Raw genomic sequence first — 72,089 nt, 5'->3', positions numbered from 1 at the left:
GAACTATGACGATTTGTCTTTCTGATTTTTCCGACTCGACCGTTGCACCGTTCACTCGACCATCGACCATAAATTGTTTCGAATTTTCTAGAGAACGGACACTTGAAACTACGTGCTTGCGGTACATTCGATAGCCAGAACAGAGGGATCCTTCGTGAGCCTGTTTTCGTCCTGCGAGACGAGCAAATTATTAGAAATTTCCTGATGCAATTGTACGCGGTTTTATGCAACTTTGATTATACACGTGAACGATATTTGGCACAGAGGAGTAACATTTTCGGGGTAACATTTGCGCACTAATAGGTTCCCACGTAGCTAAAATAAAGCAAAAGTTGCGCGAAATTAACGGATGACAATTGAGAAATTTCTTGGGTGATCTACGTTTATTACGAAATGGTTGGATGCGAGAATCGATATCTGGTAGCATCTAAGTTGTCCGAGAGAGTTTCACGATAAAGGAACAGATCTCTGCCGATACTCTCTATCCGACTATCGTAGCAGATTTGCGTACTTTTGCAAGGTTCTCCAAATTAATACAAATTTCTAACTACCGTAACATCGAGATATTATACATCGTAAGGCAAAGTTAAGGAGAGTGGCGATGACCTCGGAAACGCGAAAAATATCTCAGAAGATAGAATTTTGGTGGCGCGAAGGACAAATGTTCGTGATGGTTTTTGCCAATAGCGATTCTGATTCTCCCTTGACGTGTCTGCTCGGCGCCACTTCCGGCATCGTGACAACCACCGTAAGCCCTAGGACACCCTTACAGCCTCCTTTACATCGCATATGCCCTTCTCGCTGTTGATGAAAATCCAATTTGTGAAATTAGACGTTTGCTCGCTTTGAGACAAAGTAAACCGCGTTTCTCACAGGTGTTCGGCAGATGGCGATGATGAGATATATAGTGCAACAAAGTGAAATTTTACGCGCGTAAATCTAACAGGATTATAATGTAACAGAAGCACAACAAAGAGGAAACTTGTGATGAAAAAGGAAGAATATATTACCAAGGAAACTCTTTTGCTCCATTTTCTTTCGTAGAATTATATTTCACTTGCGAGTATTATAGCAGGTCTGCCTTTGATACAAAAATCATAAAAGGTTTACGTATCTGCACGTATATTTACGCTGTATGAACGACACTCGAGTATTACACGCATGCATTATCGACAAATAGATCCACGTTCGAGATAAGAGTTCCTCTTTGATACTTTCTTATGGTATAAATAACGAGAAATTATCAGGAAGTATGTTACAGTGAAACTGCTCGTACTTCGTTACTTTTACTCGCATGTATGACACCTACAACGATATTCTTTGTTGAATCAATAAATAAAAGCGCTCCCCAGCGTACATACAAGACTAGATCTTGAAATATAAGAATCGACGTAACAATAAGACTAAAAAAGTTCGAAATGAAAGTAATTATGTATATTCGATATATCTTTGGTAATCATTTCTTTAATCTCCTTCTTTGATCCAGTATCCATATTTAAAATCTACGAATAAATGATATATATTTAATATATACATTAAACTGTACTTTTTAATAATACATACCATAATTTAATATTATGGTTGAAATTATGACGTATATAGCAATTAATACATACACATGTGTTTAGTTCTATTAACTTAGAAGCACATGTAAATTAAAAAAAATATATATATATATGAAACAATAATAAAATAATGAAGTAACATTGAGAATAGAATCTAGTTTAATTACACATATATAATAATAATTCCGTTTTAATAATTCCGTTCTTATAAATTTTATTAAATTTACAGTGAAGCTTACAATTACACTAATGCCAATGAATATTAACGTATGCGTTTATTATTACACTAAATAAAAATGAAAGTAATGCAATGAAAAATACAATATACCTTAATGGAAATAAAATAAGTAAATAGCGAAGTATTTATTAATATTATTATATAGCATTATATTATATTATTATAATATTTATTAATATTTACTTACCTTTTACGTTTGCACAAAAACTATAAAATTTTAAATATAAAGAGAGATTTATAACAGAGATAAAGCAAGTCACAGAAATTAGTGTCTTTCAATGGCAAAAATGCGTTAAAGGAAGTGAAACGATAATCTCCGTCTCGCGTCACAAGCGGAACTGTGTCAGTTTTGCTCCTTGAAAGTACACGTAGCGGTACATGAGCTAGAGAACATTTCAAATCATGTTGTTGTTTTTTTGCTTCGGAGTATCAAGATCGTGAGGACATACATAATATATTAATAAATAAACTCCGGGCAAAACAATGTCGCCGTTACGTTACCGTCGAACCGTCGAACAAAGACGAATTTGAATTCTCCGACTCTCCCCCGATCTGTTCATACTATACCAGTTTAAACGGACGCAATCGTAAGGAGTTCACGAGAGTTATGGATCAGTATCTACGAGTATCTACCGTCTTTGCGAACATTATCTATAATTATTTATTTAATCATTTGAAAATATACTTGAAGGTTTCAACAACGAGCAATCTTGTCTAATAAATCTCACGATCAACCATCCTCTACACACAAGTCCTCTGAAAACATAACGACTTTTCAGTTCAATTTGAATCGTTGCGTTCAACGCCATCAGGGTGTCCTGCATAACGCGGGCATCCGACTAGGTGCTGATACCACATACAAGAACAAATCGAATATGTGAAATAAAGCTTTTTAGCTTAAGGTCCCGTTTTGAAAAAAATACAGTTTGAACGTGTTCGGTTGGCAATTGGCTTAATACACGCGTATGATAAATAATAAGATTTATTACATGATTTTACAAAATTTGTTAAAATTGATTAAGAAGTTACTTTCAAGAAGTAATATTTACATAATTGTAAATTGAACCCTATGTTTAACAAAATTAGGCATTCTTAAGTATTTGTTATTGTAAATTACTATTATGCTTCGCCAAGTGTGATTGGCTATTTCTGGAACACAGCGTCCATCGATGTCTTCAATGAAAGAACATAAGTTTAATAACCTAACTTATCGACGAAATAAATCCCTGGCCCCCGGGTACCGTGTTAGGAAGCTTCCGTGGTAATTCTTTTAAAAGCAATTAACGAGTGATCTGTTCGCGAATTATTGTATTGTATTATATATTATGTGGCATCATGATATCATAAGAAATACAAGTCACTATGATTTCTTCGTACTATTTCACAGATGGAGTGTGCAAATTTGACTTTACAATGAACAAAGTCAAACGTGACAATGACAAAATTGTATGTGGCAAAACTGGATACCTCAATGTTATACAGTGTGTCAAGAAAGTGTTTGTTGTCATCTTATGTCTTTGGGAGGTAATTCTACACCTTCGGATTTGCGAAGATCTGTTGAAAAAGAGGATCACAAAATTGACCTCGAGCATTCTATTGCACGTATTGCGTGTTTGTGCGCGTATTTATCCATCGATGTATTGCAAAGAACAGTTTGTCCAATAGGGGTTTCACACGCAGCAGTGGGAAAAATAATACTCTCACCCTGAGAGAATTGACCGGCGAGGGCGCGGCAGAGGCCATGGAAGCGCTTCGGTGAGGTGCGCTAGGTCCGTCGCAAATCTGCCCGGCAGGGGAACCGGATTGTCTGGCACGGCGGCTCCGGCGACGAGGCGCGGTGTAACGTGGCCGCATATCGCTCCATTAGGGGGTGTATTGAGCGCGGAGGGGGTGTATCCCTCACACCAGTTCCCGGGCTCCTCTAGATCGCTGCCGGGACGGTCATCGTGGAGGTTTTAGTCCGTTGGCGTCTGCCACTACCACGCCGCTTTTTCCCAGAAGCGACCTGGTGTCCGTGCGGATTTCCTCCACGTTAATAAAAAAAAAAAAAAAAAAAAAGTGGGAAAAATAATACGCCAAAAAGGTGTACGTTATAAGGTTCGCCGTGTGCGAAATTATGTCGTTTGACGAATATTCGATGGTTAGCCGCTAAGAAAATTATAACGCAATCCTTGGAAATATCTTGTTTACGGATGAGAGCGATTCTTCCGATAGCAATATTCTCGATCGTCAGACTGCCAGGATTTAGGCTTGTGAAAGTTCTCACATTATGATACAATGATACAGAGATTCAAGCAGGCTCGAGCAAGTTTGATTTATTATTATATTATTTATATATATATATATATATAATAATATAATATATATTATATATATATATATATATATATATATATATATATATGTCGGGTTAACATTAGAATTTAAGGCGTGTAACGATTCTTCGTTTGAATTAGCTATCGTTTTATGAAACAGAGATTATATTTACGCGAATATACAAGATTTTACAAAATATTATGAGTATTGAGTTTAATGAATGATAAGATTAACAAATGATAAGATTAACAAATGATAAGTTTAACTAATGATTCCAAACGAATCCACGGTCAACGGGATAACTCTTTATTATGCGTAGAATAATTTTAAACACAAAATACAATTGCTGAGACACTCGGTAAATTGCTCGATGTATCACTTTCCAAGGCGATCACACGAATGAATATCTGATGAAAATCTTTTTCGCTATACGACTGCATTTGTTTGTTATATGCTCGCTGGAGACATCGAGAAGGTTCCAATCGTTGTTGCTAGGCAATTTCTGTCAAAAGTTTGTTGTATACTCTTTGGAAACATCGAGAAAGATCCAAACGCCGATACTAGGCAGTTTCTGTCTGGAGATTGATTCCTAATACAACGTGTGTCCCATTATATCAGCATCTCCAAAGTACAATTCTATGTGATTTCTAGGGAGAACAATACAACCGATCCACACCTTCGTCAGGCAAAACGTTTATCCCGTGACCGTGGCTACGTTCGGCGACCAGCTGTCACCTCGAACCCACTTTCGCTTTCACAAATGTCAAACAATTACAAATGACAATTGCTTAATTACAGTTATGATAAAATCTAGGCTAAAGCATTAGAAGGCTTCCTCAAAATTGCAAAGGGAAGGCTCCGGTTTTCCTTTCATCTCCGACATATATAATAATCTGTTAATAGCAGCGTTCTCTTCATGTTAACTACCCTCATTATCCCAAAAGAAATAAGGGATTGAACGATTCGTGGCGTCGATTAGTCAATCGTAACGGGAATTTACGATTCCCGTTGGCGCACTTCCTCGAGATCGCGTCTCCCCACGAACGTGCGAATTTACATATTTAACAATATATATATGGCGGGTTAATGTTGAAATTTTGGGTGTTTGGGCGTTAATTTTAGTTTCTTTACATTTTTTTCCTTTAGGAATACCTGCACTTTATCATTTATGGAAGTTTTGTTAACAGAAACGAAAAATTTAGAAAAGATATGTATAATCAAGGAACCTCAGGATAGCACACTTAGACTGCAGATTTTTCTGTATGCAAAAGTAAGTCAAAGGAAGAGGATGAAGTTTTCTTGTATAAGGCTTTGTTTCTGCTTGAGCTAGCTTACAATCAAATACATTCAGTGTGACAGAGTATCGACAACTATTTCAAACTTTAGCTTTAAATACAAAAAGTTTACGCGCAAAAATAAGCTGAAGAAAAGAAAAATGTTTTTTTTCTTGTTTGACGTCTTATCCTGTCTGGCGGTATGGAATTATTCTGGAAAAGCCTGTATATGTACAGAGTATATAAAAAATACACTTATTTGACCGGACCATCCTAATTCTACAACTCTGGATGATACAGTTTTACAAACGTCTACTCATCGCGAGGACCAACTTGCCAACTTTTCAAAATAAGCTATGAGTCGCAATTGAACCGTTTTCTGGAGAAATGACGTTGAAATTTCATTGGGTCTTATATCGAGATTATTCGCAACAAGTTTATATTTCGCAGTCAGGTAGAAAGTAAGCAATGTGACATCAACGAGAAAACAACAAGTTTTCGTTAGCAGGTGGGATAGCCCGTGATAAACAGAATGGAGCAATCAGCGTGATTTCACATTATTACAGAATTATCTACTGCGTGAAAAAAGACTTTCAAACAAAGATTCTGATTTTATTAGCTTCCTTTTAGAATAAATAGAAACTAAAATTTGTAAATAACAATTAATCTCATTATTTTAAATAATATATCTAAACTTGTTGAAATTGCAAATAATTTATTTCTGTCTTTTAACATTTAAACAATTATTTAAATGAAAATTTATTTAATAGTGCCCAGTATTGCGCGCAACACATTTTTGGAACAACGAACAATTCGATAGTCGGTAATAGAGATAGATGGCAAAATAATTGGATTTATTGATAAAATGAGGATTAAATTGATTAAAAAAAGTAAATTGATTAAAATGTATAGAAATCCTACATATACAAGAATAATATCTTGCACGTCATGGTATCCAAATATACTTTCCCAGTAAAGTTCCATTTGATCCTCGTGCTAAGTAGCATACGGTGCCAGCAAACGTCAATTTTTACAAAATTTTGCATGAATCAATCGATCCAGAGGCTCCGATCCTCCGAAATCACGCTAGTGGACACTTATACGCCCTGACACTTTTTATACATGCTGTACATAAAAATATATGTATCGAAACTGTTGTTATTTCTATACTCAGAGGTAAGATCAGAGTAGTTATTATTTTATTGAATGGATAAATCTATTACACCGTTCTGAGCCAAAAAAAGCCTTTATTGCACACGCTTACAAAAACTAGGGATAAAAACAAAAAAGCATCTTAAGCCTATCGATTAAATCTATCGATTGTAACTAGCATCATCCTCTAGTTACTATTTCTTATCACTAACGCATCTGCATATGGATGGCGAGCACGAACTCACGTTGTCATTTTCAACAGAAACTTTGATACAAAGTACGCAGATTTGTGTATAAATACATTACGGTTGAAAAATTGTTGAATATTTACTACTGTATCTGTTATACTTGATCGTTAACACCTATTTTTTTCGCCTGCCTAACTTACTATCCTCAAAACGTTATCAGATTATACATTTTGTTCGGCTGATAAAATGGAATTTCTTGGAATTTAGAGCTCCCTTTACATTCACTTGTTATTGTACGAGTATTTTGCTCGTTCACCAGCCGTTCACTCATTTTATTTCGCAATCGTGACAATTTGATGCTGCTTCTCCACTCTGTATAACGTGTTACCTACAAACACCGATATGTATATAATCTGATGCATTAATTACTATACGATACACCATGAGAACGTTAATACACGCAAAACGAAATAGATAAACAGTATCTGCTAAAATTATAGCTATAATATATAATATAATATATAATATAATATAATATAATATATTTTTGTTACAGTCGACTTCTCCAAAAGTCAAAAGCTTGTCTTGTTATTGGCACGTACCGTAAACACTCGACTAATTGCGTATTTCTTAAAGCTATATTTCTCCTCTTTACAACTTTTTTACGAGATTAGTTTGAAATCAGCCCAATTGATAAACCATTTCAATTTTCAATCTCCTATATTCAAAATTTATTACAATCAATTCTATTTTAGTTTTTGCTATCAAAGGAACATAAATTGGAAGTTGAAACAAAAAACATGGGTTCTAATTAAATATTACTATCTGCTTCTATTCTTAATCGTTACGAATTATTTATACATTATTACCAATTATCAGTTGTTTATTATACATTGCTCGTTGCATTCACCCTATTACCCCTACACTTCCGTATCATCAACCATATTGCTATCTTCGAATAATTTTCCTCAAACGCAAAATCTCCCACGTACCTAACCTTTTAATTTCAAAGCTAATTAATTCACGGACATCTTCGATCTTTAACAAGCGTGTATCCTACCAATGATTAGCAGTTACTCTTCATTAATTCATTAATTCATTGATTCAATCTGTAACGTTTCGAGTATGTACATCGCATGTCGTATCATTGTATCGGTATTGTATCTGTTGATTCGAAAGATAGCTGGTTACTCAGGTGGCTAAATTGATCTCGCCATAGACGAAACTTATTTGTGTATCCATCTATGTATATATAAAAGATATACACAAGCAAACAGATAAGGCAATCGAGAATCAATGGATTCAATAGCCGGTAAATATTTACAAAAAAAGGAGATACCGCCGATTTTGACATTTTTTAAATATTTTGTTAATGTTATCAGTTTGAGTAAGATTTTATTCGAGGATTGCCGTTCATTAAAAAGTTAATATCAAAAAAGTTCAATGAGTCATTTGCATTTAAGAGAGTGTACTTAGTCAGATTCTTAGTAAACACTTATCCAACAGCCGATCGTTTAGTAATTTTCGATTCGATTATTCGTGTTCGTTTTTTCGTGTTCGATAACGTTTTGCAGAAGAAGATTCGATTCAATGTTTGTAATATGTCGTGTATACAATTTTAATAATTACATTCGATAATTGCACAAAAATCGGGACTGAAACGTTACAATTATGGAGACGTAGGAACGACTCTATTCCTCAAAATTGACAACGCGAATGAAAGAGAAAGAGAGCCTCGTTAAAGACTGGCGATAAGTTGAAAGATTCTTATTTGCGATTTTTGATCAATGAAATTTTTGCTAATATGTTTCTCGCGTTTTACTGGTTAAAATGACACCAAACACGATAAAATTTGGAACATATTTGCTTACTTGATAATTGATAATTAAATATTATTCATATTATATCATGTTTGATCTTATTTTAGTCGGGGAAATCCTACAAATGCGTTAGTGGAAATTTAATTTTAAAAAGCCTAAAATAAGGCAATTTTCAGTTTTGAATGATTACTCGGATACATTGTCTCAACGATAACTGATAATATTGGATCATGTTACACTGCTCGATCGCAATGGACCGCCAAATTTCCGCGATACCTCAGGGAAATCTGTCCTTCTCAAAGTGGACACGACGGCTGTGTAACTACGTAGAGGACTTTTTCGTGCAATTATCGAATGTTTGTACTAACCGTTTAATTTTTTGTTCCAAAATTCTTATTCTTTATATTAGATGAATAATTCAAATATCTCACTGTGAAGTACCTGTGTTATTATTGATTGGTGTATATTATAATTATATTAAACAACGAATACTGAATAACGAAGTATTTTTCGGTTAAGGATTTCTTTCGTTATTCATAATTAATAATTATTATACATAGCAATTTCGACAAAGTAACGAAGATGTAGAGTCGAATTCGAGTACGATAAGTAGTCACAGAAAATTTATCTTTTCTCCAATTGATTGCGTCTCCTAGTTTAATGGTGTTTTATAAACGGGCCGCTTATCTTGAAAATGGTAAATCCATTTTCCTTTGTTTCGGAATATTGAAACATTACGTTCGATTGGACTATTTTACTACGTTTTATGACCTTGAGTGACCTTAAATGACCGCGATATTTAAATCCGTCTTCAAAAGAGCAACAATGGGACAAATAGGTATTCAAAACTACACGGCTACACTTAAAAGAAAAAACGAAGCCTATTAAAGTGTTCTTTAAAACTCGTAAACGCGTCCATCTGAGAAAAACTTTTTCCATCGCGTAATAGCCTCCTCGAAACCAAACAACTTTTGTTTCAAACATTTCCCTGCGTCTCAAAAAATTGAAAGAATTATTCAGGTGGTTTGCTGTTGAAGACTCAGCCTGTATATCCCCAAAATTCCATGTAGTTCTGATTGTTAGGCAAACTGATATTGTAATCTAACACGAGTCAACCTCATCAAGGGGCGAGAGGGAGGGGGTGTCAATAGACTAAACACAGAAGTATTCGCCTCTATATGTACCTCTATTCGCTATTTTGAACATGAACAGAAAGATAACAGTACGGAGTGGGTGAGAAAAGCATTAAGAATTTTGATCCAGCATTTTTTAATCTCTTTATTGTGACATGAAAACTACGGAAAAAGTAATTTAAAAAAGCGACCAGATATCAATGACCTACGAAAAAGATAAAATTCATCCGGACAGAAAGAAGGAAGAAAACTATTTAACGTTTCATCAGAGAAAAAGAATCGAGGAAAAGGCTTGGTTATTGATCTTGTGAGACAGGAACGTCATAAATGCTAGTATAGGTAATCTTGCAGAAGTTGTTAAGAATCTTTATCGTAGTTTGGTATGAAAAATATCGAATAATTTGGATTTCGAATCACATACAAATTAAGATGCAGGGGAGAGTCGCACGGTACCTTGTGCTAGAGTTGATAAAAGTGAGAATTTACAAAGTGACTTTATAGCACAAATGGAACTTGATAAAAGTAGGAAAATTAATTTTATGAAATTCAATAATACGAATTGACGAATTAACAATGTGCAAGAATAGTAATGTCGGAATTTGTAGGAAACGAAAAATTGTCGTCCAGTACCGATCAATTATTTAATTATTTGATCTTTTGCTCTAAATGGTTAATAATGTTTTAAAAAGTCCTCTAGATGTCAGTATACATATTCTTATTCAAATTTGATTATTATGTATATCGTATGGAAAATACTTAATATTTTCTTGATCTGCGCATTCGACGTGTGCCCAGACTTCACATTCGTCGTTTTTGAAACATTGAAAGCTTCAGTGACCTGTCTTTGGGCCATTTTATTTTTGAAGAGTAGCTTCGAAGCCCCATTCATGTTCTCCTCTGACCATTTCTCTCTTTTCTGTTTTGGACTTTCAAACATTTTTCTATGGGAAAAGGTAGAAGAAAAATTAAACGGACACCTTCTAATTTAGTCTCAGTTGCCAAAATATTGAACTTACAGGTAAAAGAAATTCGGTCTATGACTAAATCATCGGTATTGGACGACAAATACGTTGAACAAATACGTTTTAGATTATAATGTATATAATATACAAAGGAAATTATAAAAGTGGGGCAAATAACTAGTAATTACACTTAATAAATTAGATATAGTATACATTAAAAAACATTTTACTTACCTGAAAAACAACATGTCAACTCTAGAAAATAATTTTTAATTTTCGAAATATCAATGTATATGTTTGACATATCAGATCAATATGGCTCCGAAATATGTTACACGGAATTGTTCATTTTCATTTGTTTGTTCCAATAAAAGCGCTAATATCTGGTGAAAAATCCTATGTATTTAGAAATTAACAGAAGTGTTAAGTGAGCTGTTATTTTGCCCGCATTGTATTTCTTACATGTAATGCCTGTTACACGTTTTATCTTTAAAATAGCAAACTCATTATTTACTCGAGATTTATTCCTAGCGCACGAATATTTTTCAATAGAGCGATGCAAAGTTTTACTGTATCTCGGATCATCACAAGTTAATCAAAATCTTGAGGATTCGATTTCACCTGCTCAAAGTGACTTTTGCAGGCAAAAGAAATTGTTCCTCGGATACTTTAATATTTTTTACTAAATTTCATCAAAAATAGAATTTTATTTGCTAATAGAAGATAACTATGTTTTGGTACTCCTACAGAACAATATCACGACATTCGCTAAAATTACAAATATTGTACAGTATATTCACTACAAGGCTAATTGAAATAGCTTGTAATCCAACATATAAGAATGCTACTTGCAAAGTATTTTTGCTAGTAACAGTTTAAAGTAGAGAGATATTCCTAAAAAATCATATATTTTATACATATATGTACGTAGTATATACAGTGGATATAACTATGTTTCTGAATTTATAAAATAACAATTGTCTTGTAATACGTAAAAATCTCGAGAAGATTTAAATAAAAATTTTGATTATTTGTTTGAAAATAATTTATTATTTGCACTGAAATGTTACATCTCGAATGCACTGTACTTTGTTACGCGATTCGTTCCTGCACAATTTTTTCAGCAAGCTATCTACATAAACAATACATGATAAAAACAAAATTAGGTATATTAGTTCCACCAGTATTTTAATTCAAATTAATAATTTACTGAAGAACATTTATTAACACGTTGACTACCACGACACCCGCATTCGGGTGTCAGCAAAGTTTCTGGTCAGGCCGCGTAACCCATATTCGGGTGTCGCTTATTTGACTACTTGCTAAGGATCGTCGTAGGTATTTGAAAAGATATTTCATAATAATAAAACTGTTGAATTGTTATAAAATAAAAATACGTTGTAATACGTTGTAAATAAAAATTGTTATAAAATAAAAAATATAAAATAAAAATAAAATAAAGAAAAACATTCTATACATAGCTGAGGTTGGTCGGGACAATTTGGACAAGAAGTTGTTGTTTTCTTCAAATTCTTTTGTGCCTTTGTTCGGTCCATTCGACGTCTTTTACTTGCATAACATAGTTTGCACGCGCGTCTAATGCTTCTTCCGGAATCATTTTTCCGAACGGCGATATTGTGCTGACTCTGTCGAAGACAAGGATTCTTCGTATTTTTAGACAACCCTAATAATTTTGCAACTAGTAATTGTCTAAATATTCCAATATTTATATTTTTCCTTGTTGCAATTTTGTGAACCGTCAAAGCGTTTACAACAGAAATTCCCAGAAGGAATTGAATGCCACGTTTTCTGTACCATTTGATTCCTTTTCTAATTGTGGTGGCATAAGAAACCATTTGATCGGAATAATCTATACCACACTTTCCTTCGTTATATTCGACAACAGCTAGCGGTTTTAATGTAGCGAACAAGCGAAACGAAAGATCATTCTTGAGACCACCACTTGAGCGATTCGCATTACTAAAATATCGATAGGAGCACCTAGCAGAGAACGCTTGGTACTGCTGTACGCGTGGCCTGACGCAGATTTTTTTGAAAACACGCGTGGCAGTCAATGTGTTAATAAACTATTAAACTACATGTCGTGAAGAAGTATCCCCTTTATGAACATTTATTAATAGCTCTAGAGTTGATAATATTAGCTTGAGGAAGTTCTGTATGTACGTGTAATTGATAGTACTCGCGTACACCTGTGCGTGTAAAACGTTTCAAGTTAATAAAGAGAACATGATACACGTGGAATAGGTATGAATAAAAATTACAAGAAGCCGGAGAATATTCTAAAACATATGCCATGATAAAATATAAATTGTAAAGAGTTATAGATCATGTTATTATATATTAAAATTATGCTTAACAAGCAGATATTAGCGTAAATATGACGCTGCGTTAATTAAATCCAACAATATTGAGAAAAGAACAAATTGAACAATACCTAGAAATAATTTAGAAAAACACTGTTAGATCAATTTCAAATTGGGTTTTCTTTACTCGATGTCAAACTTAACTCTTATTCGTCCTTTGCATAAACTCTTTTCGTGATATGAAACTTTAGAGTTGACATGCTGCTGGTATTAATTGCACACGCAGAATAAGATTTTCCAAATTGAACCGAAACGATTTAGACAGAAAAATGTAATACTTTCAATACTCATAACAATTATTTATGCATTCCGCATATAAACCTACCGAATATTTATTACTTACTTTTAGCTGAAAAATATTTGATATACTACTACCAAGCAAATATTAGATTGAAGAGGAAATCATACATGAAAGATGTCACTTTTTTTAATAAAAAGTTCGTTCTCATCAAAGTTTCTGGCAATTTATTACATACCTGTATACAAAGTGGATTACTTTGTAACACAACTGGAAAGTAACTTTCTTTAGTAATGATTTGCGTAATAAATTACGCAAAAAGTAAAAAGAAGATTATATTTTAAATCATATTCTAAGAATAACTGTATTTTAAACGTGATTTCAAAAGAATTTTGAATTTAAAAATTCGTCAAAAGTACATACGTACTTACTACTTCGACACGATCTAGGCTAATTATGTGTTCTAATGTTTATACATCTTGATAGTAGCTGTATTCAAAGAGCGCGTCGAATCTTTTTATAGTATTTGCCTTTTGATGTATTAAAAGTATCATTAGAGATACTTTATCTTCTTATTATCGCAAATATGTATAGTTCTGCTCATTGCATCGACAAGTGAACGGATTTTAAGCTTCCTATTCTTTTACATTTTCAATATTTCCAGAGTTATTTGTTTTCAGAATAAAAAAATATTAATTCCTGCCACTTTTGAGAGAAATTGTTTAGAAGTGTATCCTGTTTATCTCGAATCGCTCAAATATATCGGGGAAAAAATGAATGATACAAAAATCGAATGACATCGAAAGGGATATACTATTATATTCGTGTGTATTTACTTTGCGTGTATTGTCTTAACATGAAATCTCTTGCGTGTTAAAATATTTCAGTGGATATCTCCATTTTTTGTTACATAATCACGCAGCTGACGTTCAGACATCTCTAAAATACTAGAAACTTGCGTCTTTCGCACCATCCGCTATCGTAATAGAAACTTTCAAATTCGACAGAGCAATACAAAGCACGCGAAAAGTGACTGACCAAAAAAGAACTGAATGTTTTGACGACATTACGAAACTGCAGCCTTGTATTTCAGCAATATCATACCAGCAATAACAAATTTTGAGAAATATCTTTATGTTCTATTCCTGTGGCGTACTTTGGATAACGCTAATCCCGGCGACACACTAAATTTTCAAATCCATACGACTGATTCTACAGAAGCGGGGATTCTACAGCAGCGATTTCGCTTGCACAGTTGTTCATTTAATTTATGAATTGTAAGAAACCTCAAGTATGTCAGAGGACATAGTGATATTGCTACAAAAGCGACTAGACAAATAGAGAGCTACATGTGATTTTATCGTATTTTTTTAACCCTTTCGCTTCGGCAATCCAGTCCGCCGAAGTACTGTCACTGAACGGAAACGCGCGCCAGAAATACGCACAGTGTGCGTGGCTACTGTATATACGTTTTCCTAAGTCTTAAATAATAATAATTCTTGTAAGAACCGTATACGAAATATCGTTTCACTGTCAATGGATTTAGTAGATTTTTTAGCACGAAACAATATACGATTTTGATGTTGTTTCAAGAACGAGTAACTTAAAGAAGTGATTAATCCAGTATGTCAATAAAATCAAGGGAAAATGTTCTGTCGATAACGAAAAAATATATTAATGACCACAGATAGCATTTGTATATGCATCATTTTTGTCAAATTTTGTCTTCCAAACACAACTTTTTAATATTCCTATTTTATCTACTTTTGCTAAAATACATTAAACACATTTCAATACTAAACTAAAGATCTTTAAACTTAAAAATGACTTTTGCTTATTCCCATGTCACAAACAATTGGCTTTAATAATTATCGATCAATACTCTCTTATTCGTAAGCACATCAGCATATTCGATCCATGCAAATTCACGTAAAATGTTACTACTTCCTGCCTTTCGTTACATGTATCTTAATAAATTGTATCTTATTAAATCTTAATAAATATGAGTCTTAATAAAAAGAAGTTACTTTTTACGTAGACCAAACCTAGTTCTATTATTAAGCGCGTAAGCAGATAAGATGAAGATCAAATAGAGGCAAAGCTAAAAAATAACGACTATATATTTTCATGTTTCAGCGTTGAAAACTTATGTGGGTGAAACGCTAGAATTGACTGGAGTTCTTCGACAAGAAATGGGCACTTGTCTTTGCATAGACAGCAACAATGTGCCTCCGACAGTCAGCAAACGTTACTCTCTACAAGTTCACTGTATGTATTATTAAGCGCTTATCATAGAGTTATTATACAAATATATTTGCAATTATCATTCTTATATATTATACAAGGTGAATCAGAACACGTGGAAAATATGGCAGAGGTTGATTCTGAATACTGAAATAAGAAGAAAATTTTATATAACATAATATGCCTAATATGACCATACGTTCCGCTTATAGCTTATTTTGCGATGCTAAACATTACACAGATGAACGATTTCTTGGAAAATAGATAAATCGTGCTGGCCTTATTTCCGGACCAATACGCTCTTCGGATCCGAATCCGTTCGATTATTAAATACGGGGGCGTTTAAAATCTCTTACTTATAAAACGTTAGTTGACGTGACGATCAAAATTTTCGACAAATTCGTGTAAGCTGTTCGAACAAGATGGACGATCTATGACGCGACGCATTCGCGTTTCCGTAGAAACTGGAACTGATCGATTCGAGTAATTTCTCTAAAGATAGGTAAGAAAGTACTGTGACACAAAGCAAGCGTCTACTCGAAAACGTTTATACGAAATTTTCTTCTTATTTTAATGCGCTGAATCAGCCCCTGCTTGCCTGGAAGCCGTACTTTCCACATGTCTCGAACTCTATCATACCGATCCACTAGGTAAACAAAATAAAAGCCTGCCAAGCACTGTGGCGGCACGGGCCACGGAACTTTTCAACGGCTCCGGATGCAAAGCGCGACGCCGCCAAAGCGCAACACCGACGTGCCCAATGTACCATCGATATCTTCACACTCTTTCCGCCGAATTCTCGGAAGAGCATACAGCTCGGAAGAGCTACGATATCGATGGGCTACGAAGGGAAGAATCTGCGCGATCCGAAACAAAAGCACAGGCAGTCTGTCTTACGCCATTAAATGCGTAACTCCTCGGTATTATTTGCATAGCAACGCGTCGAATGATCTCTCGGTGTCTATCGTTATTTGTTAGTTGTTACCAATTGTCTGTTAAGTGTAATTGTTAATTGTTAATTGTTAACTCTGATTGTTGATTAGTTCTAAATAAACTATTGTTCGTTAAAAACACCAAGAGTAGTTCCTTACGCACCTATCACCATACCACCTCAGCACGAACGCCGTATAGATTGTTTTCACCTGTTCGATTCGTGCTAGATTTGACTAAAATACTCATGCGAAGTTATTGAAAATATAAAATCCGAATTAACATCCAGTTTTCAACAACCTGTCTAAAGATACCGCTCACAAACAAGCTATCATTTCTTGAAACAAATATATAAGATTTATTTACGTTATCAATTTTGTCGTGTGTCGAAATACAGCCCACTCAAAACATTCTATGGACCAAACGAAAAAATTGTTGACATTGATTGTCAACAAGTCCTACAAACTAGGATCTTTCATATTTCTTTCGCTTTTGATAATTAGACACAACCTCCCGCTAGCCGATGAGTCATTCTGCTATATTTGGCTTATCCTTTGTTATTATACAAATTACTGCCATTGTTCACGGCTGATCTACTAATTCGTTTGGTGACTAGACACTACGTTAGATATTTTAATCAAATAAACTCATAATTGTATCGATAAAATACTTCCTATCAGTACAATATATGATCCAAAATTTAAACATCCTGCTTCAGGGCGACATATCCAGTGAATTAACGGCGCCTGAACAATCCCTTAAAACGGGTAAATCTATAACTTTATTATCTAATTTCAACCTAATATCCACAAACTGATCAACATAATTTCACTATGCCCAAAAAGAATCGCCTTGCAAATGATATCGATATTTACGACATTTCTTTGCTATATTAATATAGTATTATTTGTTATAGATCCAGACCACCGACCTCGACCAGGGCTATCAAAATTCGCCTTCGTCATGGCCAATAACCAATATAATATTAACTACGATGGAAACTGTCATTGTTAATTTAACACTAGCTATCGCTGCTATAATACGAATAGCCTGTATACATATTAAATAAACTGTAATAAATAACTTATTATTTTTAAATACACCCTGTCTTATTTATCTACACCTTCCTTTGTCTTACGTCCACCCTGACCTACGCATTGTCACGTAAAATTCGTGATAAAAAAGGATTTTTGCAATCCACTAGCGATAAAAAGTTCGCGTACAAGGTAAATAGCGGGCAAAAGAACGGTATAAAGCATAGAGTGTAGAGTATAGTAGCATTGCAGAAAAAGAAAAATCAACAGCTTGCTCGGTCATTGCGCAGCAACAGATCGAGCAACGATACAAATGATCATGGAAGTGCGTTTCTGCTTCCCGGTCTGTTCGAACTATGACGATTTGTCTTTCTGATTTTTCCGACTCGACCGTTGCACCGTTCACTCGACCATCGACCATAAATTGTTTCGAATTTTCTAGAGAACGGACACTTGAAACTACGTGCTTGCGGTACATTCGATAGCCAGAACAGAGGGATCCTTCGTGAGCCTGTTTTCGTCCTGCGAGACGAGCAAATTATTAGAAATTTCCTGATGCAATTGTACGCGGTTTTATGCAACTTTGATTATACACGTGAACGATATTTGGCACAGAGGAGTAACATTTTCGGGGTAACATTTGCGCACTAATAGGTTCCCACGTAGCTAAAATAAAGCAAAAGTTGCGCGAAATTAACGGATGACAATTGAGAAATTTCTTGGGTGATCTACGTTTATTACGAAATGGTTGGATGCGAGAATCGATATCTGGTAGCATCTAAGTTGTCCGAGAGAGTTTCACGATAAAGGAACAGATCTCTGCCGATACTCTCTATCCGACTATCGTAGCAGATTTGCGTACTTTTGCAAGGTTCTCCAAATTAATACAAATTTCTAACTACCGTAACATCGAGATATTATACATCGTAAGGCAAAGTTAAGGAGAGTGGCGATGACCTCGGAAACGCGAAAAATATCTCAGAAGATAGAATTTTGGTGGCGCGAAGGACAAATGTTCGTGATGGTTTTTGCCAATAGCGATTCTGATTCTCCCTTGACGTGTCTGCTCGGCGCCACTTCCGGCATCGTGACAACCACCGTAAGCCCTAGGACACCCTTACAGCCTCCTTTACATCGCATATGCCCTTCTCGCTGTTGATGAAAATCCAATTTGTGAAATTAGACGTTTGCTCGCTTTGAGACAAAGTAAACCGCGTTTCTCACAGGTGTTCGGCAGATGGCGATGATGAGATATATAGTGCAACAAAGTGAAATTTTACGCGCGTAAATCTAACAGGATTATAATGTAACAGAAGCACAACAAAGAGGAAACTTGTGATGAAAAAGGAAGAATATATTACCAAGGAAACTCTTTTGCTCCATTTTCTTTCGTAGAATTATATTTCACTTGCGAGTATTATAGCAGGTCTGCCTTTGATACAAAAATCATAAAAGGTTTACGTATCTGCACGTATATTTACGCTGTATGAACGACACTCGAGTATTACACGCATGCATTATCGACAAATAGATCCACGTTCGAGATAAGAGTTCCTCTTTGATACTTTCTTATGGTATAAATAACGAGAAATTATCAGGAAGTATGTTACAGTGAAACTGCTCGTACTTCGTTACTTTTACTCGCATGTATGACACCTACAACGATATTCTTTGTTGAATCAATAAATAAAAGCGCTCCCCAGCGTACATACAAGACTAGATCTTGAAATATAAGAATCGACGTAACAATAAGACTAAAAAAGTTCGAAATGAAAGTAATTATGTATATTCGATATATCTTTGGTAATCATTTCTTTAATCTCCTTCTTTGATCCAGTATCCATATTTAAAATCTACGAATAAATGATATATATTTAATATATACATTAAACTATACTTTTTAATAATACATACCATAATTTAATATTATGGTTGAAATTATGACGTATATAGCAATTAATACATACACATGTGTTTAGTTCTATTAACTTAGAAGCACATGTAAATTAAAAAAAATATATATATATATGAAACAATAATAAAATAATGAAGTAACATTGAGAATAGAATCTAGTTTAATTACACATATATAATAATAATTCCGTTTTAATAATTCCGTTCTTATAAATTTTATTAAATTTACAGTGAAGCTGAAGCTTACAATTACACTAATGCCAATGAATATTAACGTATGCGTTTATTATTACACTAAATAAAAATGAAAGTAATGCAATGAAAAATACAATATACCTTAATGGAAATAAAATAAGTAAATAGCGAAGTATTTATTAATATTATTATATAGCATTATATTATATTATTATAATATTTATTAATATTTACTTACCTTTTACGTTTGCACAAAAACTATAAAATTTTAAATATAAAGAGAGATTTATAACAGAGATAAAGCAAGTCACAGAAATTAGTGTCTTTCAATGGCAAAAATGCGTTAAAGGAAGTGAAACGATAATCTCCGTCTCGCGTCACAAGCGGAACTGTGTCAGTTTTGCTCCTTGAAAGTACACGTAGCGGTACATGAGCTAGAGAACATTTCAAATCATGTTGTTGTTTTTTTGCTTCGGAGTATCAAGATCGTGAGGACATACATAATATATTAATAAATAAACTCCGGGCAAAACAATGTCGCCGTTACGTTACCGTCGAACCGTCGAACAAAGACGAATTTGAATTCTCCGACTCTCCCCCGATCTGTTCATACTATACCAGTTTAAACGGACGCAATCGTAAGGAGTTCACGAGAGTTATGGATCAGTATCTACGAGTATCTACCGTCTTTGCGAACATTATCTATAATTATTTATTTAATCATTTGAAAATATACTTGAAGGTTTCAACAACGAGCAATCTTGTCTAATAAATCTCACGATCAACCATCCTCTACACACAAGTCCTCTGAAAACATAACGACTTTTCAGTTCAATTTGAATCGTTGCGTTCAACGCCATCAGGGTGTCCTACATAACGCGGGCATCCGACTAGGTGCTGATACCACATACAAGAACAAATCGAATATGTGAAATAAAGCTTTTTAGCTTAAGGTCCCGTTTTGAAAAAAATACAGTTTGAACGTGTTCGGTTGGCAATTGGCTTAATACACGCGTATGATAAATAATAAGATTTATTACATGATTTTACAAAATTTGTTAAAATTGATTAAGAAGTTACTTTCAAGAAGTAATATTTACATAATTGTAAATTGAACCCTATGTTTAACAAAATTAGGCATTCTTAAGTATTTGTTATTGTAAATTACTATTATGCTTCGCCAAGTGTGATTGGCTATTTCTGGAACACAGCGTCCATCGATGTCTTCAATGAAAGAACATAAGTTTAATAACCTAACTTATCGACGAAATAAATCCCTGGCCCCCGGGTACCGTGTTAGGAAGCTTCCGTGGTAATTCTTTTAAAAGCAATTAACGAGTGATCTGTTCGCGAATTATTGTATTGTATTATATATTATGTGGCATCATGATATCATAAGAAATACAAGTCACTATGATTTCTTCGTACTATTTCACAGATGGAGTGTGCAAATTTGACTTTACAATGAACAAAGTCAAACGTGACAATGACAAAATTGTATGTGGCAAAACTGGATACCTCAATGTTATACAGTGTGTCAAGAAAGTGTTTGTTGTCATCTTATGTCTTTGGGAGGTAATTCTACACCTTCGGATTTGCGAAGATCTGTTGAAAAAGAGGATCACAAAATTGACCTCGAGCATTCTATTGCACGTATTGCGTGTTTGTGCGCGTATTTATCCATCGATGTATTGCAAAGAACAGTTTGTCCAATAGGGGTTTCACACGCAGCAGTGGGAAAAATAATACTCTCACCCTGAGAGAATTGACCGGCGAGGGCGCGGCAGAGGCCATGGAAGCGCTTCGGTGAGGTGCGCTAGGTCCGTCGCAAATCTGCCCGGCAGGGGAACCGGATTGTCTGGCACGGCGGCTCCGGCGACGAGGCGCGGTGTAACGTGGCCGCATATCGCTCCATTAGGGGGTGTATTGAGCGCGGAGGGGGTGTATCCCTCACACCAGTTCCCGGGCTCCTCTAGATCGCTGCCGGGACGGTCATCGTGGAGGTTTTAGTCCGTTGGCGTCTGCCACTACCACGCCGCTTTTTCCCAGAAGCGACCTGGTGTCCGTGCGGATTTCCTCCACGTTAATAAAAAAAAAAAAAAAAAAAAAGTGGGAAAAATAATACGCCAAAAAGGTGTACGTTATAAGGTTCGCCGTGTGCGAAATTATGTCGTTTGACGAATATTCGATGGTTAGCCGCTAAGAAAATTATAACGCAATCCTTGGAAATATCTTGTTTACGGATGAGAGCGATTCTTCCGATAGCAATATTCTCGATCGTCAGACTGCCAGGATTTAGGCTTGTGAAAGTTCTCACATTATGATACAATGATACAGAGATTCAAGCAGGCTCGAGCAAGTTTGATTTATTATTATATTATTTATATATATATATATATATATAAATAATATAATATATATATATATATATATATATATATATATATATATATGTCGGGTTAACATTAGAATTTAAGGCGTGTAACGATTCTTCGTTTGAATTAGCTATCGTTTTATGAAACAGAGATTATATTTACGCGAATATACAAGATTTTACAAAATATTATGAGTATTGAGTTTAATGAATGATAAGATTAACAAATGATAAGTTTAACTAATGATTCCAAACGAATCCACGGTCAAAGGGATAACTCTTTATTATGCGTAGAATAATTTTAAACACAAAATACAATTGCTGAGACACTCGGTAAATTGCTCGATGTATCACTTTCCAAGGCGATCACACGAATGAATATCTGATGAAAATCTTTTTCGCTATACGACTGCATTTGTTTGTTATATGCTCGCTGGAGACATCGAGAAGGTTCCAATCGTTGTTGCTAGGCAATTTCTGTCAAAAGTTTGTTGTATACTCTTTGGAAACATCGAGAAAGATCCAAACGCCGATACTAGGCAGTTTCTGTCTGGAGATTGATTCCTAATACAACGTGTGTCCCATTATATCAGCATCTCCAAAGTACAATTCTATGTGATTTCTAGGGAGAACAATACAACCGATCCACACCTTCGTCAGGCAAAACGTTTATCCCGTGACCGTGGCTACGTTCGGCGACCAGCTGTCACCTCGAACCCACTTTCGCTTTCACAAATGTCAAACAATTACAAATGACAATTGCTTAATTACAGTTATGATAAAATCTAGGCTAAAGCATTAGAAGGCTTCCTCAAAATTGCAAAGGGAAGGCTCCGGTTTTCCTTTCATCTCCGACATATATAATAATCTGTTAATAGCAGCGTTCTCTTCATGTTAACTACCCTCATTATCCCAAAAGAAATAAGGGATTGAACGATTCGTGGCGTCGATTAGTCAATCGTAACGGGAATTTACGATTCCCGTTGGCGCACTTCCTCGAGATCGCGTCTCCCCACGAACGTGCGAATTTACATATTTAACAATATATATATGGCGGGTTAATGTTGAAATTTTGGGTGTTTGGGCGTTAATTTTAGTTTCTTTACATTTTTTTCCTTTAGGAATACCTGCACTTTATCATTTATGGAAGTTTTGTTAACAGAAACGAAAAATTTAGAAAAGATATGTATAATCAAGGAACCTCAGGATAGCACACTTAGACTGCAGATTTTTCTGTATGCAAAAGTAAGTCAAAGGAAGAGGATGAAGTTTTCTTGTATAAGGCTTTGTTTCTGCTTGAGCTAGCTTACAATCAAATACATTCAGTGTGACAGAGTATCGACAACTATTTCAAACTTTAGCTTTAAATACAAAAAGTTTACGCGCAAAAATAAGCTGAAGAAAAGAAAAATGTTTTTTTTCTTGTTTGACGTCTTATCCTGTCTGGCGGTATGGAATTATTCTGGAAAAGCCTGTATATGTACAGAGTATATAAAAAATACACTTATTTGACCGGACCATCCTAATTCTACAACTCTGGATGATACAGTTTTACAAACGTCTACTCATCGCGAGGACCAACTTGCCAACTTTTCAAAATAAGCTATGAGTCGCAATTGAACCGTTTTCTGGAGAAATGACGTTGAAATTTCATTGGGTCTTATATCGAGATTATTCGCAACAAGTTTATATTTCGCAGTCAGGTAGAAAGTAAGCAATGTGACATCAACGAGAAAACAACAAGTTTTCGTTAGCAGGTGGGATAGCCCGTGATAAACAGAATGGAGCAATCAGCGTGATTTCACATTATTACAGAATTATCTACTGCGTGAAAAAAGACTTTCAAACAAAGATTCTGATTTTATTAGCTTTCTTTTAGAATAAATAGAAACTAAAATTTGTAAATAACAATTAATCTCATTATTTTAAATAATATATCTAAACTTGTTGAAATTGCAAATAATTTATTTCTGTCTTTTAACATTTAAACAATTATTTAAATGAAAATTTATTTAATAGTGCCCAGTATTGCGCGCAACACATTTTTGGAACAACGAACAATTCGATAGTCGGTAATAGAGATAGATGGCAAAATAATTGGATTTATTGATAAAATGAGGATTAAATTGATTAAAAAAAGTAAATTGATTAAAATGTATAGAAATCCTACATATACAAGAATAATATCTTGCACGTCATGGTATCCAAATATACTTTCCCAGTAAAGTTCCATTTGATCCTCGTGCTAAGTAGCATACGGTGCCAGCAAACGTCAATTTTTACAAAATTTTGCATGAATCAATCGATCCAGAGGCTCCGATCCTCCGAAATCACGCTAGTGGACACTTATACGCCCTGACACTTTTTATACATGCTGTACATAAAAATATATGTATCGAAACTGTTGTTATTTCTATACTCAGAGGTAAGATCAGAGTAGTTATTATTTTATTGAATGGATAAATCTATTACACCGTTCTGAGCCAAAAAAAGCCTTTATTGCACACGCTTACAAAAACTAGGGATAAAAACAAAAAAGCATCTTAAGCCTATCGATTAAATCTATCGATTGTAACTAGCATCATCCTCTAGTTACTATTTCTTATCACTAACGCATCTGCATATGGATGGCGAGCACGAACTCACGTTGTCATTTTCAACAGAAACTTTGATACAAAGTACGCAGATTTGTGTATAAATACATTACGGTTGAAAAATTGTTGAATATTTACTACTGTATCTGTTATACTTGATCGTTAACACCTATTTTTTTCGCCTGCCTAACTTACTATCCTCAAAACGTTATCAGATTATACATTTTGTTCGGCTGATAAAATGGAATTTCTTGGAATTTAGAGCTCCCTTTACATTCACTTGTTATTGTACGAGTATTTTGCTCGTTCACCAGCCGTTCACTCATTTTATTTCGCAATCGTGACAATTTGATGCTGCTTCTCCACTCTGTATAACGTGTTACCTACAAACACCGATATGTATATAATCTGATGCATTAATTACTATACGATACACCATGAGAACGTTAATACACGCAAAACGAAATAGATAAACAGTATCTGCTAAAATTATAGCTATAATATATAATATAATATATAATATAATATAATATAATATATTTTTGTTACAGTCGACTTCTCCAAAAGTCAAAAGCTTGTCTTGTTATTGGCACGTACCGTAAACACTCGACTAATTGCGTATTTCTTAAAGCTATATTTCTCCTCTTTACAACTTTTTTACGAGATTAGTTTGAAATCAGCCCAATTGATAAACCATTTCAATTTTCAATCTCCTATATTCAAAATTTATTACAATCAATTCTATTTTAGTTTTTGCTATCAAAGGAACATAAATTGGAAGTTGAAACAAAAAACATGGGTTCTAATTAAATATTACTATCTGCTTCTATTCTTAATCGTTACGAATTATTTATACATTATTACCAATTATCAGTTGTTTATTATACATTGCTCGTTGCATTCACCCTATTACCCCTACACTTCCGTATCATCAACCATATTGCTATCTTCGAATAATTTTCCTCAAACGCAAAATCTCCCACGTACCTAACCTTTTAATTTCAAAGCTAATTAATTCACGGACATCTTCGATCTTTAACAAGCGTGTATCCTACCAATGATTAGCAGTTACTCTTCATTAATTCATTAATTCATTGATTCAATCTGTAACGTTTCGAGTATGTACATCGCATGTCGTATCATTGTATCGGTATTGTATCTGTTGATTCGAAAGATAGCTGGTTACTCAGGTGGCTAAATTGATCTCGCCATAGACGAAACTTATTTGTGTATCCATCTATGTATATATAAAAGATATACACAAGCAAACAGATAAGGCAATCGAGAATCAATGGATTCAATAGCCGGTAAATATTTACAAAAAAAGGAGATACCGCCGATTTTGACATTTTTTAAATATTTTGTTAATGTTATCAGTTTGAGTAAGATTTTATTCGAGGATTGCCGTTCATTAAAAAGTTAATATCAAAAAAGTTCAATGAGTCATTTGCATTTAAGAGAGTGTACTTAGTCAGATTCTTAGTAAACACTTATCCAACAGCCGATCGTTTAGTAATTTTCGATTCGATTATTCGTGTTCGTTTTTTCGTGTTCGATAACGTTTTGCAGAAGAAGATTCGATTCAATGTTTGTAATATGTCGTGTATACAATTTTAATAATTACATTCGATAATTGCACAAAAATCGGGACTGAAACGTTACAATTATGGAGACGTAGGAACGACTCTATTCCTCAAAATTGACAACGCGAATGAAAGAGAAAGAGAGCCTCGTTAAAGACTGGCGATAAGTTGAAAGATTCTTATTTGCGATTTTTGATCAATGAAATTTTTGCTAATATGTTTCTCGCGTTTTACTGGTTAAAATGACACCAAACACGATAAAATTTGGAACATATTTGCTTACTTGATAATTGATAATTAAATATTATTCATATTATATCATGTTTGATCTTATTTTAGTCGGGGAAATCCTACAAATGCGTTAGTGGAAATTTAATTTTAAAAAGCCTAAAATAAGGCAATTTTCAGTTTTGAATGATTACTCGGATACATTGTCTCAACGATAACTGATAATATTGGATCATGTTACACTGCTCGATCGCAATGGACCGCCAAATTTCCGCGATACCTCAGGGAAATCTGTCCTTCTCAAAGTGGACACGACGGCTGTGTAACTACGTAGAGGACTTTTTCGTGCAATTATCGAATGTTTGTACTAACCGTTTAATTTTTTGTTCCAAAATTCTTATTCTTTATATTAGATGAATAATTCAAATATCTCACTGTGAAGTACCTGTGTTATTATTGATTGGTGTTTTATAATTATATTAAACAACGAATACTGAATAACGAAGTATTTTTCGGTTAAGGATTTCTTTCGTTATTCATAATTAATAATTATTATACATAGCAATTTCGACAAAGTAACGAAGATGTAGAGTCGAATTCGAGTACGATAAGTAGTCACAGAAAATTTATCTTTTCTCCAATTGATTGCGTCTCCTAGTTTAATGGTGTTTTATAAACGGGCCGCTTATCTTGAAAATGGTAAATCCATTTTCCTTTGTTTCGGAATATTGAAACATTACGTTCGATTGGACTATTTTACTACGTTTTATGACCTTGAGTGACCTTAAATGACCGCGATATTTAAATCCGTCTTCAAAAGAGCAACAATGGGACAAATAGGTATTCAAAACTACACGGCTACACTTAAAAGAAAAAACGAAGCCTATTAAAGTGTTCTTTAAAACTCGTAAACGCGTCCATCTGAGAAAAACTTTTTCCATCGCGTAATAGCCTCCTCGAAACCAAACAACTTTTGTTTCAAACATTTCCCTGCGTCTCAAAAAATTGAAAGAATTATTCAGGTGGTTTGCTGTTGAAGACTCAGCCTGTATATCCCCAAAATTCCATGTAGTTCTGATTGTTAGGCAAACTGATATTGTAATCTAACACGAGTCAACCTCATCAAGGGGCGAGAGGGAGGGGGTGTCAATAGACTAAACACAGAAGTATTCGCCTCTATATGTACCTCTATTCGCTATTTTGAACATGAACAGAAAGATAACAGTACGGAGTGGGTGAGAAAAGCATTAAGAATTTTGATCCAGCATTTTTTAATCTCTTTATTGTGACATGAAAACTACGGAAAAAGTAATTTAAAAAAGCGACCAGATATCAATGACCTACGAAAAAGATAAAATTCATCCGGACAGAAAGAAGGAAGAAAACTATTTAACGTTTCATCAGAGAAAAAGAATCGAGGAAAAGGCTTGGTTATTGATCTTGTGAGACAGGAACGTCATAAATGCTAGTATAGGTAATCTTGCAGAAGTTGTTAAGAATCTTTATCGTAGTTTGGTATGAAAAATATCGAATAATTTGGATTTCGAATCACATACAAATTAAGATGCAGGGGAGAGTCGCACGGTACCTTGTGCTAGAGTTGATAAAAGTGAGAATTTACAAAGTGACTTTATAGCACAAATGGAACTTGATAAAAGTAGGAAAATTAATTTTATGAAATTCAATAATACGAATTGACGAATTAACAATGTGCAAGAATAGTAATGTCGGAATTTGTAGGAAACGAAAAATTGTCGTCCAGTACCGATCAATTATTTAATTATTTGATCTTTTGCTCTAAATGGTTAATAATGTTTTAAAAAGTCCTCTAGATGTCAGTATACATATTCTTATTCAAATTTGATTATTATGTATATCGTATGGAAAATACTTAATATTTTCTTGATCTGCGCATTCGACGTGTGCCCAGACTTCACATTCGTCGTTTTTGAAACATTGAAAGCTTCAGTGACCTGTCTTTGGGCCATTTTATTTTTGAAGAGTAGCTTCGAAGCCCCATTCATGTTCTCCTCTGACCATTTCTCTCTTTTCTGTTTTGGACTTTCAAACATTTTTCTATGGGAAAAGGTAGAAGAAAAATTAAACGGACACCTTCTAATTTAGTCTCAGTTGCCAAAATATTGAACTTACAGGTAAAAGAAATTCGGTCTATGACTAAATCATCGGTATTGGACGACAAATACGTTGAACAAATACGTTTTAGATTATAATGTATATAATATACAAAGGAAATTATAAAAGTGGGGCAAATAACTAGTAATTACACTTAATAAATTAGATATAGTATACATTAAAAAACATTTTACTTACCTGAAAAACAACATGTCAACTCTAGAAAATAATTTTTAATTTTCGAAATATCAATGTATATGTTTGACATATCAGATCAATATGGCTCCGAAATATGTTACACGGAATTGTTCATTTTCATTTGTTTGTTCCAATAAAAGCGCTAATATCTGGTGAAAAATCCTATGTATTTAGAAATTAACAGAAGTGTTAAGTGAGCTGTTATTTTGCCCGCATTGTATTTCTTACATGTAATGCCTGTTACACGTTTTATCTTTAAAATAGCAAACTCATTATTTACTCGAGATTTATTCCTAGCGCACGAATATTTTTCAATAGAGCGATGCAAAGTTTTACTGTATCTCGGATCATCACAAGTTAATCAAAATCTTGAGGATTCGATTTCACCTGCTCAAAGTGACTTTTGCAGGCAAAAGAAATTGTTCCTCGGATACTTTAATATTTTTTACTAAATTTCATCAAAAATAGAATTTTATTTGCTAATAGAAGATAACTATGTTTTGGTACTCCTACAGAACAATATCACGACATTCGCTAAAATTACAAATATTGTACAGTATATTCACTACAAGGCTAATTGAAATAGCTTGTAATCCAACATATAAGAATGCTACTTGCAAAGTATTTTTGCTAGTAACAGTTTAAAGTAGAGAGATATTCCTAAAAAATCATATATTTTATACATATATGTACGTAGTATATACAGTGGATATAACTATGTTTCTGAATTTATAAAATAACAATTGTCTTGTAATACGTAAAAATCTCGAGAAGATTTAAATAAAAATTTTGATTATTTGTTTGAAAATAATTTATTATTTGCGCTGAAATGTTACATCTCGAATGCACTGTACTTTGTTACGCGATTCGTTCCTGCACAATTTTTTCAGCAAGCTATCTACATAAACAATACATGATAAAAACAAAATTAGGTATATTAGTTCCACCAGTATTTTAATTCAAATTAATAATTTACTGAAGAACATTTATTAACACGTTGACTACCACGACACCCGCATTCGGGTGTCAGCAAAGTTTCTGGTCAGGCCGCGTAACCCATATTCGGGTGTCGCTTATTTGACTACTTGCTAAGGATCGTCGTAGGTATTTGAAAAGATATTTCATAATAATAAAACTGTTGAATTGTTATAAAATAAAAATACGTTGTAATACGTTGTAAATAAAAATTGTTATAAAATAAAAAATATAAAATAAAAATAAAATAAAGAAAAACATTCTATACATAGCTGAGGTTGGTCGGGACAATTTGGACAAGAAGTTGTTGTTTTCTTCAAATTCTTTTGTGCCTTTGTTCGGTCCATTCGACGTCTTTTACTTGCATAACATAGTTTGCACGCGCGTCTAATGCTTCTTCCGGAATCATTTTTCCGAACGGCGATATTGTGCTGACTCTGTCGAAGACAAGGATTCTTCGTATTTTTAGACAACCCTAATAATTTTGCAACTAGTAATTGTCTAAATATTCCAATATTTATATTTTTCCTTGTTGCAATTTTGTGAACCGTCAAAGCGTTTACAACAGAAATTCCCAGAAGGAATTGAATGCCACGTTTTCTGTACCATTTGATTCCTTTTCTAATTGTGGTGGCATAAGAAACCATTTGATCGGAATAATCTATACCACACTTTCCTTCGTTATATTCGACAACAGCTAGCGGTTTTAATGTAGCGAACAAGCGAAACGAAAGATCATTCTTGAGACCACCACTTGAGCGATTCGCATTACTAAAATATCGATAGGAGCACCTAGCAGAGAACGCTTGGTACTGCTGTACGCGTGGCCTGACGCAGATTTTTTTGAAAACACGCGTGGCAGTCAATGTGTTAATAAACTATTAAACTACATGTCGTGAAGAAGTATCCCCTTTATGAACATTTATTAATAGCTCTAGAGTTGATAATATTAGCTTGAGGAAGTTCTGTATGTACGTGTAATTGATAGTACTCGCGTACACCTGTGCGTGTAAAACGTTTCAAGTTAATAAAGAGAACATGATACACGTGGAATAGGTATGAATAAAAATTACAAGAAGCCGGAGAATATTCTAAAACATATGCCATGATAAAATATAAATTGTAAAGAGTTATAGATCATGTTATTATATATTAAAATTATGCTTAACAAGCAGATATTAGCGTAAATATGACGCTGCGTTAATTAAATCCAACAATATTGAGAAAAGAACAAATTGAACAATACCTAGAAATAATTTAGAAAAACACTGTTAGATCAATTTCAAATTGGGTTTTCTTTACTCGATGTCAAACTTAACTCTTATTCGTCCTTTGCATAAACTCTTTTCGTGATATGAAACTTTAGAGTTGACATGCTGCTGGTATTAATTGCACACGCAGAATAAGATTTTCCAAATTGAACCGAAACGATTTAGACAGAAAAATGTAATACTTTCAATACTCATAACAATTATTTATGCATTCCGCATATAAACCTACCGAATATTTATTACTTACTTTTAGCTGAAAAATATTTGATATACTACTACCAAGCAAATATTAGATTGAAGAGGAAATCATACATGAAAGATGTCACTTTTTTTAATAAAAAGTTCGTTCTCATCAAAGTTTCTGGCAATTTATTACATACCTGTATACAAAGTGGATTACTTTGTAACACAACTGGAAAGTAACTTTCTTTAGTAATGATTTGCGTAATAAATTACGCAAAAAGTAAAAAGAAGATTATATTTTAAATCATATTCTAAGAATAACTGTATTTTAAACGTGATTTCAAAAGAATTTTGAATTTAAAAATTCGTCAAAAGTACATACGTACTTACTACTTCGACACGATCTAGGCTAATTATGTGTTCTAATGTTTATACATCTTGATAGTAGCTGTATTCAAAGAGCGCGTCGAATCTTTTTATAGTATTTGCCTTTTGATGTATTAAAAGTATCATTAGAGATACTTTATCTTCTTATTATCGCAAATATGTATAGTTCTGCTCATTGCATCGACAAGTGAACGGATTTTAAGCTTCCTATTCTTTTACATTTTCAATATTTCCAGAGTTATTTGTTTTCAGAATAAAAAAATATTAATTCCTGCCACTTTTGAGAGAAATTGTTTAGAAGTGTATCCTGTTTATCTCGAATCGCTCAAATATATCGGGGAAAAAATGAATGATACAAAAATCGAATGACATCGAAAGGGATATACTATTATATTCGTGTGTATTTACTTTGCGTGTATTGTCTTAACATGAAATCTCTTGCGTGTTAAAATATTTCAGTGGATATCTCCATTTTTTGTTACATAATCACGCAGCTGACGTTCAGACATCTCTAAAATACTAGAAACTTGCGTCTTTCGCACCATCCGCTATCGTAATAGAAACTTTCAAATTCGACAGAGCAATACAAAGCACGCGAAAAGTGACTGACCAAAAAAGAACTGAATGTTTTGACGACATTACGAAACTGCAGCCTTGTATTTCAGCAATATCATACCAGCAATAACAAATTTTGAGAAATATCTTTATGTTCTATTCCTGTGGCGTACTTTGGATAACGCTAATCCCGGCGACACACTAAATTTTCAAATCCATACGACTGATTCTACAGAAGCGGGGATTCTACAGCAGCGATTTCGCTTGCACAGTTGTTCATTTAATTTATGAATTGTAAGAAACCTCAAGTATGTCAGAGGACATAGTGATATTGCTACAAAAGCGACTAGACAAATAGAGAGCTACATGTGATTTTATCGTATTTTTTTAACCCTTTCGCTTCGGCAATCCAGTCCGCCGAAGTACTGTCACTGAACGGAAACGCGCGCCAGAAATACGCACAGTGTGCGTGGCTACTGTATATACGTTTTCCTAAGTCTTAAATAATAATAATTCTTGTAAGAACCGTATACGAAATATCGTTTCACTGTCAATGGATTTAGTAGATTTTTTAGCACGAAACAATATACGATTTTGATGTTGTTTCAAGAACGAGTAACTTAAAGAAGTGATTAATCCAGTATGTCAATAAAATCAAGGGAAAATGTTCTGTCGATAACGAAAAAATATATTAATGACCACAGATAGCATTTGTATATGCATCATTTTTGTCAAATTTTGTCTTCCAAACACAACTTTTTAATATTCCTATTTTATCTACTTTTGCTAAAATACATTAAACACATTTCAATACTAAACTAAAGATCTTTAAACTTAAAAATGACTTTTGCTTATTCCCATGTCACAAACAATTGGCTTTAATAATTATCGATCAATACTCTCTTATTCGTAAGCACATCAGCATATTCGATCCATGCAAATTCACGTAAAATGTTACTACTTCCTGCCTTTCGTTACATGTATCTTAATAAATTGTATCTTATTAAATCTTAATAAATATGAGTCTTAATAAAAAGAAGTTACTTTTTACGTAGACCAAACCTAGTTCTATTATTAAGCGCGTAAGCAGATAAGATGAAGATCAAATAGAGGCAAAGCTAAAAAATAACGACTATATATTTTCATGTTTCAGCGTTGAAAACTTATGTGGGTGAAACGCTAGAATTGACTGGAGTTCTTCGACAAGAAATGGGCACTTGTCTTTGCATAGACAGCAACAATGTGCCTCCGACAGTCAGCAAACGTTACTCTCTACAAGTTCACTGTATGTATTATTAAGCGCTTATCATAGAGTTATTATACAAATATATTTGCAATTATCATTCTTATATATTATACAAGGTGAATCAGAACACGTGGAAAATATGGCAGAGGTTGATTCTGAATACTGAAATAAGAAGAAAATTTTATATAACATAATATGCCTAATATGACCATACGTTCCGCTTATAGCTTATTTTGCGATGCTAAACATTACACAGATGAACGATTTCTTGGAAAATAGATAAATCGTGCTGGCCTTATTTCCGGACCAATACGCTCTTCGGATCCGAATCCGTTCGATTATTAAATACGGGGGCGTTTAAAATCTCTTACTTATAAAACGTTAGTTGACGTGACGATCAAAATTTTCGACAAATTCGTGTAAGCTGTTCGAACAAGATGGACGATCTATGACGCGACGCATTCGCGTTTCCGTAGAAACTGGAACTGATCGATTCGAGTAATTTCTCTAAAGATAGGTAAGAAAGTACTGTGACACAAAGCAAGCGTCTACTCGAAAACGTTTATACGAAATTTTCTTCTTATTTTAATGCGCTGAATCAGCCCCTGCTTGCCTGGAAGCCGTACTTTCCACATGTCTCGAACTCTATCATACCGATCCACTAGGTAAACAAAATAAAAGCCTGCCAAGCACTGTGGCGGCACGGGCCACGGAACTTTTCAACGGCTCCGGATGCAAAGCGCGACGCCGCCAAAGCGCAACACCGACGTGCCCAATGTACCATCGATATCTTCACACTCTTTCCGCCGAATTCTCGGAAGAGCATACAGCTCGGAAGAGCTACGATATCGATGGGCTACGAAGGGAAGAATCTGCGCGATCCGAAACAAAAGCACAGGCAGTCTGTCTTACGCCATTAAATGCGTAACTCCTCGGTATTATTTGCATAGCAACGCGTCGAATGATCTCTCGGTGTCTATCGTTATTTGTTAGTTGTTACCAATTGTCTGTTAAGTGTAATTGTTAATTGTTAATTGTTAACTCTGATTGTTGATTAGTTCTAAATAAACTATTGTTCGTTAAAAACACCAAGAGTAGTTCCTTACGCACCTATCACCATACCACCTCAGCACGAACGCCGTATAGATTGTTTTCACCTGTTCGATTCGTGCTAGATTTGACTAAAATACTCATGCGAAGTTATTGAAAATATAAAATCCGAATTAACATCCAGTTTTCAACAACCTGTCTAAAGATACCGCTCACAAACAAGCTATCATTTCTTGAAACAAATATATAAGATTTATTTACGTTATCAATTTTGTCGTGTGTCGAAATACAGCCCACTCAAAACATTCTATGGACCAAACGAAAAAATTGTTGACATTGATTGTCAACAAGTCCTACAAACTAGGATCTTTCATATTTCTTTCGCTTTTGATAATTAGACACAACCTCCCGCTAGCCGATGAGTCATTCTGCTATATTTGGCTTATCCTTTGTTATTATACAAATTACTGCCATTGTTCACGGCTGATCTACTAATTCGTTTGGTGACTAGACACTACGTTAGATATTTTAATCAAATAAACTCATAATTGTATCGATAAAATACTTCCTATCAGTACAATATATGATCCAAAATTTAAACATCCTGCTTCAGGGCGACATATCCAGTGAATTAACGGCGCCTGAACAATCCCTTAAAACGGGTAAATCTATAACTTTATTATCTAATTTCAACCTAATATCCACAAACTGATCAACATAATTTCACTATGCCCAAAAAGAATCGCCTTGCAAATGATATCGATATTTACGACATTTCTTTGCTATATTAATATAGTATTATTTGTTATAGATCCAGACCACCGACCTCGACCAGGGCTATCAAAATTCGCCTTCGTCATGGCCAATAACCAATATAATATTAACTACGATGGAAACTGTCATTGTTAATTTAACACTAGCTATCGCTGCTATAATACGAATAGCCTGTATACATATTAAATAAACTGTAATAAATAACTTATTATTTTTAAATACACCCTGTCTTATTTATCTACACCTTCCTTTGTCTTACGTCCACCCTGACCTACGCATTGTCACGTAAAATTCGTGATAAAAAAGGATTTTTGCAATCCACTAGCGATAAAAAGTTCGCGTACAAGGTAAATAGCGGGCAAAAGAACGGTATAAAGCATAGAGTGTAGAGTATAGTAGCATTGCAGAAAAAGAAAAATCAACAGCTTGCTCGGTCATTGCGCAGCAACAGATCGAGCAACGATACAAATGATCATGGAAGTGCGTTTCTGCTTCCCGGTCTGTTCGAACTATGACGATTTGTCTTTCTGATTTTTCCGACTCGACCGTTGCACCGTTCACTCGACCATCGACCATAAATTGTTTCGAATTTTCTAGAGAACGGACACTTGAAACTACGTGCTTGCGGTACATTCGATAGCCAGAACAGAGGGATCCTTCGTGAGCCTGTTTTCGTCCTGCGAGACGAGCAAATTATTAGAAATTTCCTGATGCAATTGTACGCGGTTTTATGCAACTTTGATTATACACGTGAACGATATTTGGCACAGAGGAGTAACATTTTCGGGGTAACATTTGCGCACTAATAGGTTCCCACGTAGCTAAAATAAAGCAAAAGTTGCGCGAAATTAACGGATGACAATTGAGAAATTTCTTGGGTGATCTACGTTTATTACGAAATGGTTGGATGCGAGAATCGATATCTGGTAGCATCTAAGTTGTCCGAGAGAGTTTCACGATAAAGGAACAGATCTCTGCCGATACTCTCTATCCGACTATCGTAGCAGATTTGCGTACTTTTGCAAGGTTCTCCAAATTAATACAAATTTCTAACTACCGTAACATCGAGATATTATACATCGTAAGGCAAAGTTAAGGAGAGTGGCGATGACCTCGGAAACGCGAAAAATATCTCAGAAGATAGAATTTTGGTGGCGCGAAGGACAAATGTTCGTGATGGTTTTTGCCAATAGCGATTCTGATTCTCCCTTGACGTGTCTGCTCGGCGCCACTTCCGGCATCGTGACAACCACCGTAAGCCCTAGGACACCCTTACAGCCTCCTTTACATCGCATATGCCCTTCTCGCTGTTGATGAAAATCCAATTTGTGAAATTAGACGTTTGCTCGCTTTGAGACAAAGTAAACCGCGTTTCTCACAGGTGTTCGGCAGATGGCGATGATGAGATATATAGTGCAACAAAGTGAAATTTTACGCGCGTAAATCTAACAGGATTATAATGTAACAGAAGCACAACAAAGAGGAAACTTGTGATGAAAAAGGAAGAATATATTACCAAGGAAACTCTTTTGCTCCATTTTCTTTCGTAGAATTATATTTCACTTGCGAGTATTATAGCAGGTCTGCCTTTGATACAAAAATCATAAAAGGTTTACGTATCTGCACGTATATTTACGCTGTATGAACGACACTCGAGTATTACACGCATGCATTATCGACAAATAGATCCACGTTCGAGATAAGAGTTCCTCTTTGATACTTTCTTATGGTATAAATAACGAGAAATTATCAGGAAGTATGTTACAGTGAAACTGCTCGTACTTCGTTACTTTTACTCGCATGTATGACACCTACAACGATATTCTTTGTTGAATCAATAAATAAAAGCGCTCCCCAGCGTACATACAAGACTAGATCTTGAAATATAAGAATCGACGTAACAATAAGGCTAAAAAAGTTCGAAATGAAAGTAATTATGTATATTCGATATATCTTTGGTAATCATTTCTTTAATCTCCTTCTTTGATCCAGTATCCATATTTAAAATCTACGAATAAATGATATATATTTAATATATACATTAAACTATACTTTTTAATAATACATACCATAATTTAATATTATGGTTGAAATTATGACGTATATAGCAATTAATACATACACATGTGTTTAGTTCTATTAACTTAGAAGCACATGTAAATTAAAAAAAATATATATATATATGAAACAATAATAAAATAATGAAGTAACATTGAGAATAGAATCTAGTTTAATTACACATATATAATAATAATTCCGTTTTAATAATTCCGTTCTTATAAATTTTATTAAATTTACAGTGAAGCTTACAATTACACTAATGCCAATGAATATTAACGTATGCGTTTATTATTACACTAAATAAAAATGAAAGTAATGCAATGAAAAATACAATATACCTTAATGGAAATAAAATAAGTAAATAGCGAAGTATTTATTAATATTATTATATAGCATTATATTATATTATTATAATATTTATTAATATTTACTTACCTTTTACGTTTGCACAAAAACTATAAAATTTTAAATATAAAGAGAGATTTATAACAGAGATAAAGCAAGTCACAGAAATTAGTGTCTTTCAATGGCAAAAATGCGTTAAAGGAAGTGAAACGATAATCTCCGTCTCGCGTCACAAGCGGAACTGTGTCAGTTTTGCTCCTTGAAAGTACACGTAGCGGTACATGAGCTAGAGAACATTTCAAATCATGTTGTTGTTTTTTTGCTTCGGAGTATCAAGATCGTGAGGACATACATAATATATTAATAAATAAACTCCGGGCAAAACAATGTCGCCGTTACGTTACCGTCGAACCGTCGAACAAAGACGAATTTGAATTCTCCGACTCTCCCCCGATCTGTTCATACTATACCAGTTTAAACGGACGCAATCGTAAGGAGTTCACGAGAGTTATGGATCAGTATCTACGAGTATCTACCGTCTTTGCGAACATTATCTATAATTATTTATTTAATCATTTGAAAATATACTTGAAGGTTTCAACAACGAGCAATCTTGTCTAATAAATCTCACGATCAACCATCCTCTACACACAAGTCCTCTGAAAACATAACGACTTTTCAGTTCAATTTGAATCGTTGCGTTCAACGCCATCAGGGTGTCCTGCATAACGCGGGCATCCGACTAGGTGCTGATACCACATACAAGAACAAATCGAATATGTGAAATAAAGCTTTTTAGCTTAAGGTCCCGTTTTGAAAAAAATACAGTTTGAACGTGTTCGGTTGGCAATTGGCTTAATACACGCGTATGATAAATAATAAGATTTATTACATGATTTTACAAAATTTGTTAAAATTGATTAAGAAGTTACTTTCAAGAAGTAATATTTACATAATTGTAAATTGAACCCTATGTTTAACAAAATTAGGCATTCTTAAGTATTTGTTATTGTAAATTACTATTATGCTTCGCCAAGTGTGATTGGCTATTTCTGGAACACAGCGTCCATCGATGTCTTCAATGAAAGAACATAAGTTTAATAACCTAACTTATCGACGAAATAAATCCCTGGCCCCCGGGTACCGTGTTAGGAAGCTTCCGTGGTAATTCTTTTAAAAGCAATTAACGAGTGATCTGTTCGCGAATTATTGTATTGTATTATATATTATGTGGCATCATGATATCATAAGAAATACAAGTCACTATGATTTCTTCGTACTATTTCACAGATGGAGTGTGCAAATTTGACTTTACAATGAACAAAGTCAAACGTGACAATGACAAAATTGTATGTGGCAAAACTGGATACCTCAATGTTATACAGTGTGTCAAGAAAGTGTTTGTTGTCATCTTATGTCTTTGGGAGGTAATTCTACACCTTCGGATTTGCGAAGATCTGTTGAAAAAGAGGATCACAAAATTGACCTCGAGCATTCTATTGCACGTATTGCGTGTTTGTGCGCGTATTTATCCATCGATGTATTGCAAAGAACAGTTTGTCCAATAGGGGTTTCACACGCAGCAGTGGGAAAAATAATACTCTCACCCTGAGAGAATTGACCGGCGAGGGCGCGGCAGAGGCCATGGAAGCGCTTCGGTGAGGTGCGCTAGGTCCGTCGCAAATCTGCCCGGCAGGGGAACCGGATTGTCTGGCACGGCGGCTCCGGCGACGAGGCGCGGTGTAACGTGGCCGCATATCGCTCCATTAGGGGGTGTATTGAGCGCGGAGGGGGTGTATCCCTCACACCAGTTCCCGGGCTCCTCTAGATCGCTGCCGGGACGGTCATCGTGGAGGTTTTAGTCCGTTGGCGTCTGCCACTACCACGCCGCTTTTTCCCAGAAGCGACCTGGTGTCCGTGCGGATTTCCTCCACGTTAATAAAAAAAAAAAAAAAAAAAAAGTGGGAAAAATAATACGCCAAAAAGGTGTACGTTATAAGGTTCGCCGTGTGCGAAATTATGTCGTTTGACGAATATTCGATGGTTAGCCGCTAAGAAAATTATAACGCAATCCTTGGAAATATCTTGTTTACGGATGAGAGCGATTCTTCCGATAGCAATATTCTCGATCGTCAGACTGCCAGGATTTAGGCTTGTGAAAGTTCTCACATTATGATACAATGATACAGAGATTCAAGCAGGCTCGAGCAAGTTTGATTTATTATTATATTATTTATATATATATATATATATATAAATAATATAATATATATTATATATATATATATATATATATATATATATATATGTCGGGTTAACATTAGAATTTAAGGCGTGTAACGATTCTTCGTTTGAATTAGCTATCGTTTTATGAAACAGAGATTATATTTACGCGAATATACAAGATTTTACAAAATATTATGAGTATTGAGTTTAATGAATGATAAGATTAACAAATGATAAGATTAACAAATGATAAGTTTAACTAATGATTCCAAACGAATCCACGGTCAACGGGATAACTCTTTATTATGCGTAGAATAATTTTAAACACAAAATACAATTGCTGAGACACTCGGTAAATTGCTCGATGTATCACTTTCCAAGGCGATCACACGAATGAATATCTGATGAAAATCTTTTTCGCTATACGACTGCATTTGTTTGTTATATGCTCGCTGGAGACATCGAGAAGGTTCCAATCGTTGTTGCTAGGCAATTTCTGTCAAAAGTTTGTTGTATACTCTTTGGAAACATCGAGAAAGATCCAAACGCCGATACTAGGCAGTTTCTGTCTGGAGATTGATTCCTAATACAACGTGTGTCCCATTATATCAGCATCTCCAAAGTACAATTCTATGTGATTTCTAGGGAGAACAATACAACCGATCCACACCTTCGTCAGGCAAAACGTTTATCCCGTGACCGTGGCTACGTTCGGCGACCAGCTGTCACCTCGAACCCACTTTCGCTTTCACAAATGTCAAACAATTACAAATGACAATTGCTTAATTACAGTTATGATAAAATCTAGGCTAAAGCATTAGAAGGCTTCCTCAAAATTGCAAAGGGAAGGCTCCGGTTTTCCTTTCATCTCCGACATATATAATAATCTGTTAATAGCAGCGTTCTCTTCATGTTAACTACCCTCATTATCCCAAAAGAAATAAGGGATTGAACGATTCGTGGCGTCGATTAGTCAATCGTAACGGGAATTTACGATTCCCGTTGGCGCACTTCCTCGAGATCGCGTCTCCCCACGAACGTGCGAATTTACATATTTAACAATATATATATGGCGGGTTAATGTTGAAATTTTGGGTGTTTGGGCGTTAATTTTAGTTTCTTTACATTTTTTTCCTTTAGGAATACCTGCACTTTATCATTTATGGAAGTTTTGTTAACAGAAACGAAAAATTTAGAAAAGATATGTATAATCAAGGAACCTCAGGATAGCACACTTAGACTGCAGATTTTTCTGTATGCAAAAGTAAGTCAAAGGAAGAGGATGAAGTTTTCTTGTATAAGGCTTTGTTTCTGCTTGAGCTAGCTTACAATCAAATACATTCAGTGTGACAGAGTATCGACAACTATTTCAAACTTTAGCTTTAAATACAAAAAGTTTACGCGCAAAAATAAGCTGAAGAAAAGAAAAATGTTTTTTTTCTTGTTTGACGTCTTATCCTGTCTGGCGGTATGGAATTATTCTGGAAAAGCCTGTATATGTACAGAGTATATAAAAAATACACTTATTTGACCGGACCATCCTAATTCTACAACTCTGGATGATACAGTTTTACAAACGTCTACTCATCGCGAGGACCAACTTGCCAACTTTTCAAAATAAGCTATGAGTCGCAATTGAACCGTTTTCTGGAGAAATGACGTTGAAATTTCATTGGGTCTTATATCGAGATTATTCGCAACAAGTTTATATTTCGCAGTCAGGTAGAAAGTAAGCAATGTGACATCAACGAGAAAACAACAAGTTTTCGTTAGCAGGTGGGATAGCCCGTGATAAACAGAATGGAGCAATCAGCGTGATTTCACATTATTACAGAATTATCTACTGCGTGAAAAAAGACTTTCAAACAAAGATTCTGATTTTATTAGCTTTCTTTTAGAATAAATAGAAACTAAAATTTGTAAATAACAATTAATCTCATTATTTTAAATAATATATCTAAACTTGTTGAAATTGCAAATAATTTATTTCTGTCTTTTAACATTTAAACAATTATTTAAATGAAAATTTATTTAATAGTGCCCAGTATTGCGCGCAACACATTTTTGGAACAACGAACAATTCGATAGTCGGTAATAGAGATAGATGGCAAAATAATTGGATTTATTGATAAAATGAGGATTAAATTGATTAAAAAAAGTAAATTGATTAAAATGTATAGAAATCCTACATATACAAGAATAATATCTTGCACGTCATGGTATCCAAATATACTTTCCCAGTAAAGTTCCATTTGATCCTCGTGCTAAGTAGCATACGGTGCCAGCAAACGTCAATTTTTACAAAATTTTGCATGAATCAATCGATCCAGAGGCTCCGATCCTCCGAAATCACGCTAGTGGACACTTATACGCCCTGACACTTTTTATACATGCTGTACATAAAAATATATGTATCGAAACTGTTGTTATTTCTATACTCAGAGGTAAGATCAGAGTAGTTATTATTTTATTGAATGGATAAATCTATTACACCGTTCTGAGCCAAAAAAAGCCTTTATTGCACACGCTTACAAAAACTAGGGATAAAAACAAAAAAGCATCTTAAGCCTATCGATTAAATCTATCGATTGTAACTAGCATCATCCTCTAGTTACTATTTCTTATCACTAACGCATCTGCATATGGATGGCGAGCACGAACTCACGTTGTCATTTTCAACAGAAACTTTGATACAAAGTACGCAGATTTGTGTATAAATACATTACGGTTGAAAAATTGTTGAATATTTACTACTGTATCTGTTATACTTGATCGTTAACACCTATTTTTTTCGCCTGCCTAACTTACTATCCTCAAAACGTTATCAGATTATACATTTTGTTCGGCTGATAAAATGGAATTTCTTGGAATTTAGAGCTCCCTTTACATTCACTTGTTATTGTACGAGTATTTTGCTCGTTCACCAGCCGTTCACTCATTTTATTTCGCAATCGTGACAATTTGATGCTGCTTCTCCACTCTGTATAACGTGTTACCTACAAACACCGATATGTATATAATCTGATGCATTAATTACTATACGATACACCATGAGAACGTTAATACACGCAAAACGAAATAGATAAACAGTATCTGCTAAAATTATAGCTATAATATATAATATAATATATAATATAATATAATATAATATATTTTTGTTACAGTCGACTTCTCCAAAAGTCAAAAGCTTGTCTTGTTATTGGCACGTACCGTAAACACTCGACTAATTGCGTATTTCTTAAAGCTATATTTCTCCTCTTTACAACTTTTTTACGAGATTAGTTTGAAATCAGCCCAATTGATAAACCATTTCAATTTTCAATCTCCTATATTCAAAATTTATTACAATCAATTCTATTTTAGTTTTTGCTATCAAAGGAACATAAATTGGAAGTTGAAACAAAAAACATGGGTTCTAATTAAATATTACTATCTGCTTCTATTCTTAATCGTTACGAATTATTTATACATTATTACCAATTATCAGTTGTTTATTATACATTGCTCGTTGCATTCACCCTATTACCCCTACACTTCCGTATCATCAACCATATTGCTATCTTCGAATAATTTTCCTCAAACGCAAAATCTCCCACGTACCTAACCTTTTAATTTCAAAGCTAATTAATTCACGGACATCTTCGATCTTTAACAAGCGTGTATCCTACCAATGATTAGCAGTTACTCTTCATTAATTCATTAATTCATTGATTCAATCTGTAACGTTTCGAGTATGTACATCGCATGTCGTATCATTGTATCGGTATTGTATCTGTTGATTCGAAAGATAGCTGGTTACTCAGGTGGCTAAATTGATCTCGCCATAGACGAAACTTATTTGTGTATCCATCTATGTATATATAAAAGATATACACAAGCAAACAGATAAGGCAATCGAGAATCAATGGATTCAATAGCCGGTAAATATTTACAAAAAAAGGAGATACCGCCGATTTTGACATTTTTTAAATATTTTGTTAATGTTATCAGTTTGAGTAAGATTTTATTCGAGGATTGCCGTTCATTAAAAAGTTAATATCAAAAAAGTTCAATGAGTCATTTGCATTTAAGAGAGTGTACTTAGTCAGATTCTTAGTAAACACTTATCCAACAGCCGATCGTTTAGTAATTTTCGATTCGATTATTCGTGTTCGTTTTTTCGTGTTCGATAACGTTTTGCAGAAGAAGATTCGATTCAATGTTTGTAATATGTCGTGTATACAATTTTAATAATTACATTCGATAATTGCACAAAAATCGGGACTGAAACGTTACAATTATGGAGACGTAGGAACGACTCTATTCCTCAAAATTGACAACGCGAATGAAAGAGAAAGAGAGCCTCGTTAAAGACTGGCGATAAGTTGAAAGATTCTTATTTGCGATTTTTGATCAATGAAATTTTTGCTAATATGTTTCTCGCGTTTTACTGGTTAAAATGACACCAAACACGATAAAATTTGGAACATATTTGCTTACTTGATAATTGATAATTAAATATTATTCATATTATATCATGTTTGATCTTATTTTAGTCGGGGAAATCCTACAAATGCGTTAGTGGAAATTTAATTTTAAAAAGCCTAAAATAAGGCAATTTTCAGTTTTGAATGATTACTCGGATACATTGTCTCAACGATAACTGATAATATTGGATCATGTTACACTGCTCGATCGCAATGGACCGCCAAATTTCCGCGATACCTCAGGGAAATCTGTCCTTCTCAAAGTGGACACGACGGCTGTGTAACTACGTAGAGGACTTTTTCGTGCAATTATCGAATGTTTGTACTAACCGTTTAATTTTTTGTTCCAAAATTCTTATTCTTTATATTAGATGAATAATTCAAATATCTCACTGTGAAGTACCTGTGTTATTATTGATTGGTGTTTTATAATTATATTAAACAACGAATACTGAATAACGAAGTATTTTTCGGTTAAGGATTTCTTTCGTTATTCATAATTAATAATTATTATACATAGCAATTTCGACAAAGTAACGAAGATGTAGAGTCGAATTCGAGTACGATAAGTAGTCACAGAAAATTTATCTTTTCTCCAATTGATTGCGTCTCCTAGTTTAATGGTGTTTTATAAACGGGCCGCTTATCTTGAAAATGGTAAATCCATTTTCCTTTGTTTCGGAATATTGAAACATTACGTTCGATTGGACTATTTTACTACGTTTTATGACCTTGAGTGACCTTAAATGACCGCGATATTTAAATCCGTCTTCAAAAGAGCAACAATGGGACAAATAGGTATTCAAAACTACACGGCTACACTTAAAAGAAAAAACGAAGCCTATTAAAGTGTTCTTTAAAACTCGTAAACGCGTCCATCTGAGAAAAACTTTTTCCATCGCGTAATAGCCTCCTCGAAACCAAACAACTTTTGTTTCAAACATTTCCCTGCGTCTCAAAAAATTGAAAGAATTATTCAGGTGGTTTGCTGTTGAAGACTCAGCCTGTATATCCCCAAAATTCCATGTAGTTCTGATTGTTAGGCAAACTGATATTGTAATCTAACACGAGTCAACCTCATCAAGGGGCGAGAGGGAGGGGGTGTCAATAGACTAAACACAGAAGTATTCGCCTCTATATGTACCTCTATTCGCTATTTTGAACATGAACAGAAAGATAACAGTACGGAGTGGGTGAGAAAAGCATTAAGAATTTTGATCCAGCATTTTTTAATCTCTTTATTGTGACATGAAAACTACGGAAAAAGTAATTTAAAAAAGCGACCAGATATCAATGACCTACGAAAAAGATAAAATTCATCCGGACAGAAAGAAGGAAGAAAACTATTTAACGTTTCATCAGAGAAAAAGAATCGAGGAAAAGGCTTGGTTATTGATCTTGTGAGACAGGAACGTCATAAATGCTAGTATAGGTAATCTTGCAGAAGTTGTTAAGAATCTTTATCGTAGTTTGGTATGAAAAATATCGAATAATTTGGATTTCGAATCACATACAAATTAAGATGCAGGGGAGAGTCGCACGGTACCTTGTGCTAGAGTTGATAAAAGTGAGAATTTACAAAGTGACTTTATAGCACAAATGGAACTTGATAAAAGTAGGAAAATTAATTTTATGAAATTCAATAATACGAATTGACGAATTAACAATGTGCAAGAATAGTAATGTCGGAATTTGTAGGAAACGAAAAATTGTCGTCCAGTACCGATCAATTATTTAATTATTTGATCTTTTGCTCTAAATGGTTAATAATGTTTTAAAAAGTCCTCTAGATGTCAGTATACATATTCTTATTCAAATTTGATTATTATGTATATCGTATGGAAAATACTTAATATTTTCTTGATCTGCGCATTCGACGTGTGCCCAGACTTCACATTCGTCGTTTTTGAAACATTGAAAGCTTCAGTGACCTGTCTTTGGGCCATTTTATTTTTGAAGAGTAGCTTCGAAGCCCCATTCATGTTCTCCTCTGACCATTTCTCTCTTTTCTGTTTTGGACTTTCAAACATTTTTCTATGGGAAAAGGTAGAAGAAAAATTAAACGGACACCTTCTAATTTAGTCTCAGTTGCCAAAATATTGAACTTACAGGTAAAAGAAATTCGGTCTATGACTAAATCATCGGTATTGGACGACAAATACGTTGAACAAATACGTTTTAGATTATAATGTATATAATATACAAAGGAAATTATAAAAGTGGGGCAAATAACTAGTAATTACACTTAATAAATTAGATATAGTATACATTAAAAAACATTTTACTTACCTGAAAAACAACATGTCAACTCTAGAAAATAATTTTTAATTTTCGAAATATCAATGTATATGTTTGACATATCAGATCAATATGGCTCCGAAATATGTTACACGGAATTGTTCATTTTCATTTGTTTGTTCCAATAAAAGCGCTAATATCTGGTGAAAAATCCTATGTATTTAGAAATTAACAGAAGTGTTAAGTGAGCTGTTATTTTGCCCGCATTGTATTTCTTACATGTAATGCCTGTTACACGTTTTATCTTTAAAATAGCAAACTCATTATTTACTCGAGATTTATTCCTAGCGCACGAATATTTTTCAATAGAGCGATGCAAAGTTTTACTGTATCTCGGATCATCACAAGTTAATCAAAATCTTGAGGATTCGATTTCACCTGCTCAAAGTGACTTTTGCAGGCAAAAGAAATTGTTCCTCGGATACTTTAATATTTTTTACTAAATTTCATCAAAAATAGAATTTTATTTGCTAATAGAAGATAACTATGTTTTGGTACTCCTACAGAACAATATCACGACATTCGCTAAAATTACAAATATTGTACAGTATATTCACTACAAGGCTAATTGAAATAGCTTGTAATCCAACATATAAGAATGCTACTTGCAAAGTATTTTTGCTAGTAACAGTTTAAAGTAGAGAGATATTCCTAAAAAATCATATATTTTATACATATATGTACGTAGTATATACAGTGGATATAACTATGTTTCTGAATTTATAAAATAACAATTGTCTTGTAATACGTAAAAATCTCGAGAAGATTTAAATAAAAATTTTGATTATTTGTTTGAAAATAATTTATTATTTGCACTGAAATGTTACATCTCGAATGCACTGTACTTTGTTACGCGATTCGTTCCTGCACAATTTTTTCAGCAAGCTATCTACATAAACAATACATGATAAAAACAAAATTAGGTATATTAGTTCCACCAGTATTTTAATTCAAATTAATAATTTACTGAAGAACATTTATTAACACGTTGACTACCACGACACCCGCATTCGGGTGTCAGCAAAGTTTCTGGTCAGGCCGCGTAACCCATATTCGGGTGTCGCTTATTTGACTACTTGCTAAGGATCGTCGTAGGTATTTGAAAAGATATTTCATAATAATAAAACTGTTGAATTGTTATAAAATAAAAATACGTTGTAATACGTTGTAAATAAAAATTGTTATAAAATAAAAAATATAAAATAAAAATAAAATAAAGAAAAACATTCTATACATAGCTGAGGTTGGTCGGGACAATTTGGACAAGAAGTTGTTGTTTTCTTCAAATTCTTTTGTGCCTTTGTTCGGTCCATTCGACGTCTTTTACTTGCATAACATAGTTTGCACGCGCGTCTAATGCTTCTTCCGGAATCATTTTTCCGAACGGCGATATTGTGCTGACTCTGTCGAAGACAAGGATTCTTCGTATTTTTAGACAACCCTAATAATTTTGCAACTAGTAATTGTCTAAATATTCCAATATTTATATTTTTCCTTGTTGCAATTTTGTGAACCGTCAAAGCGTTTACAACAGAAATTCCCAGAAGGAATTGAATGCCACGTTTTCTGTACCATTTGATTCCTTTTCTAATTGTGGTGGCATAAGAAACCATTTGATCGGAATAATCTATACCACACTTTCCTTCGTTATATTCGACAACAGCTAGCGGTTTTAATGTAGCGAACAAGCGAAACGAAAGATCATTCTTGAGACCACCACTTGAGCGATTCGCATTACTAAAATATCGATAGGAGCACCTAGCAGAGAACGCTTGGTACTGCTGTACGCGTGGCCTGACGCAGATTTTTTTGAAAACACGCGTGGCAGTCAATGTGTTAATAAACTATTAAACTACATGTCGTGAAGAAGTATCCCCTTTATGAACATTTATTAATAGCTCTAGAGTTGATAATATTAGCTTGAGGAAGTTCTGTATGTACGTGTAATTGATAGTACTCGCGTACACCTGTGCGTGTAAAACGTTTCAAGTTAATAAAGAGAACATGATACACGTGGAATAGGTATGAATAAAAATTACAAGAAGCCGGAGAATATTCTAAAACATATGCCATGATAAAATATAAATTGTAAAGAGTTATAGATCATGTTATTATATATTAAAATTATGCTTAACAAGCAGATATTAGCGTAAATATGACGCTGCGTTAATTAAATCCAACAATATTGAGAAAAGAACAAATTGAACAATACCTAGAAATAATTTAGAAAAACACTGTTAGATCAATTTCAAATTGGGTTTTCTTTACTCGATGTCAAACTTAACTCTTATTCGTCCTTTGCATAAACTCTTTTCGTGATATGAAACTTTAGAGTTGACATGCTGCTGGTATTAATTGCACACGCAGAATAAGATTTTCCAAATTGAACCGAAACGATTTAGACAGAAAAATGTAATACTTTCAATACTCATAACAATTATTTATGCATTCCGCATATAAACCTACCGAATATTTATTACTTACTTTTAGCTGAAAAATATTTGATATACTACTACCAAGCAAATATTAGATTGAAGAGGAAATCATACATGAAAGATGTCACTTTTTTTAATAAAAAGTTCGTTCTCATCAAAGTTTCTGGCAATTTATTACATACCTGTATACAAAGTGGATTACTTTGTAACACAACTGGAAAGTAACTTTCTTTAGTAATGATTTGCGTAATAAATTACGCAAAAAGTAAAAAGAAGATTATATTTTAAATCATATTCTAAGAATAACTGTATTTTAAACGTGATTTCAAAAGAATTTTGAATTTAAAAATTCGTCAAAAGTACATACGTACTTACTACTTCGACACGATCTAGGCTAATTATGTGTTCTAATGTTTATACATCTTGATAGTAGCTGTATTCAAAGAGCGCGTCGAATCTTTTTATAGTATTTGCCTTTTGATGTATTAAAAGTATCATTAGAGATACTTTATCTTCTTATTATCGCAAATATGTATAGTTCTGCTCATTGCATCGACAAGTGAACGGATTTTAAGCTTCCTATTCTTTTACATTTTCAATATTTCCAGAGTTATTTGTTTTCAGAATAAAAAAATATTAATTCCTGCCACTTTTGAGAGAAATTGTTTAGAAGTGTATCCTGTTTATCTCGAATCGCTCAAATATATCGGGGAAAAAATGAATGATACAAAAATCGAATGACATCGAAAGGGATATACTATTATATTCGTGTGTATTTACTTTGCGTGTATTGTCTTAACATGAAATCTCTTGCGTGTTAAAATATTTCAGTGGATATCTCCATTTTTTGTTACATAATCACGCAGCTGACGTTCAGACATCTCTAAAATACTAGAAACTTGCGTCTTTCGCACCATCCGCTATCGTAATAGAAACTTTCAAATTCGACAGAGCAATACAAAGCACGCGAAAAGTGACTGACCAAAAAAGAACTGAATGTTTTGACGACATTACGAAACTGCAGCCTTGTATTTCAGCAATATCATACCAGCAATAACAAATTTTGAGAAATATCTTTATGTTCTATTCCTGTGGCGTACTTTGGATAACGCTAATCCCGGCGACACACTAAATTTTCAAATCCATACGACTGATTCTACAGAAGCGGGGATTCTACAGCAGCGATTTCGCTTGCACAGTTGTTCATTTAATTTATGAATTGTAAGAAACCTCAAGTATGTCAGAGGACATAGTGATATTGCTACAAAAGCGACTAGACAAATAGAGAGCTACATGTGATTTTATCGTATTTTTTTAACCCTTTCGCTTCGGCAATCCAGTCCGCCGAAGTACTGTCACTGAACGGAAACGCGCGCCAGAAATACGCACAGTGTGCGTGGCTACTGTATATACGTTTTCCTAAGTCTTAAATAATAATAATTCTTGTAAGAACCGTATACGAAATATCGTTTCACTGTCAATGGATTTAGTAGATTTTTTAGCACGAAACAATATACGATTTTGATGTTGTTTCAAGAACGAGTAACTTAAAGAAGTGATTAATCCAGTATGTCAATAAAATCAAGGGAAAATGTTCTGTCGATAACGAAAAAATATATTAATGACCACAGATAGCATTTGTATATGCATCATTTTTGTCAAATTTTGTCTTCCAAACACAACTTTTTAATATTCCTATTTTATCTACTTTTGCTAAAATACATTAAACACATTTCAATACTAAACTAAAGATCTTTAAACTTAAAAATGACTTTTGCTTATTCCCATGTCACAAACAATTGGCTTTAATAATTATCGATCAATACTCTCTTATTCGTAAGCACATCAGCATATTCGATCCATGCAAATTCACGTAAAATGTTACTACTTCCTGCCTTTCGTTACATGTATCTTAATAAATTGTATCTTATTAAATCTTAATAAATATGAGTCTTAATAAAAAGAAGTTACTTTTTACGTAGACCAAACCTAGTTCTATTATTAAGCGCGTAAGCAGATAAGATGAAGATCAAATAGAGGCAAAGCTAAAAAATAACGACTATATATTTTCATGTTTCAGCGTTGAAAACTTATGTGGGTGAAACGCTAGAATTGACTGGAGTTCTTCGACAAGAAATGGGCACTTGTCTTTGCATAGACAGCAACAATGTGCCTCCGACAGTCAGCAAACGTTACTCTCTACAAGTTCACTGTATGTATTATTAAGCGCTTATCATAGAGTTATTATACAAATATATTTGCAATTATCATTCTTATATATTATACAAGGTGAATCAGAACACGTGGAAAATATGGCAGAGGTTGATTCTGAATACTGAAATAAGAAGAAAATTTTATATAACATAATATGCCTAATATGACCATACGTTCCGCTTATAGCTTATTTTGCGATGCTAAACATTACACAGATGAACGATTTCTTGGAAAATAGATAAATCGTGCTGGCCTTATTTCCGGACCAATACGCTCTTCGGATCCGAATCCGTTCGATTATTAAATACGGGGGCGTTTAAAATCTCTTACTTATAAAACGTTAGTTGACGTGACGATCAAAATTTTCGACAAATTCGTGTAAGCTGTTCGAACAAGATGGACGATCTATGACGCGACGCATTCGCGTTTCCGTAGAAACTGGAACTGATCGATTCGAGTAATTTCTCTAAAGATAGGTAAGAAAGTACTGTGACACAAAGCAAGCGTCTACTCGAAAACGTTTATACGAAATTTTCTTCTTATTTTAATGCGCTGAATCAGCCCCTGCTTGCCTGGAAGCCGTACTTTCCACATGTCTCGAACTCTATCATACCGATCCACTAGGTAAACAAAATAAAAGCCTGCCAAGCACTGTGGCGGCACGGGCCACGGAACTTTTCAACGGCTCCGGATGCAAAGCGCGACGCCGCCAAAGCGCAACACCGACGTGCCCAATGTACCATCGATATCTTCACACTCTTTCCGCCGAATTCTCGGAAGAGCATACAGCTCGGAAGAGCTACGATATCGATGGGCTACGAAGGGAAGAATCTGCGCGATCCGAAACAAAAGCACAGGCAGTCTGTCTTACGCCATTAAATGCGTAACTCCTCGGTATTATTTGCATAGCAACGCGTCGAATGATCTCTCGGTGTCTATCGTTATTTGTTAGTTGTTACCAATTGTCTGTTAAGTGTAATTGTTAATTGTTAATTGTTAACTCTGATTGTTGATTAGTTCTAAATAAACTATTGTTCGTTAAAAACACCAAGAGTAGTTCCTTACGCACCTATCACCATACCACCTCAGCACGAACGCCGTATAGATTGTTTTCACCTGTTCGATTCGTGCTAGATTTGACTAAAATACTCATGCGAAGTTATTGAAAATATAAAATCCGAATTAACATCCAGTTTTCAACAACCTGTCTAAAGATACCGCTCACAAACAAGCTATCATTTCTTGAAACAAATATATAAGATTTATTTACGTTATCAATTTTGTCGTGTGTCGAAATACAGCCCACTCAAAACATTCTATGGACCAAACGAAAAAATTGTTGACATTGATTGTCAACAAGTCCTACAAACTAGGATCTTTCATATTTCTTTCGCTTTTGATAATTAGACACAACCTCCCGCTAGCCGATGAGTCATTCTGCTATATTTGGCTTATCCTTTGTTATTATACAAATTACTGCCATTGTTCACGGCTGATCTACTAATTCGTTTGGTGACTAGACACTACGTTAGATATTTTAATCAAATAAACTCATAATTGTATCGATAAAATACTTCCTATCAGTACAATATATGATCCAAAATTTAAACATCCTGCTTCAGGGCGACATATCCAGTGAATTAACGGCGCCTGAACAATCCCTTAAAACGGGTAAATCTATAACTTTATTATCTAATTTCAACCTAATATCCACAAACTGATCAACATAATTTCACTATGCCCAAAAAGAATCGCCTTGCAAATGATATCGATATTTACGACATTTCTTTGCTATATTAATATAGTATTATTTGTTATAGATCCAGACCACCGACCTCGACCAGGGCTATCAAAATTCGCCTTCGTCATGGCCAATAACCAATATAATATTAACTACGATGGAAACTGTCATTGTTAATTTAACACTAGCTATCGCTGCTATAATACGAATAGCCTGTATACATATTAAATAAACTGTAATAAATAACTTATTATTTTTAAATACACCCTGTCTTATTTATCTACACCTTCCTTTGTCTTACGTCCACCCTGACCTACGCATTGTCACGTAAAATTCGTGATAAAAAAGGATTTTTGCAATCCACTAGCGATAAAAAGTTCGCGTACAAGGTAAATAGCGGGCAAAAGAACGGTATAAAGCATAGAGTGTAGAGTATAGTAGCATTGCAGAAAAAGAAAAATCAACAGCTTGCTCGGTCATTGCGCAGCAACAGATCGAGCAACGATACAAATGATCATGGAAGTGCGTTTCTGCTTCCCGGTCTGTTCGAACTATGACGATTTGTCTTTCTGATTTTTCCGACTCGACCGTTGCACCGTTCACTCGACCATCGACCATAAATTGTTTCGAATTTTCTAGAGAACGGACACTTGAAACTACGTGCTTGCGGTACATTCGATAGCCAGAACAGAGGGATCCTTCGTGAGCCTGTTTTCGTCCTGCGAGACGAGCAAATTATTAGAAATTTCCTGATGCAATTGTACGCGGTTTTATGCAACTTTGATTATACACGTGAACGATATTTGGCACAGAGGAGTAACATTTTCGGGGTAACATTTGCGCACTAATAGGTTCCCACGTAGCTAAAATAAAGCAAAAGTTGCGCGAAATTAACGGATGACAATTGAGAAATTTCTTGGGTGATCTACGTTTATTACGAAATGGTTGGATGCGAGAATCGATATCTGGTAGCATCTAAGTTGTCCGAGAGAGTTTCACGATAAAGGAACAGATCTCTGCCGATACTCTCTATCCGACTATCGTAGCAGATTTGCGTACTTTTGCAAGGTTCTCCAAATTAATACAAATTTCTAACTACCGTAACATCGAGATATTATACATCGTAAGGCAAAGTTAAGGAGAGTGGCGATGACCTCGGAAACGCGAAAAATATCTCAGAAGATAGAATTTTGGTGGCGCGAAGGACAAATGTTCGTGATGGTTTTTGCCAATAGCGATTCTGATTCTCCCTTGACGTGTCTGCTCGGCGCCACTTCCGGCATCGTGACAACCACCGTAAGCCCTAGGACACCCTTACAGCCTCCTTTACATCGCATATGCCCTTCTCGCTGTTGATGAAAATCCAATTTGTGAAATTAGACGTTTGCTCGCTTTGAGACAAAGTAAACCGCGTTTCTCACAGGTGTTCGGCAGATGGCGATGATGAGATATATAGTGCAACAAAGTGAAATTTTACGCGCGTAAATCTAACAGGATTATAATGTAACAGAAGCACAACAAAGAGGAAACTTGTGATGAAAAAGGAAGAATATATTACCAAGGAAACTCTTTTGCTCCATTTTCTTTCGTAGAATTATATTTCACTTGCGAGTATTATAGCAGGTCTGCCTTTGATACAAAAATCATAAAAGGTTTACGTATCTGCACGTATATTTACGCTGTATGAACGACACTCGAGTATTACACGCATGCATTATCGACAAATAGATCCACGTTCGAGATAAGAGTTCCTCTTTGATACTTTCTTATGGTATAAATAACGAGAAATTATCAGGAAGTATGTTACAGTGAAACTGCTCGTACTTCGTTACTTTTACTCGCATGTATGACACCTACAACGATATTCTTTGTTGAATCAATAAATAAAAGCGCTCCCCAGCGTACATACAAGACTAGATCTTGAAATATAAGAATCGACGTAACAATAAGACTAAAAAAGTTCGAAATGAAAGTAATTATGTATATTCGATATATCTTTGGTAATCATTTCTTTAATCTCCTTCTTTGATCCAGTATCCATATTTAAAATCTACGAATAAATGATATATATTTAATATATACATTAAACTGTACTTTTTAATAATACATACCATAATTTAATATTATGGTTGAAATTATGACGTATATAGCAATTAATACATACACATGTGTTTAGTTCTATTAACTTAGAAGCACATGTAAATTAAAAAAAATATATATATATATGAAACAATAATAAAATAATGAAGTAACATTGAGAATAGAATCTAGTTTAATTACACATATATAATAATAATTCCGTTTTAATAATTCCGTTCTTATAAATTTTATTAAATTTACAGTGAAGCTTACAATTACACTAATGCCAATGAATATTAACGTATGCGTTTATTATTACACTAAATAAAAATGAAAGTAATGCAATGAAAAATACAATATACCTTAATGGAAATAAAATAAGTAAATAGCGAAGTATTTATTAATATTATTATATAGCATTATATTATATTATTATAATATTTATTAATATTTACTTACCTTTTACGTTTGCACAAAAACTATAAAATTTTAAATATAAAGAGAGATTTATAACAGAGATAAAGCAAGTCACAGAAATTAGTGTCTTTCAATGGCAAAAATGCGTTAAAGGAAGTGAAACGATAATCTCCGTCTCGCGTCACAAGCGGAACTGTGTCAGTTTTGCTCCTTGAAAGTACACGTAGCGGTACATGAGCTAGAGAACATTTCAAATCATGTTGTTGTTTTTTTGCTTCGGAGTATCAAGATCGTGAGGACATACATAATATATTAATAAATAAACTCCGGGCAAAACAATGTCGCCGTTACGTTACCGTCGAACCGTCGAACAAAGACGAATTTGAATTCTCCGACTCTCCCCCGATCTGTTCATACTATACCAGTTTAAACGGACGCAATCGTAAGGAGTTCACGAGAGTTATGGATCAGTATCTACGAGTATCTACCGTCTTTGCGAACATTATCTATAATTATTTATTTAATCATTTGAAAATATACTTGAAGGTTTCAACAACGAGCAATCTTGTCTAATAAATCTCACGATCAACCATCCTCTACACACAAGTCCTCTGAAAACATAACGACTTTTCAGTTCAATTTGAATCGTTGCGTTCAACGCCATCAGGGTGTCCTGCATAACGCGGGCATCCGACTAGGTGCTGATACCACATACAAGAACAAATCGAATATGTGAAATAAAGCTTTTTAGCTTAAGGTCCCGTTTTGAAAAAAATACAGTTTGAACGTGTTCGGTTGGCAATTGGCTTAATACACGCGTATGATAAATAATAAGATTTATTACATGATTTTACAAAATTTGTTAAAATTGATTAAGAAGTTACTTTCAAGAAGTAATATTTACATAATTGTAAATTGAACCCTATGTTTAACAAAATTAGGCATTCTTAAGTATTTGTTATTGTAAATTACTATTATGCTTCGCCAAGTGTGATTGGCTATTTCTGGAACACAGCGTCCATCGATGTCTTCAATGAAAGAACATAAGTTTAATAACCTAACTTATCGACGAAATAAATCCCTGGCCCCCGGGTACCGTGTTAGGAAGCTTCCGTGGTAATTCTTTTAAAAGCAATTAACGAGTGATCTGTTCGCGAATTATTGTATTGTATTATATATTATGTGGCATCATGATATCATAAGAAATACAAGTCACTATGATTTCTTCGTACTATTTCACAGATGGAGTGTGCAAATTTGACTTTACAATGAACAAAGTCAAACGTGACAATGACAAAATTGTATGTGGCAAAACTGGATACCTCAATGTTATACAGTGTGTCAAGAAAGTGTTTGTTGTCATCTTATGTCTTTGGGAGGTAATTCTACACCTTCGGATTTGCGAAGATCTGTTGAAAAAGAGGATCACAAAATTGACCTCGAGCATTCTATTGCACGTATTGCGTGTTTGTGCGCGTATTTATCCATCGATGTATTGCAAAGAACAGTTTGTCCAATAGGGGTTTCACACGCAGCAGTGGGAAAAATAATACTCTCACCCTGAGAGAATTGACCGGCGAGGGCGCGGCAGAGGCCATGGAAGCGCTTCGGTGGTGAGGTGCGCTAGGTCCGTCGCAAATCTGCCCGGCAGGGGAACCGGATTGTCTGGCACGGCGGCTCCGGCGACGAGGCGCGGTGTAACGTGGCCGCATATCGCTCCATTAGGGGGTGTATTGAGCGCGGAGGGGGTGTATCCCTCACACCAGTTCCCGGGCTCCTCTAGATCGCTGCCGGGACGGTCATCGTGGAGGTTTTAGTCCGTTGGCGTCTGCCACTACCACGCCGCTTTTTCCCAGAAGCGACCTGGTGTCCGTGCGGATTTCCTCCACGTTAATAAAAAAAAAAAAAAAAAAAAAGTGGGAAAAATAATACGCCAAAAAGGTGTACGTTATAAGGTTCGCCGTGTGCGAAATTATGTCGTTTGACGAATATTCGATGGTTAGCCGCTAAGAAAATTATAACGCAATCCTTGGAAATATCTTGTTTACGGATGAGAGCGATTCTTCCGATAGCAATATTCTCGATCGTCAGACTGCCAGGATTTAGGCTTGTGAAAGTTCTCACATTATGATACAATGATACAGAGATTCAAGCAGGCTCGAGCAAGTTTGATTTATTATTATATTATTTATATATATATATATATATATAAATAATATAATATATATTATATATATATATATATATATATATATATATGTCGGGTTAACATTAGAATTTAAGGCGTGTAACGATTCTTCGTTTGAATTAGCTATCGTTTTATGAAACAGAGATTATATTTACGCGAATATACAAGATTTTACAAAATATTATGAGTATTGAGTTTAATGAATGATAAGATTAACAAATGATAAGATTAACAAATGATAAGTTTAACTAATGATTCCAAACGAATCCACGGTCAACGGGATAACTCTTTATTATGCGTAGAATAATTTTAAACACAAAATACAATTGCTGAGACACTCGGTAAATTGCTCGATGTATCACTTTCCAAGGCGATCACACGAATGAATATCTGATGAAAATCTTTTTCGCTATACGACTGCATTTGTTTGTTATATGCTCGCTGGAGACATCGAGAAGGTTCCAATCGTTGTTGCTAGGCAATTTCTGTCAAAAGTTTGTTGTATACTCTTTGGAAACATCGAGAAAGATCCAAACGCCGATACTAGGCAGTTTCTGTCTGGAGATTGATTCCTAATACAACGTGTGTCCCATTATATCAGCATCTCCAAAGTACAATTCTATGTGATTTCTAGGGAGAACAATACAACCGATCCACACCTTCGTCAGGCAAAACGTTTATCCCGTGACCGTGGCTACGTTCGGCGACCAGCTGTCACCTCGAACCCACTTTCGCTTTCACAAATGTCAAACAATTACAAATGACAATTGCTTAATTACAGTTATGATAAAATCTAGGCTAAAGCATTAGAAGGCTTCCTCAAAATTGCAAAGGGAAGGCTCCGGTTTTCCTTTCATCTCCGACATATATAATAATCTGTTAATAGCAGCGTTCTCTTCATGTTAACTACCCTCATTATCCCAAAAGAAATAAGGGATTGAACGATTCGTGGCGTCGATTAGTCAATCGTAACGGGAATTTACGATTCCCGTTGGCGCACTTCCTCGAGATCGCGTCTCCCCACGAACGTGCGAATTTACATATTTAACAATATATATATGGCGGGTTAATGTTGAAATTTTGGGTGTTTGGGCGTTAATTTTAGTTTCTTTACATTTTTTTCCTTTAGGAATACCTGCACTTTATCATTTATGGAAGTTTTGTTAACAGAAACGAAAAATTTAGAAAAGATATGTATAATCAAGGAACCTCAGGATAGCACACTTAGACTGCAGATTTTTCTGTATGCAAAAGTAAGTCAAAGGAAGAGGATGAAGTTTTCTTGTATAAGGCTTTGTTTCTGCTTGAGCTAGCTTACAATCAAATACATTCAGTGTGACAGAGTATCGACAACTATTTCAAACTTTAGCTTTAAATACAAAAAGTTTACGCGCAAAAATAAGCTGAAGAAAAGAAAAATGTTTTTTTTCTTGTTTGACGTCTTATCCTGTCTGGCGGTATGGAATTATTCTGGAAAAGCCTGTATATGTACAGAGTATATAAAAAATACACTTATTTGACCGGACCATCCTAATTCTACAACTCTGGATGATACAGTTTTACAAACGTCTACTCATCGCGAGGACCAACTTGCCAACTTTTCAAAATAAGCTATGAGTCGCAATTGAACCGTTTTCTGGAGAAATGACGTTGAAATTTCATTGGGTCTTATATCGAGATTATTCGCAACAAGTTTATATTTCGCAGTCAGGTAGAAAGTAAGCAATGTGACATCAACGAGAAAACAACAAGTTTTCGTTAGCAGGTGGGATAGCCCGTGATAAACAGAATGGAGCAATCAGCGTGATTTCACATTATTACAGAATTATCTACTGCGTGAAAAAAGACTTTCAAACAAAGATTCTGATTTTATTAGCTTTCTTTTAGAATAAATAGAAACTAAAATTTGTAAATAACAATTAATCTCATTATTTTAAATAATATATCTAAACTTGTTGAAATTGCAAATAATTTATTTCTGTCTTTTAACATTTAAACAATTATTTAAATGAAAATTTATTTAATAGTGCCCAGTATTGCGCGCAACACATTTTTGGAACAACGAACAATTCGATAGTCGGTAATAGAGATAGATGGCAAAATAATTGGATTTATTGATAAAATGAGGATTAAATTGATTAAAAAAAGTAAATTGATTAAAATGTATAGAAATCCTACATATACAAGAATAATATCTTGCACGTCATGGTATCCAAATATACTTTCCCAGTAAAGTTCCATTTGATCCTCGTGCTAAGTAGCATACGGTGCCAGCAAACGTCAATTTTTACAAAATTTTGCATGAATCAATCGATCCAGAGGCTCCGATCCTCCGAAATCACGCTAGTGGACACTTATACGCCCTGACACTTTTTATACATGCTGTACATAAAAATATATGTATCGAAACTGTTGTTATTTCTATACTCAGAGGTAAGATCAGAGTAGTTATTATTTTATTGAATGGATAAATCTATTACACCGTTCTGAGTCAAAAAAAGCCTTTATTGCACACGCTTACAAAAACTAGGGATAAAAACAAAAAAGCATCTTAAGCCTATCGATTAAATCTATCGATTGTAACTAGCATCATCCTCTAGTTACTATTTCTTATCACTAACGCATCTGCATATGGATGGCGAGCACGAACTCACGTTGTCATTTTCAACAGAAACTTTGATACAAAGTACGCAGATTTGTGTATAAATACATTACGGTTGAAAAATTGTTGAATATTTACTACTGTATCTGTTATACTTGATCGTTAACACCTATTTTTTTCGCCTGCCTAACTTACTATCCTCAAAACGTTATCAGATTATACATTTTGTTCGGCTGATAAAATGGAATTTCTTGGAATTTAGAGCTCCCTTTACATTCACTTGTTATTGTACGAGTATTTTGCTCGTTCACCAGCCGTTCACTCATTTTATTTCGCAATCGTGACAATTTGATGCTGCTTCTCCACTCTGTATAACGTGTTACCTACAAACACCGATATGTATATAATCTGATGCATTAATTACTATACGATACACCATGAGAACGTTAATACACGCAAAACGAAATAGATAAACAGTATCTGCTAAAATTATAGCTATAATATATAATATAATATATAATATAATATAATATAATATATTTTTGTTACAGTCGACTTCTCCAAAAGTCAAAAGCTTGTCTTGTTATTGGCACGTACCGTAAACACTCGACTAATTGCGTATTTCTTAAAGCTATATTTCTCCTCTTTACAACTTTTTTACGAGATTAGTTTGAAATCAGCCCAATTGATAAACCATTTCAATTTTCAATCTCCTATATTCAAAATTTATTACAATCAATTCTATTTTAGTTTTTGCTATCAAAGGAACATAAATTGGAAGTTGAAACAAAAAACATGGGTTCTAATTAAATATTACTATCTGCTTCTATTCTTAATCGTTACGAATTATTTATACATTATTACCAATTATCAGTTGTTTATTATACATTGCTCGTTGCATTCACCCTATTACCCCTACACTTCCGTATCATCAACCATATTGCTATCTTCGAATAATTTTCCTCAAACGCAAAATCTCCCACGTACCTAACCTTTTAATTTCAAAGCTAATTAATTCACGGACATCTTCGATCTTTAACAAGCGTGTATCCTACCAATGATTAGCAGTTACTCTTCATTAATTCATTAATTCATTGATTCAATCTGTAACGTTTCGAGTATGTACATCGCATGTCGTATCATTGTATCGGTATTGTATCTGTTGATTCGAAAGATAGCTGGTTACTCAGGTGGCTAAATTGATCTCGCCATAGACGAAACTTATTTGTGTATCCATCTATGTATATATAAAAGATATACACAAGCAAACAGATAAGGCAATCGAGAATCAATGGATTCAATAGCCGGTAAATATTTACAAAAAAAGGAGATACCGCCGATTTTGACATTTTTTAAATATTTTGTTAATGTTATCAGTTTGAGTAAGATTTTATTCGAGGATTGCCGTTCATTAAAAAGTTAATATCAAAAAAGTTCAATGAGTCATTTGCATTTAAGAGAGTGTACTTAGTCAGATTCTTAGTAAACACTTATCCAACAGCCGATCGTTTAGTAATTTTCGATTCGATTATTCGTGTTCGTTTTTTCGTGTTCGATAACGTTTTGCAGAAGAAGATTCGATTCAATGTTTGTAATATGTCGTGTATACAATTTTAATAATTACATTCGATAATTGCACAAAAATCGGGACTGAAACGTTACAATTATGGAGACGTAGGAACGACTCTATTCCTCAAAATTGACAACGCGAATGAAAGAGAAAGAGAGCCTCGTTAAAGACTGGCGATAAGTTGAAAGATTCTTATTTGCGATTTTTGATCAATGAAATTTTTGCTAATATGTTTCTCGCGTTTTACTGGTTAAAATGACACCAAACACGATAAAATTTGGAACATATTTGCTTACTTAATAATTGATAATTAAATATTATTCATATTATATCATGTTTGATCTTATTTTAGTCGGGGAAATCCTACAAATGCGTTAGTGGAAATTTAATTTTAAAAAGCCTAAAATAAGGCAATTTTCAGTTTTGAATGATTACTCGGATACATTGTCTCAACGATAACTGATAATATTGGATCATGTTACACTGCTCGATCGCAATGGACCGCCAAATTTCCGCGATACCTCAGGGAAATCTGTCCTTCTCAAAGTGGACACGACGGCTGTGTAACTACGTAGAGGACTTTTTCGTGCAATTATCGAATGTTTGTACTAACCGTTTAATTTTTTGTTCCAAAATTCTTATTCTTTATATTAGATGAATAATTCAAATATCTCACTGTGAAGTACCTGTGTTATTATTGATTGGTGTTTTATAATTATATTAAACAACGAATACTGAATAACGAAGTATTTTTCGGTTAAGGATTTCTTTCGTTATTCATAATTAATAATTATTATACATAGCAATTTCGACAAAGTAACGAAGATGTAGAGTCGAATTCGAGTACGATAAGTAGTCACAGAAAATTTATCTTTTCTCCAATTGATTGCGTCTCCTAGTTTAATGGTGTTTTATAAACGGGCCGCTTATCTTGAAAATGGTAAATCCATTTTCCTTTGTTTCGGAATATTGAAACATTACGTTCGATTGGACTATTTTACTACGTTTTATGACCTTGAGTGACCTTAAATGACCGCGATATTTAAATCCGTCTTCAAAAGAGCAACAATGGGACAAATAGGTATTCAAAACTACACGGCTACACTTAAAAGAAAAAACGAAGCCTATTAAAGTGTTCTTTAAAACTCGTAAACGCGTCCATCTGAGAAAAACTTTTTCCATCGCGTAATAGCCTCCTCGAAACCAAACAACTTTTGTTTCAAACATTTCCCTGCGTCTCAAAAAATTGAAAGAATTATTCAGGTGGTTTGCTGTTGAAGACTCAGCCTGTATATCCCCAAAATTCCATGTAGTTCTGATTGTTAGGCAAACTGATATTGTAATCTAACACGAGTCAACCTCATCAAGGGGCGAGAGGGAGGGGGTGTCAATAGACTAAACACAGAAGTATTCGCCTCTATATGTACCTCTATTCGCTATTTTGAACATGAACAGAAAGATAACAGTACGGAGTGGGTGAGAAAAGCATTAAGAATTTTGATCCAGCATTTTTTAATCTCTTTATTGTGACATGAAAACTACGGAAAAAGTAATTTAAAAAAGCGACCAGATATCAATGACCTACGAAAAAGATAAAATTCATCCGGACAGAAAGAAGGAAGAAAACTATTTAACGTTTCATCAGAGAAAAAGAATCGAGGAAAAGGCTTGGTTATTGATCTTGTGAGACAGGAACGTCATAAATGCTAGTATAGGTAATCTTGCAGAAGTTGTTAAGAATCTTTATCGTAGTTTGGTATGAAAAATATCGAATAATTTGGATTTCGAATCACATACAAATTAAGATGCAGGGGAGAGTCGCACGGTACCTTGTGCTAGAGTTGATAAAAGTGAGAATTTACAAAGTGACTTTATAGCACAAATGGAACTTGATAAAAGTAGGAAAATTAATTTTATGAAATTCAATAATACGAATTGACGAATTAACAATGTGCAAGAATAGTAATGTCGGAATTTGTAGGAAACGAAAAATTGTCGTCCAGTACCGATCAATTATTTAATTATTTGATCTTTTGCTCTAAATGGTTAATAATGTTTTAAAAAGTCCTCTAGATGTCAGTATACATATTCTTATTCAAATTTGATTATTATGTATATCGTATGGAAAATACTTAATATTTTCTTGATCTGCGCATTCGACGTGTGCCCAGACTTCACATTCGTCGTTTTTGAAACATTGAAAGCTTCAGTGACCTGTCTTTGGGCCATTTTATTTTTGAAGAGTAGCTTCGAAGCCCCATTCATGTTCTCCTCTGACCATTTCTCTCTTTTCTGTTTTGGACTTTCAAACATTTTTCTATGGGAAAAGGTAGAAGAAAAATTAAACGGACACCTTCTAATTTAGTCTCAGTTGCCAAAATATTGAACTTACAGGTAAAAGAAATTCGGTCTATGACTAAATCATCGGTATTGGACGACAAATACGTTGAACAAATACGTTTTAGATTATAATGTATATAATATACAAAGGAAATTATAAAAGTGGGGCAAATAACTAGTAATTACACTTAATAAATTAGATATAGTATACATTAAAAAACATTTTACTTACCTGAAAAACAACATGTCAACTCTAGAAAATAATTTTTAATTTTCGAAATATCAATGTATATGTTTGACATATCAGATCAATATGGCTCCGAAATATGTTACACGGAATTGTTCATTTTCATTTGTTTGTTCCAATAAAAGCGCTAATATCTGGTGAAAAATCCTATGTATTTAGAAATTAACAGAAGTGTTAAGTGAGCTGTTATTTTGCCCGCATTGTATTTCTTACATGTAATGCCTGTTACACGTTTTATCTTTAAAATAGCAAACTCATTATTTACTCGAGATTTATTCCTAGCGCACGAATATTTTTCAATAGAGCGATGCAAAGTTTTACTGTATCTCGGATCATCACAAGTTAATCAAAATCTTGAGGATTCGATTTCACCTGCTCAAAGTGACTTTTGCAGGCAAAAGAAATTGTTCCTCGGATACTTTAATATTTTTTACTAAATTTCATCAAAAATAGAATTTTATTTGCTAATAGAAGATAACTATGTTTTGGTACTCCTACAGAACAATATCACGACATTCGCTAAAATTACAAATATTGTACAGTATATTCACTACAAGGCTAATTGAAATAGCTTGTAATCCAACATATAAGAATGCTACTTGCAAAGTATTTTTGCTAGTAACAGTTTAAAGTAGAGAGATATTCCTAAAAAATCATATATTTTATACATATATGTACGTAGTATATACAGTGGATATAACTATGTTTCTGAATTTATAAAATAACAATTGTCTTGTAATACGTAAAAATCTCGAGAAGATTTAAATAAAAATTTTGATTATTTGTTTGAAAATAATTTATTATTTGCACTGAAATGTTACATCTCGAATGCACTGTACTTTGTTACGCGATTCGTTCCTGCACAATTTTTTCAGCAAGCTATCTACATAAACAATACATGATAAAAACAAAATTAGGTATATTAGTTCCACCAGTATTTTAATTCAAATTAATAATTTACTGAAGAACATTTATTAACACGTTGACTACCACGACACCCGCATTCGGGTGTCAGCAAAGTTTCTGGTCAGGCCGCGTAACCCATATTCGGGTGTCGCTTATTTGACTACTTGCTAAGGATCGTCGTAGGTATTTGAAAAGATATTTCATAATAATAAAACTGTTGAATTGTTATAAAATAAAAATACGTTGTAATACGTTGTAAATAAAAATTGTTATAAAATAAAAAATATAAAATAAAAATAAAATAAAGAAAAACATTCTATACATAGCTGAGGTTGGTCGGGACAATTTGGACAAGAAGTTGTTGTTTTCTTCAAATTCTTTTGTGCCTTTGTTCGGTCCATTCGACGTCTTTTACTTGCATAACATAGTTTGCACGCGCGTCTAATGCTTCTTCCGGAATCATTTTTCCGAACGGCGATATTGTGCTGACTCTGTCGAAGACAAGGATTCTTCGTATTTTTAGACAACCCTAATAATTTTGCAACTAGTAATTGTCTAAATATTCCAATATTTATATTTTTCCTTGTTGCAATTTTGTGAACCGTCAAAGCGTTTACAACAGAAATTCCCAGAAGGAATTGAATGCCACGTTTTCTGTACCATTTGATTCCTTTTCTAATTGTGGTGGCATAAGAAACCATTTGATCGGAATAATCTATACCACACTTTCCTTCGTTATATTCGACAACAGCTAGCGGTTTTAATGTAGCGAACAAGCGAAACGAAAGATCATTCTTGAGACCACCACTTGAGCGATTCGCATTACTAAAATATCGATAGGAGCACCTAGCAGAGAACGCTTGGTACTGCTGTACGCGTGGCCTGACGCAGATTTTTTTGAAAACACGCGTGGCAGTCAATGTGTTAATAAACTATTAAACTACATGTCGTGAAGAAGTATCCCCTTTATGAACATTTATTAATAGCTCTAGAGTTGATAATATTAGCTTGAGGAAGTTCTGTATGTACGTGTAATTGATAGTACTCGCGTACACCTGTGCGTGTAAAACGTTTCAAGTTAATAAAGAGAACATGATACACGTGGAATAGGTATGAATAAAAATTACAAGAAGCCGGAGAATATTCTAAAACATATGCCATGATAAAATATAAATTGTAAAGAGTTATAGATCATGTTATTATATATTAAAATTATGCTTAACAAGCAGATATTAGCGTAAATATGACGCTGCGTTAATTAAATCCAACAATATTGAGAAAAGAACAAATTGAACAATACCTAGAAATAATTTAGAAAAACACTGTTAGATCAATTTCAAATTGGGTTTTCTTTACTCGATGTCAAACTTAACTCTTATTCGTCCTTTGCATAAACTCTTTTCGTGATATGAAACTTTAGAGTTGACATGCTGCTGGTATTAATTGCACACGCAGAATAAGATTTTCCAAATTGAACCGAAACGATTTAGACAGAAAAATGTAATACTTTCAATACTCATAACAATTATTTATGCATTCCGCATATAAACCTACCGAATATTTATTACTTACTTTTAGCTGAAAAATATTTGATATACTACTACCAAGCAAATATTAGATTGAAGAGGAAATCATACATGAAAGATGTCACTTTTTTTAATAAAAAGTTCGTTCTCATCAAAGTTTCTGGCAATTTATTACATACCTGTATACAAAGTGGATTACTTTGTAACACAACTGGAAAGTAACTTTCTTTAGTAATGATTTGCGTAATAAATTACGCAAAAAGTAAAAAGAAGATTATATTTTAAATCATATTCTAAGAATAACTGTATTTTAAACGTGATTTCAAAAGAATTTTGAATTTAAAAATTCGTCAAAAGTACATACGTACTTACTACTTCGACACGATCTAGGCTAATTATGTGTTCTAATGTTTATACATCTTGATAGTAGCTGTATTCAAAGAGCGCGTCGAATCTTTTTATAGTATTTGCCTTTTGATGTATTAAAAGTATCATTAGAGATACTTTATCTTCTTATTATCGCAAATATGTATAGTTCTGCTCATTGCATCGACAAGTGAACGGATTTTAAGCTTCCTATTCTTTTACATTTTCAATATTTCCAGAGTTATTTGTTTTCAGAATAAAAAAATATTAATTCCTGCCACTTTTGAGAGAAATTGTTTAGAAGTGTATCCTGTTTATCTCGAATCGCTCAAATATATCGGGGAAAAAATGAATGATACAAAAATCGAATGACATCGAAAGGGATATACTATTATATTCGTGTGTATTTACTTTGCGTGTATTGTCTTAACATGAAATCTCTTGCGTGTTAAAATATTTCAGTGGATATCTCCATTTTTTGTTACATAATCACGCAGCTGACGTTCAGACATCTCTAAAATACTAGAAACTTGCGTCTTTCGCACCATCCGCTATCGTAATAGAAACTTTCAAATTCGACAGAGCAATACAAAGCACGCGAAAAGTGACTGACCAAAAAAGAACTGAATGTTTTGACGACATTACGAAACTGCAGCCTTGTATTTCAGCAATATCATACCAGCAATAACAAATTTTGAGAAATATCTTTATGTTCTATTCCTGTGGCGTACTTTGGATAACGCTAATCCCGGCGACACACTAAATTTTCAAATCCATACGACTGATTCTACAGAAGCGGGGATTCTACAGCAGCGATTTCGCTTGCACAGTTGTTCATTTAATTTATGAATTGTAAGAAACCTCAAGTATGTCAGAGGACATAGTGATATTGCTACAAAAGCGACTAGACAAATAGAGAGCTACATGTGATTTTATCGTATTTTTTTAACCCTTTCGCTTCGGCAATCCAGTCCGCCGAAGTACTGTCACTGAACGGAAACGCGCGCCAGAAATACGCACAGTGTGCGTGGCTACTGTATATACGTTTTCCTAAGTCTTAAATAATAATAATTCTTGTAAGAACCGTATACGAAATATCGTTTCACTGTCAATGGATTTAGTAGATTTTTTAGCACGAAACAATATACGATTTTGATGTTGTTTCAAGAACGAGTAACTTAAAGAAGTGATTAATCCAGTATGTCAATAAAATCAAGGGAAAATGTTCTGTCGATAACGAAAAAATATATTAATGACCACAGATAGCATTTGTATATGCATCATTTTTGTCAAATTTTGTCTTCCAAACACAACTTTTTAATATTCCTATTTTATCTACTTTTGCTAAAATACATTAAACACATTTCAATACTAAACTAAAGATCTTTAAACTTAAAAATGACTTTTGCTTATTCCCATGTCACAAACAATTGGCTTTAATAATTATCGATCAATACTCTCTTATTCGTAAGCACATCAGCATATTCGATCCATGCAAATTCACGTAAAATGTTACTACTTCCTGCCTTTCGTTACATGTATCTTAATAAATTGTATCTTATTAAATCTTAATAAATATGAGTCTTAATAAAAAGAAGTTACTTTTTACGTAGACCAAACCTAGTTCTATTATTAAGCGCGTAAGCAGATAAGATGAAGATCAAATAGAGGCAAAGCTAAAAAATAACGACTATATATTTTCATGTTTCAGCGTTGAAAACTTATGTGGGTGAAACGCTAGAATTGACTGGAGTTCTTCGACAAGAAATGGGCACTTGTCTTTGCATAGACAGCAACAATGTGCCTCCGACAGTCAGCAAACGTTACTCTCTACAAGTTCACTGTATGTATTATTAAGCGCTTATCATAGAGTTATTATACAAATATATTTGCAATTATCATTCTTATATATTATACAAGGTGAATCAGAACACGTGGAAAATATGGCAGAGGTTGATTCTGAATACTGAAATAAGAAGAAAATTTTATATAACATAATATGCCTAATATGACCATACGTTCCGCTTATAGCTTATTTTGCGATGCTAAACATTACACAGATGAACGATTTCTTGGAAAATAGATAAATCGTGCTGGCCTTATTTCCGGACCAATACGCTCTTCGGATCCGAATCCGTTCGATTATTAAATACGGGGGCGTTTAAAATCTCTTACTTATAAAACGTTAGTTGACGTGACGATCAAAATTTTCGACAAATTCGTGTAAGCTGTTCGAACAAGATGGACGATCTATGACGCGACGCATTCGCGTTTCCGTAGAAACTGGAACTGATCGATTCGAGTAATTTCTCTAAAGATAGGTAAGAAAGTACTGTGACACAAAGCAAGCGTCTACTCGAAAACGTTTATACGAAATTTTCTTCTTATTTTAATGCGCTGAATCAGCCCCTGCTTGCCTGGAAGCCGTACTTTCCACATGTCTCGAACTCTATCATACCGATCCACTAGGTAAACAAAATAAAAGCCTGCCAAGCACTGTGGCGGCACGGGCCACGGAACTTTTCAACGGCTCCGGATGCAAAGCGCGACGCCGCCAAAGCGCAACACCGACGTGCCCAATGTACCATCGATATCTTCACACTCTTTCCGCCGAATTCTCGGAAGAGCATACAGCTCGGAAGAGCTACGATATCGATGGGCTACGAAGGGAAGAATCTGCGCGATCCGAAACAAAAGCACAGGCAGTCTGTCTTACGCCATTAAATGCGTAACTCCTCGGTATTATTTGCATAGCAACGCGTCGAATGATCTCTCGGTGTCTATCGTTATTTGTTAGTTGTTACCAATTGTCTGTTAAGTGTAATTGTTAATTGTTAATTGTTAACTCTGATTGTTGATTAGTTCTAAATAAACTATTGTTCGTTAAAAACACCAAGAGTAGTTCCTTACGCACCTATCACCATACCACCTCAGCACGAACGCCGTATAGATTGTTTTCACCTGTTCGATTCGTGCTAGATTTGACTAAAATACTCATGCGAAGTTATTGAAAATATAAAATCCGAATTAACATCCAGTTTTCAACAACCTGTCTAAAGATACCGCTCACAAACAAGCTATCATTTCTTGAAACAAATATATAAGATTTATTTACGTTATCAATTTTGTCGTGTGTCGAAATACAGCCCACTCAAAACATTCTATGGACCAAACGAAAAAATTGTTGACATTGATTGTCAACAAGTCCTACAAACTAGGATCTTTCATATTTCTTTCGCTTTTGATAATTAGACACAACCTCCCGCTAGCCGATGAGTCATTCTGCTATATTTGGCTTATCCTTTGTTATTATACAAATTACTGCCATTGTTCACGGCTGATCTACTAATTCGTTTGGTGACTAGACACTACGTTAGATATTTTAATCAAATAAACTCATAATTGTATCGATAAAATACTTCCTATCAGTACAATATATGATCCAAAATTTAAACATCCTGCTTCAGGGCGACATATCCAGTGAATTAACGGCGCCTGAACAATCCCTTAAAACGGGTAAATCTATAACTTTATTATCTAATTTCAACCTAATATCCACAAACTGATCAACATAATTTCACTATGCCCAAAAAGAATCGCCTTGCAAATGATATCGATATTTACGACATTTCTTTGCTATATTAATATAGTATTATTTGTTATAGATCCAGACCACCGACCTCGACCAGGGCTATCAAAATTCGCCTTCGTCATGGCCAATAACCAATATAATATTAACTACGATGGAAACTGTCATTGTTAATTTAACACTAGCTATCGCTGCTATAATACGAATAGCCTGTATACATATTAAATAAACTGTAATAAATAACTTATTATTTTTAAATACACCCTGTCTTATTTATCTACACCTTCCTTTGTCTTACGTCCACCCTGACCTACGCATTGTCACGTAAAATTCGTGATAAAAAAGGATTTTTGCAATCCACTAGCGATAAAAAGTTCGCGTACAAGGTAAATAGCGGGCAAAAGAACGGTATAAAGCATAGAGTGTAGAGTATAGTAGCATTGCAGAAAAAGAAAAATCAACAGCTTGCTCGGTCATTGCGCAGCAACAGATCGAGCAACGATACAAATGATCATGGAAGTGCGTTTCTGCTTCCCGGTCTGTTCGAACTATGACGATTTGTCTTTCTGATTTTTCCGACTCGACCGTTGCACCGTTCACTCGACCATCGACCATAAATTGTTTCGAATTTTCTAGAGAACGGACACTTGAAACTACGTGCTTGCGGTACATTCGATAGCCAGAACAGAGGGATCCTTCGTGAGCCTGTTTTCGTCCTGCGAGACGAGCAAATTATTAGAAATTTCCTGATGCAATTGTACGCGGTTTTATGCAACTTTGATTATACACGTGAACGATATTTGGCACAGAGGAGTAACATTTTCGGGGTAACATTTGCGCACTAATAGGTTCCCACGTAGCTAAAATAAAGCAAAAGTTGCGCGAAATTAACGGATGACAATTGAGAAATTTCTTGGGTGATCTACGTTTATTACGAAATGGTTGGATGCGAGAATCGATATCTGGTAGCATCTAAGTTGTCCGAGAGAGTTTCACGATAAAGGAACAGATCTCTGCCGATACTCTCTATCCGACTATCGTAGCAGATTTGCGTACTTTTGCAAGGTTCTCCAAATTAATACAAATTTCTAACTACCGTAACATCGAGATATTATACATCGTAAGGCAAAGTTAAGGAGAGTGGCGATGACCTCGGAAACGCGAAAAATATCTCAGAAGATAGAATTTTGGTGGCGCGAAGGACAAATGTTCGTGATGGTTTTTGCCAATAGCGATTCTGATTCTCCCTTGACGTGTCTGCTCGGCGCCACTTCCGGCATCGTGACAACCACCGTAAGCCCTAGGACACCCTTACAGCCTCCTTTACATCGCATA

This window comes from Bombus vancouverensis, unplaced genomic scaffold (genome assembly GCF_051014615.1).
Source record: "Bombus vancouverensis nearcticus unplaced genomic scaffold, iyBomVanc1_principal scaffold0071, whole genome shotgun sequence".
In the NCBI taxonomy this organism is placed as follows: Eukaryota; Metazoa; Arthropoda; class Insecta; order Hymenoptera; family Apidae; genus Bombus; species Bombus vancouverensis.
Note: the sequence above shows the minus strand (reverse complement) of the source record.